Source organism: Mesoplodon densirostris, chromosome 1 (assembly GCF_025265405.1).
Source record: "Mesoplodon densirostris isolate mMesDen1 chromosome 1, mMesDen1 primary haplotype, whole genome shotgun sequence".
NCBI lineage: Eukaryota > Metazoa > Chordata > Mammalia > Artiodactyla > Ziphiidae > Mesoplodon > Mesoplodon densirostris.
In genome coordinates, this window is record NC_082661.1 from 47,089,956 (window position 1) to 47,160,967 (window position 71,012).

General features: G+C 49.1%; 1 protein-coding gene across 3 annotated transcripts; it reads right to left on the reverse strand.

Moving 5' to 3' along the window:
* Positions 1-9,277: 9,277 nt before the first annotated feature.
* Positions 9,278-37,594, reverse strand: CXCL12 (C-X-C motif chemokine ligand 12). 3 transcript variants are annotated; one of them, XM_060119310.1, is made up of 4 exons: positions 37,491-37,594; positions 33,369-33,486; positions 31,099-31,185; positions 9,278-9,392 (listed from the first exon to the last, which is right to left on the reverse strand). In XM_060119310.1, exons 1-4 carry the CDS (start codon positions 37,549-37,551, stop codon positions 9,308-9,310), a joined length of 351 nt encoding a protein of 116 aa, XP_059975293.1. In that variant the 5' UTR covers positions 37,552-37,594; the 3' UTR covers positions 9,278-9,307. The 3 variants fall into 3 exon arrangements, with proteins under 3 accessions (XP_059975293.1, XP_059975448.1, XP_059975365.1); XM_060119465.1 differs by lacking the exon at positions 9,278-9,392 and adding an exon at positions 25,759-25,790; XM_060119382.1 differs by lacking the exon at positions 9,278-9,392 and adding an exon at positions 28,340-28,433.
* Positions 37,595-71,012: the final 33,418 nt, after the last annotated feature.

A 71,012-nucleotide genomic window follows, 5' to 3' on the forward strand; every position in this document is an offset into this window, starting at 1 on the left:
ACCTTATACAGTAAGCACACTGAGAGGAGGCGTCTTGTGGTGCATGCACTCGGCCATCCCCTCAACCTGACCCACATTCAAATTTTAGGTTTTGCCTATATGCCCTCTTCCAAGTTGTCTACTCTGTCACACAGATTAGACCCATGGTACACAAGCCACAGGCTTCTCCCAAAGCTCAGAGCAAGGCAGCAGTTCTCTTGACGGTTGGTCCTACCCAAGACCTAGGACAAATGTGACCTTGACCATCCCCTCTTGTCTCCAGTAAGGAAATACATTCAGAGGCTGTGTGATGGTGCCGGGGCTCTTGGCACAGACAAGATCTTCAATCTGTACTTCATCTGGCTCCTTAGTCATTATCGGGAAAATTTACCCTGTCTCTGATCCTAGTTCTCAAAGGACCATTGTGGATTTTATAGTGGGCAGGCTGTAAGACATGGACCTACATTCCTTGACACGCTTCCTGTTGAGAAGTGGTCTACACCCCCTCCCCCTGAATCTGGGCTTAACCAACAGAGCATGGAGCAGTGACGCTCTGTGACTTCTGGGGCTCAGCCAGAAAAGGCCCAGATGCTTCAACCTTCCAATTAGGTCTCTCTGGATTGTCCCTCTTGAGCCCCTAGGTGTTAGGGTTCTCTAGAGAAACAGAACTAATAGAAACAACAAATAAACAGAACTAATAACATGTTTTAAGGAATTATCTCACCTGATTGTGGGCCTGGCAAATCCAAAATCGGCAGAGTAGGTGGATAGGCAGGCTGAAGACCCAGGGAAGAGTTGATGTTACAGTCTTGAGTTCCAGGGAAGTCTGGAGGCAGAATTCCCTCTTCTTTGGGAGAGGTTAGTCTTTTTCTCTTAAGGCCTTCACCTGATTGGATGAGGCCCACTCACATTATGGAGGATCATCTGCTTTATTCAAAGTCTACTGATTTAAATGTTAATCTCACCTAAAAAAAACCAAAACCACAACAAAACAAAATGAAACAAAATGCTTCACAGTGACATACAGACAGTGTTTAACCAAATATCTAGGCACTATGGCCGTGTCAGGTTGACACATAAAATTAACCATCACAGGCCCTTTCACTTGGAATCCAGTGGCCAAGAAAGGCTACATGGAAAGGCAAGGCCTTCGTGCTGTGGTTGGCAGTCACAGTGGAGCCTAACCTGCCGGCTGTCTAGCCCAGGTGCCAGACATTGAGAGAAGGCACCTCCAGCTGACTCCAGTTCAGCCCTCAGCTGTGAGCATCACTCCTGGCCATTCAGTTCTTTCCAGCTGAGGCCCCCAAGTGCATGGAGGGGAGACCAGTCACCCCCTTCTTCCCTGTTCAAACTCACGAGCCACAGACTCCATGAGCACAGTGAAGTGGTGGTGAAGTGTCTTTATGTCACTGTGTTTGGGATGGTTTGGTAGACAGTAATACATAACTGAGCTACTCACATCATTAGGAGAAATATTCCTACATAATCCTCAAATATTGCTGAGGGAGGATTTTGTTGGCATGGCTGAAAGCCTATAGCTCCCCAAACAGATACTAAGACTTCTCACCTCTTCCTGTCTCATCTTTCTTTGTTTTCCTTCCCCAGAAACATAGCCTTCTCTGAACCAGCTCAAGAAATCTCAGTTTTAAAGTATTAACTCCCGAGTTCCCCTCATTTCATCTTCTCGTGTTCCACTGAACCCTCAACAAAAGAAGTCTATAGGATGGATCAGTTTAAAGCTTTAAAAGGAGTCCAGTTATATATAGGCTCTGGAATTTATATTTGATAACTTACTTAGCTGAGGCTACATCGGGGGTTACTCTATTAATAAAAAGAAAAAAAAAACATCATAATTACTGGAGTTAGTGAGTGATTCTTTCCATGTACAGGGGCTCTCTTGTGAATTTCACAGTTTCCCTTGAGCTGGCTGCGAGCCACTTGTAATGAAGGACACTGGGAACATACACAAATAATAAAGTTGCTTTGGAGGGAAATGCATTTCTTTAGGAAGGGAAGAGAAAGGAACAGGCTATTTGTTTCCTGGACTCCACCGCCCAGCCCAGACCGGTGTAAAGAGCCATGCCCACTTTTGTTGAGGGGAGGGAACAAGGGGATGGAAAATCTGGCTCTCCACATCCCGCCTGCAGAAGGACTCTAGGCTCATCCTTTCTCTTTAAACTTTTCTGAGCAAGAATGTTTGCAACAATGTCATTAGAACCTTGGTGTATCTCTAAGATATGAAAATGAGATTGCAGTGGGCAACATAGGGCATCCCTTCCACATGGGGCGTAAATGAGTCACAAACCAGCTGAGAGAGACAAGGATGGCTGTCAAATGCATTAGATGAAGGGGAATCCTTGATTCCACCTTTTCCCCTGAGGGAGCGGGGAGTCTCAGAGTCCTGCTTTCTAGTCCAAACTCAGCTCTTGGTGCCATTTCTTAAAAGGCACCTAAAAAACTTGAACAGTACGGAAGAGATCCATGGCAATAGTGAAGGAATTAAAAGACACGTCCTAAAGGAAAGAAGGGGACAGAATGCAAGTTAGTCCTCAACAAGACCTGTCACCCAGGTCTCTCTCATCACCTGCAGACTAGGGGAAGAAGGGTTGAGGTGCCGAAAGGGCATTTGAGACGTTGGTCCACTATAGAAGTTCTGATCAAGACTTTGACCGCGTGTAGATGGGAGGAATTTCAACTGCCTTGGATGAAAGAACCAAGATCCAAAGTTAACTTACCAACCCAGAAATATGTACACAATTTCGCAAGCCCTACTGCAGAGAAAAAGACAGGTGAGAACTTGAAAGCCTTGGACATGCAGCAATCGTGCATCTTAGGGCTGCCTTGAAGGTTACTGAGATCTTGGGGCGTGTAGATCAGCTGCAGCCTTCCGAACGCACACACACTTCTCCTCTGCACTGCTCAGGGACCAGCCCTTTCACCCCACATTTTGGAGACTGTCGGTCTGAAAAGGCAGAGCCCCAGGGGCAGAGGACAGGGCAGCCGTGGGTGCATGGGCAGTTAAGAGTGCCTCCACAGGGTGCCAGCTACATGTGAACCTGGACGTGGCAGCTGCGCAGATCTAGCTTCCCAACCCGACCTGCCACATCTCATTTCTTTGTTAAACTAGCGTAGCTTCAGGGCATAACTTTTCTTGCGTTTAACTTTCTGTACTTTCTTCCAAAGTGGGGCTTGGAAGCATCAAACTAACATAGATTCCTCTGAATTTCCTGTACATTGTTAAGTTGTCCCTGGGGCTCTTTGGGGGAAGAATCCCATGACTTTTTTAGGGGGTGAGGGGACTCTGAAAGGTTAAAAAATTACATGTCCTATACTTTTAAAAATTAATCAATCTGTTCTTACAGTCAGATTCATACCAACCACTCATCCCGCCCCAAAAGTGGCTTCTTAATACAGGGTCACCTGGAACTTGACAGAACACAGGACGTGCTTTCGAATTTCAATAAACTGGGGAAACAGAGAACTTGGATTTCGGGGACTTTAAGAAATGACAGGAATCTGCCACAAGCTCTTAATTAGTGTACTGCATGTTGAAGCTCACGATTATACTTAATGACCTCGAGTAATGAATCCAAAGTTTAAAAACACCAAAATTACTTAACTGGCAATAAAGTCAGAGTGCATATTGGAAGAGCAATTATTTATTTCTGCTCTGGAATTCTTTTGAAAGGGTTTGGACATACTGACCTCCCTGGGTGCAAGCTGGTCAGATGGAGTTCCCTGGTGATGATGTCTCTTTAAGGAACATTCATCATGAGCTCTGAGGAATAGCTCCCCTTTTAGTCTGGTTGCTAGGAGAAGGCAGCAGGAACAGCTGGGAGGTCTCCTGCAGTTTGACCACTAGAGGGTGGATATTCCTTTCTGCCCCAAAGCCCGAGAGGGAGACACCGTGGTGCTGCCAGGACATAGTTCCCCAAGAGGCTACATCAGCACAAGAGGGTAGGTACTGGCTACACAGGAAAGTCACATGGAAGTGCCTCCAAAAGGAGATGTCATGTGTTATATGATCTTGGCCCTCCACAATGGGTGGGGTTTGAATATGTTGAGAAACAACTCTTTAGGCAGGGGAAAGAGCAAAGGTGAGCATGTGGGGAAGGAGCTCAGAGGAGCCAAACTGGAAGATCTCCAGGGGGCATCCTCCTGGAAAGGGGGCGGGGCGCAGACTGGGAAGGTCTGGAAGGTCAGAGGGAAGGACTTGCTATTATGTTCTCCAGCGTTGGGGGGCGCTGTTTAAGTGAGAACCCAAGAGAGCAATGTAGCGATCAGCTGTGGAGTCACCGCAGGCTCCCTGCTTCACCCTGGTGAGCTGTGCCACCTCTAAGCTCAGTTTTCCTCTTATTTATTTATTTATGTATTTATTTATTTTATTTTTTAATTGAAATATAGTTGACCTACAAGAATATGTTAGTTTCAGGTGTACTACATGATGATTTGACATTTGCATACATTATGAAATGATCACCAACATAAGGCTAGTTACCATCTATCCCCATACAAAGTTACAATATTATTAACCATATTTCTTATGCTGTGTATTACATCCCTGTGACTTATTTATTATATAACTGGATGTTTGTACCTCTTAATCCCCTCCACCTATTTTATCTGCTCCCCCATTCCCTTCCCCTCTGGTAAGCACCCATTTGTTCTCTGTATCTATGAGTCTGTTTTTGTTTTGATTTGTTTGTTTTGTTTTTTAGATTCCACATATAAGTGAAATCCCATGGTATTTGTCTTTCTCTGTCTGATTTATTTCACTTAGCATAATATCCTCTAGGTCCATCCATATTGCCATAAATGGCAATATTTTATTTCTATGGATGAATAATATTCCTAGGTGTATACACACACACACACACACACACACACACACATATATATATATATATATATACATATATATACACACCACATCTCCTCTATCCATTTGCCTATTGATGGACAATTAGGTTGCTTTCACATCTTGGCAATTGTAAAGCTACAGTGAACACTGGAGTTCATTTCTCTTTTCAGATTAGTGTTTTTGTTTGCTTTGGGTAAATACACAGAAGTGAAATTGTTGGATCATATGGCAGTTCTATTTTCAGGTTTTTGAGGAACCTCCATACTGTTTTCCATAGTGTCTGTACCAATTGACAATCCCACTAATATTGCATGAGGGTTTCAGTTTTCCTCTTGTACAGGGATGGGGGGAGAAATAGGGGTACCTGCATAACGTGGTGACTTTGATGAGCAAGTTAGCCCATGTATGTGCGATGCTTAGCACAGGGCCAGGCACACAGTGGGACATATGTGTACGTGTCAAATATTAAACCTTGGCTTGAGAAAGATTTAGCTCGCCAGATGCATTGGAATGGAGGAAAACTGAAGAGGGGGACAATGAAGATGCTACCGCATAGTACTGTTTGAAGAAGAAGACGAGTTGGGGAGGCAGAGAGGGGACAGGGAGGATGGCAGGGGTGGGGCTCACTGGGCTTCTCAAGGGAGTGATTTCCATTTAGGTGGATGGTGGTGTCTGTTATCAATTTATTCACTCAGTGAACAGCCATTGGTCACCTGCTTCATGCAAAGAACCTAGTAATGTGTGGGGGGGTGGAGGAATACTGCAGAAATACAAATGCTTTCCAAGCAATCCTTCTACTTCTCATTTTTGATGTATTCCTTCTATTTCTGTATATTACTTGATGCTCAGAGGCCAGATTTTAGTAAGTTTGAGGGGTCAATGGGGCCTCAGGCTGGAGGAGGTAATAGAAAATGTGAGACTGAATTTTGGAAGTGAAATGAGGACAGAGTGGAGATTTGGGAACGATTTACAGGGAACAATTGGGCTAGATTAGCTCTGTGTGGGAGATTGCGTAGGAAGCAGGGAGAAGAGGGCTGGAGAGACCCGGCAGGGATGGCGCTAAGCTGCCTTTTCTCTCTTCTCCACAAAGAGCACACACTCGAAAACAGAATTTCTGGCGAGACCCGTTTCTGGAAAGAGAGTGCTTTTGACTCGGGTGTTTGCAAGCAGGGGCTCCACAGAAGTTCTAACCTATGAAACTTCCTACGTTGATCCCTTCAAAGTACCTCTAGCTTTTCAACGTTCCATTTTGTTTAGTTGGTTTTACTTCAGAGAAATTACGTAATCACTCAGCTCTTCCTTTGCTTCTTCCTCGGTGTCTCACCCCCTCCTTCATTTTTCTCGTCTTATTTTCTTCCGCTTTTCACCCCTTTTCTCATGCGTCCCTAGTCCCTCCCTCCGTCCCCTCTCCTCTTCTCCCGTCCCTTCCCTCCCCCATGGAGACTGAGTCAGGAAGGAGGAAAGTGTCCACGCTTTCCAGTTTGTTTTCCTGCACTGGAGCTGTGGCTTCAAACCAACAGAGAAACTGTTTGGGAGAAAGAGACCTCGGAGGATTCCGCCCTTATCAAAGGCACATCAGCGTCCGGGCAGTGGACTTCCTGTTTACACAGCTCTCCCCCTCTGGGGAGGCTCAGCTGAGCCTGGCCAGCTGTGGCCTGGGCAAGCCGCCTAGCTCCAAAGCCCAGCATCCCACCGGTTGGTGCCGGGCTCAGGCTTGCTGGAAACCCACAGCATCCACACCTGTCCTCCGCCATCAGTGCTCCCCACACCTGAGCGTCCTAGGTTTCTGAATACCCACTTCTCCGGCATCCCCAGTCTCTCTCCATCAGGTGCACTGGGGACCTTCACTCTTCAGAAGCCAGGCTGGGACACTTCCTACCTCTATTTCCCTGTTGTGAACTGGTCCACAGGGGGCATGGCTGCCTGGGCTTCTCTGGGCTCTCTGGCCTGGAGCCAGGACCCCCGTGTCTTTAAATTGTAAGGCACTTGGGGAATCATCACCCATCCTCAGCTATTTATTAAACCCGTACTATGTTCTCTTCACTGTCCTAGGGGCCTGGTGACACAGGTGGAAATGAACAGGCTCTCTGCCCTTACACGCTTACGTTCACAGACAATGAGGGAGAAAATGTCAAATGATAAATGGGTTGAGGGCAGTTAGGGTGCAGGCAGGACTGAGGAGGAGAGGGGGTCTGCCTGAGGACCAGAAGAGGGCTCCCTGGAGGGACTTCTTTAAGTTGGGGGTGAAGAGGGGGCGGTGTGGGAAGATGTAGGGGACAGTGCTCCAGGCAAGGGAACCCTAAGTACAAACGTCTTGGTCCTGAGGAGGGAGCAAGTGGGGCTTGGTCAAGGGACAGAGAAATGGTGGGGAGATTGGATCTCAGGAAACAGGTGATGGGGTGCTTTTTGATGAGCACTGGAAGGTAACCAGAGGCAGAGCTTCCTGAGCCTGTGGGTGGACTCTAGAGAGATGCTTGAATTTTATTATAAAGGCACAGAAAAAAAGCATTGAAGAATTTTACTCAGGGAGAAGGGTATGAACAAATTTATATACTTAAAGATCAGTCTGGCAGCTGGAAGCTGTTGGATGCCCAGTAGAGGGTCTGGTGCCACAGAGAACCCCACTGGTGGACACGTGTCCTGCAGCTGGGCCTGGGGTTGCATAGTGGACACCAGGAGCTGAGCCCCGAGCCACGCAGACACTATACCCATGATCTCCGTGATCCTCCCACAGACCTGGGCCATAGATGTGCAGAGGGAGAGTGGCCAGGGAAGGACAGAAACAAGAGTGTGACACAGTCCATGGAGACCAGCTGTCCTTCGAGTGCCATCCTGAGAGGCTCCCGTGCAAGCCTTTGCTCCCAGCCCATAAGGGTGGGACAAGGAAGTGGCTTCGGTCTTTCAGGCCTGGAGACGTAGAGCTTCAAGGCAACCATTCCTACCTTCACCTCCGATGACCCCCTGATGGACAGGGTCAAACACATAGTGCTTTTTCCACTGAGGCCCTCTGACCATGGAGGAGTGGTTGGATGGACAGAGAGGACAGGGTGCCTTTATAGGGGAATTGTCCCGTGTCCTGTGGGAGCACTGAGCTTGAATCTCATTCAGGAAAAGACTGTTCCCGAACAGCAAACGTTTAAGATGGCAGCCCCAAAACCGCACTGAGCTGGACACAGAGCCCTCGCGTGACCGACAGCAAGATGTTTGTCCCAATTGACCACCAGGCTGGCGGCTGGAGTCCTGGGAAACTTACTGGAGGGAAGCTTTCTTCCTCAGACATCAGGTGGTAACACATCTGTGCGTGAAGTGACCTTTGAATGACTATAGATCCTCAGACTGCGGATCTTCTGCCAACTGTGGCAAAGCCCTTGAGAGGAGGGCTTGCCAGCCCAAGGCAGAGCAAATTGGGCCTCAGGTATTTAGGGACCCTCAGCTGAGGATGGACAGAATAGCGGCTGAAGACCTTGGAGCAGCCCAGGCCAGACTGGGACCAAAAATGCCTCTTGCCACACATGCCATGTGAAAAACTAGAAGTGTGTATATCATCGTCCATCTTACTGTACTCACGATTGCTCAAGGTATGGAATAGCATTTATAATAATTATATGAGGATTATCTCCGTGTTTTGAGGACTTCCTGGGTGCTCATTACGTTAAAGATTGAAAATATATTATCTCATTTAATTCTCTCCACAGCTAATATTCTGCCAATGACAAGGTTGGGGTTTAGAGAAGTTGGGTGACTTCTCTGAGGTCACACAGGCTGGAGCCCAGGTCTGCCTAAGTCCAAAGCCTGGCCTTGTAGCCTCTGAGCTTGATGTAGACCTTGAAATGAATGCGGAGTAAAGTTATAACCTTCTCACTCCAGAGGGTGAATTGAGTTGTTCTCAGCAAATCCTTTTGCATCATCATAATTCGCTGAGTTAAAATCTTCCCCTGGGTATTTTATGCACAGATGCAGGGACCTGGGTCTGTTCTATGTCCCCTTGGGGGTTGAAACCTAGGCCCAGAGTGGGCCAGGTCAGGGAGCAGCTCTCCGCCCCATGCAGCATACTGACTGCTGCCTTTCCTTGCTTCTTCTCTTTGCTGTTTACTTCTTCTACTGTAAAAGTAACATGGGCTTGTTATAAGAAATGCAAACATCATGGAAAAATATAATCTGAAAATGTGAAAGTGAATGTAGCAGTCAGGGTCCCCGCAGAGATGAGACGGCACACTCCAGTTAACGTCATTTCAGGAGAGTTTAATAAAGGAATTCCTTACAAAAGTGCAGGCAGCACACAGAGTCACCTCCCCTGGAGAGGGCGGAGGGGAGGGAGAAGTCGCCAGATACAAAGTCAGGGAGCAGGCCTGGACAGAGGGACAGAGTTCCACCTTCCATCAGCAGAAGCGGGCAGGGGCGGGGTGGGGGCGGGGGGAGGTGGGATGACTTGGCTCAAGGCTCCAGGGAATAAACATCCCGTCGTCCTCAGCTCCTGCTGGTGATGCCGGCAGTGGTGTTGGCCAGGTTGGTTCCCAGGGCAGAGGTCAGGCCCAAGAGTGTGGGACTGGGTCTGGAAGGTGACAGAAGATATTCCACACAGTGCCCCAGAATCCCATCCTATAAAGTAACCTCTATTGGCAGCTGTGTCTCTAAATACCATCTTAGCAACTGAGTCCTCGAGACACTCACTAAACCTGGACCGTTCCTCCCAACCAAAGCCCCCGCAGCCCACTGCCCTCAAGTTCTGCAGGGCACTGAGTGAGTAGCATGAGGTCTGCCATATACACTCAGAGAATCCCACTAATCAAACGAGAGGGAAAGAAATGAATGAAGAGGAAGAGGGAGCAGCAACACAGAGGCTGGGTCCACAGTGACGGGCTGAGAAGAGGAGGAGGAGGATGTCCATGGCTGAAGGCAGCAGATGGGCAGGACACCTGCCCCAACAAGGCTGCAGGGCTGGCCCTGCCTCTGCCTCCGGACACCCCTCCCACTTCCACGTGCCACTCTCTCCCCGCAAGCCTTGAAAGCTTCCTGTGCAACCCGGTGAGGTATAGGCAAAAGCAGGTATAATGAGGCATGGGGGCCCAGAGGCTGTGTGAAGCTATTAGAGAGTTTGATTTCGTTTTCAAACAATCCCTGGGGCTTTGTCTTTTCCCCAAGGCAAAGCATCCCAGGTCCAGAGCACAGGCTCGCTGTCAGCCTGTGGTCCTGGACCTGCAGGGCCACATCCCCTGGGACCCGTTAGAAATGCACCTGTTTAGGGGCTACCCAGGCCTGCTGAGTCAGAAGCTCTGAGGTGTTGCCAAGAAATGCGTCCTAAGAAGCCCTCTGATCACCTCTCAAACTTGAGCACCTCTGGTCTACAGCAGTGATTTCCCACCATGAGTTTCCCTAAGAGCAAATGAAAGTACTGCCACCTGGTTCCCAATCCCCAACTCTGATTTTGTTGGTCACAGTCTGGGAATTGTGGTCCTAACGTGCAGCTCGGGCTGAGCCCCTGGCCTGGGCCTTCCCCCAGGAGGACTCTGTTGCCTCTAGGCTTGCTCTTCCTATCTCTTTGCTTTCCTGTATTTCTTTTACTAAATCCTCTTCTTGGATTTGCCTTCTCTTTTTTTCATCTACTCACTGAAAACAAGTTAGGGTGATAATCGTCTTTCCAAACATGCGCTGCCAAAAAAAAGTGCCTAAACGAGATAGATCCTTGTGAGCAAATCCTCTGGGGGTTTTGCACAGTATGTTAAAAATAATATATTCGATTTTTCCTAATGCTTCAGCCTGTAGTCTTGGGGACTTACAGTGTTCCATATGAAACTTGCCAAATGATTTTTTTTAAATAAAACGAATATTGCAGTTTATGTTAATGTATTAACATACATTACAAATGTAACCACATGAAAGTTTTTAGAGAAATATTAACTTACCACATTATTCAAATTATGTCAGTTTGACCAATGTAAAACCCTCAGGGTATGTAAGCAACAGCAACAAAAAAGGTACTGCTTTGTAAATAGTTAACAGGAGACAGCTTTGCTGCCTTCCTTCTTGGGATAGTAGGTCAGTCAGGCTTTGGCTAAAGAGAAGGTAAACAAACTTGGACTTGGCTGTGTGACAGGAGAAAACTGCCAGAGAGACAAGACCGAAGAATGCCAGCTGCCCGCAGAGGCTGTCCTACCAGAGACAGCTGGGGTGAGGTGTGGAGGAGAGTGCCTGGTGGGGCTGGCAACCAGGGGGAGGACAGACCCAGACACAGACACGTGAACAAGGGAGTGAAGATGATGTGGAGATCTGTGCGTTGTGAGGGAAACAGGGTGGAGCAGAAATGGTTATCATGGAGGCATCTTGGTGGAGGGGAGGGTCCAGCTGAAGGATCAATAGAGCCATGGTGTGGAAGGTCTGGGAAGAGGCTTGGGCAAAAGAAAGATGCATTTGAGGACCCTGGAGAGATGGTGTGATTGAGGATGGGGAAGGGAAGTGGGGTTGCAGAGGGGAGCTGTGGGAATTTCTTGGAGGGTTTCAAATAAAGGATGTTAAGATCCACGCAGAGCATTTTTATTTAGTGCCTACAATGAATTCACACTTTCTTGAGCACACAGGGAACCCCAGAGCAAGGTGAGGCTGATCTTTCTTCTCCAGAATCTAACACGTTGCTACCTTTGAGGTACTTTTCATTCTTCTGTGAGGAAAGACACTGAATCCAAAATCCTAAAAGCCTCAAGACCATGTGAGGCTCTCCTCACATTGTTTAAAATTAATTGTTTAATATTATTTTGTAAATTATGTTTTCCTTCCATCCATTTCCATTTTTGCTTGGTTTTTCCCTCCAGGCTCTTCTGAAATCGCTGCATCTCTTTTCTCATCATGGATGACACCCACCAGCCACGTCCAGGGAATCAGGTAACCTCTTTTGTGTCTCCTTCTGGATGCTGGGAAGTGCAAAGGTCCAAAAACATGCCTTCCCTTGTCCTAAGCATCGGGGGCATACCCAAAGAGTCACAAATCAGGCTGAAGTTACTCCCAAAGGCTGGCAGCAGCTCCCTGACTCATTCAGTTTGGGTTTGGCTGGGTCCCTGAGATGGGATTTCTCATACGTGTCTTTCATTCCAGCCACAATTCCAAGCCCTAACCTGCCAAAGATGCCTTCTTCTGTCTTTTGTTTCACTTTGATAGTGAATTGTGTGAACATGTGAGTGAAAACAGTGGGAAAGTTGCATTTAGTTGCTGGAAACTTCACAAGGTTGTTCCACTTTGATCTGATTCCTGTAAAACAGCCCACGGTGTGTGTTGGGAGAAGAGATGCAAGTCATTTCCAAGCTGCCTTGGACATTCTGTACATGTTTCTAAGCAACTTCTGGGTGGAGACCAGTTTGAGCGGTAAGTGGCTTAGGTTGAGGGGATGAGGTGGAGGACTCTGTCTGCCTGTCTTATTTTACTTGGAAACCATTTTTAATTAAAAAAATTTTTTGCATAGGAGGCCATCTGGCTGCTCTGAGAAAGGATCTGTAACACTGGCATGAGGTGGTGCTGGGGTCCCCTGGCAGGACAGCTGGTGAAATGAAATTGCTGAAGCTGGAACAGTTGGGAGTGAAGGATGAAAGCTGGGGATTTGAACTCCCAAGAATACATATGTTCAGCACTCTGAAGATCTGTGGTTTGTGAACCCTCAGCAAAATTAAGCAATGGTAAAATCCAGATAAAAGTATTTCAGTTCACAGACAAAGGAGCAAAAATGATTTTCAAACCACATCCTCATTAGCAGACTTATAATCAGATGTGCCATGTGTGCTGAAATGTCACAGGGATGGGCAACTCTTTCTGGGTCCAGCCCAGAGCACAGTTGTCCCAACGCTTCCAGAGCTGCGGGTCAGGGAGCTGCAGCCAGTGACAATTACATAACCTCAGTTGTTTGTTTAAATATTTTCTTCAGCAAGTAATTAGAATTTCTTGCTATGAGTGAGTGGTAGACCCAAGATGGAGACTTAGGAGCTGGAAATTCCCATGAAATTAGGCAGAGCTGGTGACTCTTCATGATGGACACAGGGGAACAGGGCCCAAAGCCCTGGATGAGTGGGAAATCTTGGAGAAGGGCTGAGCTAGGAGCTGGGGTTCCTGAGGATGGGGTGAGACTACAGACAGAGAGCAGCATGGGGATGAGGAAGGGAAGGGAAGCAACAGGCTGAGCCCAGGGTGGGTGGACTGTGGGCCTGTGTACCCTAAGGCCAAGGACAGAGCCTAATCACCTGAATCTGAAAAAATTCCTGAAGCCTGGCTTCATGAGAACATCCTGCCCTGGGTACTTCATATATCCCAGGCCACCCCAGGAGGAGCTCACTGGGAGACAGCCCTAGGGAAAAAGCTGAAGGGGGGGGTGGGGTGGGCTTTAACCCTTTATCCTAGCCTGGTCTCCAGCAAAGGAACAACCTCAACACAGACAGCTGAGGGGATAAACGTCACCAAGAGCCCCTGGCACTTCATAAAGATATGGGTTTGATTACAAATGGAGGACATAGGAGGCAGCCCTGAAAAATGAAAGAGTCTCACGTTGGCAGCGTTGAGGGGCAAAGACAGGGAGGGGAACCCCAGCTCAGCACTGCACTCCCTGGAACCCAATATATCAAGCTGCAAAGCCCCCATTGCTAGCCTTCAAACCCACACCATGCAGAGATGGGATGGATCTGGTCCGCGTCTGCCACTGATCCTGCGTGGCCCTGAGCAAGTCACTCCCTTTCTCCCAGGTTGAATGAGGTCGCAGATCTAGAGCAGCCAGCCCTGTGTGGCGTGTAATCAGCACGTGGGGAACATTAGCGGGCATCATTTTTGTCCTTATTATTCCTGTTATTCTTTATCAACCTCTACCTTGGCTCCCTCCATGCCACCTGCTCAGGGCAAGGTCTAACTCCCCCCTTTTCCAACCCAAGAATGCATTTCTTTCACCCACACTCCTAAGCCCATGGCTGCGCATGGCTGCGGGTATGTCAGTCAATAGGGTCACGTCCAGGAGACACTTCTGCATACCTTGCATGTGCAGACCCCATGAGAGTCACAATCACGTCACCCCTCTATCCCAGGGCAGCCCCCAGCTAAGTGGATGGTGAAAGAGTGTCCACTGCTTTTTAGGCTCAAAGTGCCTCCCTCCTGTCATCATAACCCCTCCCCACCCCAGCACCTCCCTTTCATCCCTTCGTGACTGATGGTTACTTCTGAGACACACAGGAAGGAGGACTAACTGGTGATACAGATGGTGCAATAAAACATGTGGAGACTCAAGGTTCTGTTACTTTTACACACGTGGCTTGGGAAAGTGCTTAACTTGACTTTTCTGATATGCAAAATAGGAACACCATCTCCCTTGCAGTGAGCACCCATTAGTGTGTGTTGTGTGCCGGGCACAAGGATGATGCAATGAAGGCAACGTTAGTACCTTCCCTGCACTCAGGCGCCTGCCCTGCCCACCTCCAGGGCAATCCAGGGTTGTCCCTTTTCCCCTCTCTGTGAGCTCCAGATGAGGAACCACAGACAAGGAGACCAGGGCTCAGGGAGGTACAGAGGCTTCCCTGGGTCCCCAGTGTGGTCTGGGACAGGTGGGCATTGACTGTGGGTCGAGTGACTCTTCAAAAGCTCTGTGGATTGTGATGTCTCCTCTTCCTGGGCCAGCCGCCCTATCTTGTACCTGGCCTCTGGGGAGAATGAGGGGCCCAAGGCTGGGCCAGGGATTCAGATACCCCAGAAAGCAGCTCTGGTTTGGGCGAGCAGAGGAGATGAGGGCCAGGGAAGGAAGTGGGACAGGGACCTGAGGCTTGTTCAGGCTTTCCTGAAGGGAAGGGAGGAGAAAGAGGGGAAAGAGGGCCGGGAGAAGCAGGCATGAGCTTAGCAGAGTCCACAAACTCATTCATCCTTTGATAAGGCGGCCATATAATTTATCATTCAAACCAGGACATTCTGAGAGAGAAAGGGCACTATTAGTGATTTTGTTGGGCCAATAGGCAGACACCGGGACTGTTTGGGCACATTGGGGGCCAGGATCACTCCATTTTTAAAGACCCTGAAAGGGCATTTTAACAGCATCACCGATACTCTTTATTGCCCAGGGGACTACTCCCTCTGGCTTCGTTCTTTGGGAATCTTGAGGTTCAGGCCCTACCCTCTCTGGAACCCAGGCTCCAGGCTCTTGCTCCTTGGGCTTCCTGAGTACAGACTTGTACTCAAGTACAAGTCAAGTACAAGCTTGGGGAGGTCAGTTGGGGTCCCCTTTGGAACTGGACTCCCTGGAAAGGCATAATGATGGGGATCTGGCTCCTGCCCCCCTGCCACTTGAGTACATGGGCCAGAAAAGTACCCTGTGGGTTAGATCTGATTTTGCTATTCTAGAGAAGCCTACAGCTCTTTAGGAAAGAAAAAAAAAAAAAGTAAGTAGCCATTTGATGCATACTGTTATTATTACTGCATCCTCATTTTAGAAACATAAGAATCTTTTTAACTCATTAAATCAAGGAAATCTAGTGCTATCCTCTAACTTCTTTCCTTCTACTCAGGGAGGGTGAGACACATTCATCACTGGGTTGTATGTACACAAGATCAGTACACTTTTGACCACTGTCTACAATAAAAATTGCATTGGACGTTATGAAACATACACACACACATACCCACACAAGTGTGAATTATTCTTCCCTTTAGTAAGTGTGACATAGTCCCATATTTTCCAATTTATTCTCTTCTTTTCTATTCAGTGCTATTTCATTTTTAAAAATTGCTGCTTCTGACAGGCTATACTGACTTCACAGCCAGAGTTGGCCTAGCATTTCTTCTAAATGGATTCTCATTTGGCGTCTGGAAATACGCTTGGGCCATATAGGGCAGAAGGGATCTGAAACCCGGCAGCCCTTGCGCACCGCCTCTGCCTGGGGCCCTGCTTTGCAAACAGTAAGGACGGGTTGTCTGGCGCACTGGAGCCAAAATGCCCAGGATCAGATCTGCCCTCTCCACGTCCCAGCTCTGAGGCATGAAGGCTCCATGGCCGCCCCGGACCTTGGTGCCTGTGTCCATCACACGGGAGAGGGCTGGTCTCTCGTGGGATTGTTGGGAGGACAAGAAGACCATGCCTAGAAAGTACTGCTATGGGCCTGGCAGGTACAGGCTGCACCAGAAATGTCAGCAGGGTGGAAAGCACCTGACCAAAGTGTTTGTTTTCCCCCACTGGGAACTCTGTCCTGCCTGCATAAGGAAACGCGTGGTGAATGCATTAGCCTCTGGTTCCCCTTGGCCTCCTGAGCAGGGGGCAGGCCTTGGCTGGGCAGGTGATCTATCAGGGGAAGAACTGGAAAGAGCTGGTCCCTCACAGGACTCATTCCTAGGTGCCAAGGACTCGGCTTGGTGCTGGGGGTTCCCACAGTGGCCAGAAGGACAGTCCCCTCCCCCAAAGCTCAGGAATGCTCAGAATGGTTGTTTCCTCACGGCCTACAAGCCTGTGTGACCTGGGTTGATGTTCCCATGTTCAGGAAAATGCCTGGGAAGAGGCCAGGACAAGGTGAGAGCCTGTGGCTGCATCTGGGGCCTTCTAGGCTGACAGGTCACCCCTTCCCCTGAGCAACTTCTACAGCTGCAGTGCGGTGCTTGGTTGCTGCTCGGGAAAGCTGAGCACAATCCCTGCTGCCACCCACCTTCCTGAGCTCTCAGCCTCTGGCCTTACCTCCTCCTGGGCCTGGCTGCCAGCATCTGCCTTCAGGCCAAGCCAGCAGCATCCAGGTACCTGGAGCCCTCCACTTGGGAAGGGCAGTGGGAAAGACATGGGTACCCCTAGAAATGAGGCAGGGAATCCTGATGGTTATGGAGGTTGGAACCCCTCCAGTCTGTCACTTCCCACTCGTATCCATTTGTGGTCACACAGCCTCAGTTTCCTGTAGCTGATCCCTGTAGATTGTTCTTTTCTGCTCAGTATTTCTGGAATCATACTCCTCTAGGGCTCTTGCTGGGCCCTAAGGTCTGGCCAGCCACCCACTGCCTGTGATGAAGCGCCAGCAGCAGAGATCTCGTCCCTGGGGACCTGTACTGGCTGTGGCTGTCCTCCCCATGAGCCCCTGGCTGTAGAGCCAAGGCCAACTGGACCCCAGCCCAGCACTCACCGCCCCTGTGGTCTGCACAGGGAGTGTGTGCAGATCCCCACAGGGGGGAGGAACGCTCAGAAGGAGGGGCCTCTGGGGAAAGGGATGATTCTTTAATCTGGACTCACAGGAAATGAACCACTATAGTTCTTCATGTGATGGGGACTTCAAGGGGAAGGGTCAGGCACAGGGGATTCTAGAGAAGGGTCATGTGTGTGACCACTGACATACGGACAGTAGAGTAAGATGAACTGGATCCAAGTAATGACTTACCAGTGTGACCTTGGGTGCATGACTGAACGCACAGCCTTGCAAGCATTGCTATCTTTATTTTAGAGACGAGCAAAGAAAACATCCAATATGTTAGCACCCTGTTGATTTATCAGGCAGTCATTCAAAAAATATTTCTTTAGTACCTTCTATGTACCAGCCACAAAGAATAATTAGTGAGTGAAACAGACCAAGCCCCTCTCTTCCTGTGTGGTATTAAACCTCTCCTGTGGGGAAGCAGTCCGCAAGCAAGTAAACAGGGCAGGTGATGCTGTGCACAGGAAAAAGCAGGATAAGGTGCCAGGGCACATGCAGCTGAGGAGCTGTTGTACAGGATCGGGGGTCTGCAAAGGCTTTTCTGACAAGGTGAGGGCGATCAGAGACAGAAGGAAGGGAGGGGGTAAACCATGTGGTTTCTAGGCAGAGACCACCAAGTGCAAAGGTCCTCTGCCAGGCGGAGTCCTGGCGTGTTCAAGGGAGAGGAGGCCAGCGTGGCCAGAGTAGAGAGAGGTGACATCAGAGAGATGACAGGGGCCCACAGGTGTAAGCCTTTGTTGGCCACTGGAGGGTCTGAGTAGGGGTGACATCACCATGCCCGGCCACCCTTGCAACTGTTGCGAGGACCCTGCAGGACATGACGGAGGGCCAGTTTAGGGGCTAGTGTAAGGATTCCAAGAGGAGATGACTGTGGCTTGGATCAGGTGGTAGCATGGTGATTGGGTTCTGGATATATTTTGAAGGGAACTAATTGGGTTTGGTAATGGTTTAGCTGAGGGCTGTACGATAATACAATAAATCAAAGATAACTAAAAGGTTTTGGCCTGAGCAACTGGAAGAAATAGAGTTGTTATTTGCAGAAATCGGGATGAGCAGGTTGGGGGAAAACTGGGAATGAGCAGTTTCATTTTGCATATGGTAAATTTCAGAGGAGGAGCTGAGTTTACAAGGTGAGAGTCCAGGAGAGAGATCACTGGTTTCCTTAACCTTCACATGGAGTTCAAGGCCAAGAGAGTGAGTGAGTTCACCTGGTGCTTAAGAAGAGCATCTGAGGACTGAGTCCCGGGGTGTTCCTGTCTGGATGATGTCTGGAGGATGAGAAGGAAGCAGCAAAGAGACACGAGAAGGCATGAAGCCAAAGAAACAGTCAGGAGTGGTCTCCTGAGAGCCAACCAGAAAACGTGTTTCCAGGAGGGTGTTCCACGATGCCCAGTGATGCCAAGAGACTGAAGAAGCTGAGGACTGATAACCGACCATTCGATTTCCCAACAGGGCTCAATGACGCCCTAGCCAAAGAGCAGCTCTAGTGGAGTGAATGGTAGGGTGGGCTCAGGAAAGATAAAAGAGAGAGGGGGAGAGGAGGTGGACATAGGAAATACAGGCAACTCTTCTGAGGACTTTTGTGTGATAAGAGACAGAAATACTGTAGAAGTTGTAGGGGGACCTAGGGGTAGAAGATACAGTATAGAGGCTGTTTTTATTTTTGCTTTGTTTTGCTTTCCAAGGGAGCTATCATAGCATGTTGGCATGATGGAGACAGTGAAAGATTGATGGCGTAGGAGACGGGGGAAGTTAGGAGAAATGTTCTTTTGCAGGTGAGAAGCACTGGGCACCACTCCCAGGTGACAGCAGTGACAGTGGGCACAGGATGGACAGACAGTGGATGAGAGGGGAAGCTCAAGGAAATGCCCTTCTAACCTCTTCCTTTTATTCTGACATAGAAGCCAGACCATCAGCTGGGAGTGTGGAGGGAGAGGGGGATGAAGATTTAAAGAGAGAGGAAAGTGTGGAATCAGCACCAGGAGAAGTAGGAGAAATGGATCAGGGAAGTGTGGTAGCATCCGGGCAGCACTAAGGACCCACTTCTGGTGAGTGTCAGGAATTTAAAGAGACTGGATGGCGGGGATGTACTTTGTTCTCTGAGCTCCAGTCAGCTACAGAGGTGCAGGCAGGCGCCCTGTGGACTGAGTTAGATTGAACTGGGGATGGGTCATACAGCAATCGGCAGCTACTCGCTTTCACTACAAATCCAAGGCTCCTCCCACCCATAAGCACCCCTTGCCACTCTACTCTCCGCCCTCCATCTAGGGCTTCACTCTGTTTTGTTTCTGTCTGGTTTCATGGGCCAAGAGGTAGCTGCAATTCATTTGCTCTAAAATGAGTGTTAACTTCTGGAAACTTAGCAGAACAACCTCCTTGGAATTTGAGATGAGCTCCAGTCCCAGGTAGGAACAGCAGGGCTTGGTTGTGGCTTGCCCGGGAAGCTGCTGCTAGGGTCTGTTGATGCCTCATAACCCGAGGACATCAGCTCACATATCAAATGTTTGTTAAACATCCACTATGACAAGCACTCTTCACCGCAGAGCTCCCCCATCCCCAACAGGACATTACAGAGCCTGCGCCCAGCAGGGGATGCCCTGGGGATGGATGCACTTGAGAATCCATTGTCCCAGTTTGTTCTCATTGGACACCTAGGCTGTGGGTGGACTGCAGCCTCCCCTCCACACATCTGGGGTTGGGCTAGAGCTCTCCACAGGCTGATGGTTCAGCCATCTCACCACAATTTATACTGGGCAGGTTGGGTTGGTGCTCTTCAGGGAAGGAAGAGCATCTTGGTCCTAAACAGAATCTGTGTACTTTTTTATGGGGGAAGGGGCTTAGGGGATGCTTCTGGGTCATTTATCAGTCTTAACAAGGTAGCAAGCACAGGCCTGAGGGGTCTTTCCTTGGAGTTCAAGCTGAAGCCAGGGACAAACCCCAGAAAAGACCCCTGGGGAGGCTGGGGAGGAGGTAGGGAGGTCTCCAAAATGATTCCTTGTGCAAGTGCGAGCCCATGTCCAGAGCCTCATTGCTCCCCACCTGCCTTGCCCCCTATGCCTGTCTAACTGCCTCCAATGATGGTTATTTGGGTGTAATTAGCAGAAATCCTCATCCTAGCTCTTGAGAGGGATTTATCTGGAACACACAGAAGCCGAGGACAGGGAGTGTGGCTGGACCTCCCTGTCTGCTTCTCAACTGCATCTAGGGCCTCCTGCCCTCTCACCCCCCTTCTCTCTCTGAATCTGTTTCATCCAGTTGTAGCTCCCTCTACGTCTCTCTCTCTTCAGCTACCCACACTCGCGAGAACAAGGCTCTCAGTTGTAGGCACAGAGAAACCCAGAGAACCTGATGAAGTGTGAATCACAACTCTGCACTCCTGGGGCAGAAAACTGGACCGAGCAGCCAGGGTCAGATGTCTAAACCATGCAGTCAGCTGTACCGAGGGCACCCCTTTATCATGTTTCCCAGCTGTCAGGACCCCATCCGCATGGGGGGCCCAGCCCTTCTCAGCCGCCCTTGTGCAGTTTGTGCCTTATGCAATGGTGCAGCAGCGGAGTGAGGGGCTGAAATCCAGATCTCTCTGTCCTCATGCTGGGCTTCCCATGGGAGCTGCACCCCTGGCAGAATAAGCTCCCATTTCTAACTCACAGCAGGACACCACGTGGGCTCACAAGGGCAGTCCTCATGGGTCAGTAGATACTCCCTTCCCTGGAAATAATCTACTTCTCTCAGGTCTCAGCTTCAGCAGCACTTCTTTTTTTTTTTTTTTTTTTTGTGGTACGCGGGCCTCTCACTGTTGTGGCCTCCCCCGTTGCGGAGCACAGGCTCCGGACACGCAGGCTCAGCGGCCATGGCTCACGGGCCCAGCCGCTCCGCGGCATGTGGGATCCTCCCAGACCGGGGCACGAACCCGTGTCCCCTGCATCGGCAGGCGGACTCTCAACAACTGCGCCACCAGGGAAGCCCAGCACTTCTTTTAAGGAGCCCTCGATGGTGCTCTAAGCTTCCCTGACCCCTGGATGCACCCTGACCTACATTACCAAGCTTTACGAAAATGTTCACTTAATTGCAAGACAGTCCCCCAGACTACAGGCTCCCTGAAGTCAGGGGGCACGCCAGCTTGCTCACCACAGTATCCATACTACCCACCTAGTACCGGGCCTGGCGTGGCAGGTATTGTTGGCTGGCTAAATGAGGGCCATCAGCTGTGTAAAGCATGATGGGACATGGATTCAGTTATTTATTATTATTATTTTTTAATACAACATCATTCTGAAGAGTCAACATCATTCCGTGGAGTTAATCCAGAGGTTAGGTTGTGAGTTCCTGGTGCCAGGATAGTGGTGGGACATGCTGGGAGCAGCACTGCACAGGCACCGGGACACCTACAAGACCCAACCAACAGACTTTTCCCCATCTGTTGGCTAAGCGGGTGAAGCTCAACTTTTAAGATCACTTTGAGCTCCAGCTGGTATCAGAGCTTTGCTGAGGGTCTAAGCAGAGGCAGGCAGGATCTTATCCCAACACTGTAGACCCCGGGGAGCAGTGGGGTGAGAGAGAGGGAGCAAAATGGCTTCCACACACAGGATCCCAGTCTAATCCTCACAACTCTTGGTGATTCTAAGCTCAAGCGTTATATGGGGAGACTTGAGAGTCAGGCAAGGGTCTCAAGTCACACAGTGAGCAGAGAGAAGACCAGAATTCAAGCACTGGCCTGCTAATCCTCAATCCCACGCCTGTCCCAGGACGCCACGCTGCCTCTTGACATGGTCTCTCTAATCCTCCCTTCTTCTTCCAGTTCATCTGCAACTTGGTAACCACATTGCAGTCACCCTAGAAATACCCAGGATGCACTGAGCACAGGGGTGACGTGGTCACATCTGGGCATGTGAGCAAGAGTGTCTGGAGGATGGAACAATCTGGATTTAGGCATTTTGGGGCTTTTGTGCTGGCCTCTCCTTTCCAGCATGGTTGACTGGATCAGAGGGAATGTGGTGGAAAGTGTGCAAGGCTGACAGACCTCTGTGAGGACAGAACCCTGTCTGTTGGGCTCAGCCCCTGTTCCCAGTATTCAGGACACCGCTGGCTGAATCAGCATCTGGCTTCCAGCAGAGGCCCCGGTGCAGGACAGAAAATACAAAAGGTGCTGGGTGTTTGGCCATGCCTTCGGGGTCGTGGCCTCTGTTGCCTTCTACTAAGCCTGAGAAGTACAGAGTGGAAGTTTCCTTCCCCACGGCTGACAGGCAAACACCCAGGCCCTTGCACAAAACTATCCCTTCTGGAGTAGTGGGCTGGCTCGCTTTTAAGAAGGGATTCCAGCAAAACCAAGGACATTCAGAGAAAAGGGAGAGCCTTTCCCCCTGCTAAGGACACAGACTAGGAGACGCAAGTCTGTCCCCAGCATTCTTGCCTATGATGAGTATGATTACAATGGCCTGTTTTTCACTGACTATTGCAGCTAGAATTACATAACCCCTCCGTGTTGGGTCTGAGGAAGGAAAACCAAGTCTGGAGAGTTCCAAATGGTAACACTAATTTCAAACCGTTGGCTGCTACATTTGAGTACATGTCTTTATTAGGAAAATTATAAGTGCATATACATCTTTTCATTGATGTGACTTCAAAGTAGAAATTGTTGTTTCTCAAAAGGAGTTGTTACTCGTTAAAAAAAAAAAAAAAAGCACACTGCATATAGAAAGCTGCCTTCTCCTGGACCATTTTCACATTATGTGGGAGATGCAATTTAAACAATACAACATACAGTATTTATCGCATTTAACACTGAACCCATCACTGCTCAGAGACTGAGAGTCCAGCGAGGTTGCAGAGTAACAGCCTATGGGGTTTTTCAACTTGACAATGTCAGTGGTCTCCTTAGGGGACTTGAAGGTTTCCAGGGAACATTTCCCAGGGATGGGAAATTTCCCAGGGAATATGTGTAGAGAGATCAGGACCCCACAATCCTCATCCAGCTACAAAAGGATGCACCACCTGGGAAGGGTGATGAACTCCCAGTGAGAGATCCCATGGTGATAACACCAGGGGGCAGTCAGAAAAGGAAGGTCAAATCGGATCAAGTGAAAAGGCTTGGAAGTTCTCTGGACTTCACACAGTGGGGACTGCAACCTTTTGCTACTCAGGCCCTCTGCTCAAAGCTGCCCCTCCTTTCTCTGGAGGACAGGCAGATAAGCAGAGGGTTCTTCGTGTGTCTCGCTGGGGTCTCAGCACCTGGCCGGAGTGGGACAAAGAACAGTGCAAAACAACACAAGGCACAGATTCGGATTCCAACACACAGCACGTCTGTGAGTTCAGTACCCCCAAGTCTTCTCTGCCTGGGTCCTGATGCAAAGGCTGGCAGTGGAGGACGACTCTAGAGGTTACAGGAGCCCAAGGGAAGGTCAGGTAGAGGCAGCACTGGACCAGGAGGAACAGCTAGGTGACCCCTAATCAAAGTGATCCACGGAACTTGTATTTTGAAAGCGCAAGGGGATCAGGAGAGCCTTTTCCTTTGCAAATGGACTATTTAAATGCATATTTGCTTTAGCTGGGCAGTCTCCACTTAGGAGCAGATTGCAAGTAGAGGGATTGTCACACAAATCATTTTTCCTGCAGTTTCTCCTCTTATCTATTTTTCCCCCTATAGGGGAGAAACAAAAATTATTCTTAACTGTAGTCAAGATTTATTTAGGGCCATGTTAATTTTCTTGGAGAAAGAGATTTAATGGTTCTGGTTCATGGGTTCCAGGGGATGATCATTCCAAATTTTCCATGAGATTTTAAAATGACTTGAATTACTTGGAAAATGACTCTCCCACTGAAAATTAGATCATTTCATGTATAATTCAGAAGCCCTGTAGTGACAGGTTAACTTCAGAAGAGGGTTTTGAAACCAGCTCTGTATCCCTTATAACTAATAAAGGCCCCTCCATGCTCTATTGTTTTCAATATAACAAAGCTGGTTTGAGGATGTGAATTTTTGTTTGGTTGATGGATTTGCGTCTATTTGCATGAAGATCTAATTTAAAGGCATATTTATGGAAATGCCTAACACATGTTACTGGTAACCCAAAGATTTTTAAATCTGAGAACACCTATAATTCAAGATTATCTTACAAGAATACACTTTCTGCATGTTATTTACATCATCCTGTAAATTGATACATTTCCTTGTTTTGCCCTTCTTTTTTTCTACTTTCTTAATTAAAAAAAAACTTAACCAGAGGGGAAAAGTACTAGTGAGACCAAATGAAAAACAAAACAAGCCAAAACCCCTCAAGTGCCTACCTTTTCAGAAAGTGAGATTTTTGAACTGTTTAATGCAACTCTACAAACTGCTCTCAATAAAGGAAAACACCCTAAATGTCAGGATTTTTAAGCTACTTTCCCAACCAGCCCATTCTTTTCTAAGAGGAATGCCCTGCTGGACATCCTGTAAGCACAAGATGACAGCGGCAGCAGACAAGGTCCAGGGGCCACTGTGCAAAGTTAAGAGACGATGGGATCATCAAATGGTGAAAAAAATTAGGTTAGATTTTAATTGGGAAGGAATCTTCATGTCCAGGATTGAATATTTTATGGATTGGGCTTTCAAAATCAAAAAAAAAAGTTGAAAACTCTTTTCTTGTTATTCCCCAAACAGTGCTGACATCATGAAGACAAAACTCTCTGTAGTTCTGAGGTACCAACAATTATAGACGCCTTGAGATTCTGCATCCTCGAAGGTCCTACTGCTGCAAACCGAATTCCCTTGGGCTCTGTTGATCCAACATGGGTTTGTGATCATGGGGAAAACAAGGTTCCATCCAAAAGGATCACAGCCCTAATCAGAAACCTGGTCAAAGGCCCCAAGGGGTATCTCCTCACTCTCAGGCTTTGCATTTGAGGAACTGACAGTGCATGCACCGAGGACATTGGCTTTGAACAAAAACACAGGATTGGACAATGGACAATATTCGAAACAAGCCACAGACGTGCACAGTGCTTTCAGGACCGGGTAACACGAGACATTTTGATTTACTTCTTGGTGCCCAGTTTAAAGTAAAGCTTTGCTCTTGAGAGTCCTTTTCCTGGGTCATGGAGACAGTCTTGGATACACATGATGATGGATGAGAGAGAGAATGATGAGAAGGACGTGATGGGATGTAGAGGAGAGCTTGGGATGAGGGGTGAATCTCCCCCTACCCTGGCCTCACACTCCTGCCTGCCTCAGCTCAGGGAAGCCCTGCGGTACTCGCCAAAGAGGCAGAACCCTGCTCTCACCCTGAGGAAGGGTGAGGCTCCTGCCTGGCCCCCCAGAACCTCTCCCCCCACCCCCGCCCCACCCCTGCACAGGGCAGCCTTCACTAAGGTCTGTCCACGCTGACTGGTGCTGACACCTCCTGGTGGCTCTCCACCCTGGACATGGTGATGTGGGCAAGGCTCCCTCGGTCTGGGGTTCCAGCCTGCACAGCTCAGAAACCTCTGGCTAGATAAAGTGTTCCGGGAAGGATATTATAACAAAGCAGGTAAAAGAATGGCCTTAATCTAAGTTCCTATCTGTCGCCAGTGACACTGGATAATCAGACTAAATGAGAAATAAACGCCATATAGTTTGTTACATAATCAAATGGTGAAGTAAGGCAAACTGTGCAAGACAAGGCCCTTGGAAATGCATTCAGGCCTGCCTGGGTGCAGGGGAGTGGCTAGCTACAGACCCTTCCTAACACTGATTTCAGACCTGGGCTCCTACTGTAAGGTTTCCTCAGGCGTCTGACCCAACCTGCGCCTCTCACATCTTGAACCTCCTGTTAACAAGAACAGAGGGAGACACCATTAAGGCGGGTTCCTGCAGTGGCCGGGAAGCACACCTGAGACGCTGAGCCCCGCTCCAGCCGGGGCCACACCCCTGATTTCCAAATCTCTGCGGTGCTTCTGCCTTCCGAGACCCTGAGCAGGGGGACTGAAGTGAGAGAGACAGCATGGCAGAAGCGAAGGATGGACGGAAGGCGGGAAGCAGAGAGGGCAGGTGGGCACAGCAAGCACAGGGCGGATGGACGAACAAGGGCACGGAGATGGCATGGCACAGTGGTCACAAGGCAGGACGAAGTGCGATGCCTTAGCTCAGCATAGACATTAAGCCCCAGGACCTCTGGGCTGGCACGGCGGAGGGGCCCCGGAGCTAGGCGCCCAGGCAGCCGGCACTGGGACCGCACATGCGCACCTGGTGGCAGACGCGCGAGCGCTGCCTAGTCAGTTTCAACCCACAACGGAGTGGAGGTCCAGCTCTTCGGCTCTTCCACGGCGACCCTGCCTTCAGCGGGGCTAAGGCCCGCTGGTCAGATACAGTGAGGCCCCAGGGCCAATGGAGTCATGTAAGGACAGACAGGGGCTTGCCTGTGTTTTCTAATGTGGGTCCAACCCTCTGAGTCCCCGCAGCCCCGGCTCTCCCCGGAGAGGTGGCAGATGCTGTCTCCCTGGGTACTGCAGAAAGCAGTTTGTAAGCTATTGCTTACCTCAGGGAAGCAATAGCTTGACCCACAGTTGCTACAGGGCAAACAGCTCTCCTAGAACAGACCTGTCACCCTCTCTGGCACAGAAATGTACTGCTCCTGCGGTGTGAAAAAGGGAGCATGGAGTCACAGGTCTGACCCTCTGCAGGTGCTTTTGTAAGAGTAGCGCTACCCTGGCCAAGGTCCTGCAGACCAGAACTGCTGCTGGCTTCCACGGAAAGGACTGCAGCCCTGGGTAGCCCAGCAGCCATCCAGAGGCCTTCGGAGGCACCACAGGCAGGATGAGGTAAGTGGGCAACCCACACGCCCGGGAGCAGGCCTGCCATCCCTGTTGCTGGCAAGAGGGCCACAGGCTGGGGGAGTTAGCCAGGTACAAGGAATGGCCGTGGGAAGTAAAAGTCTTTGGCTACAGTGCCCTAGGGGGACACTTCTCCACTGAGGAAAAGTGATGGCTGTAATTCCTTATGCTGTAATTCAAAGAAGCACACTAAAGCGTGAGGGGGACACAGCGCTCTGTGACCCAGGTGACAGGCAAGGACCTTGGGTTTCTTCTCCTGAAATCCATGTGCTCCATCCTTCAACCATGTCGTCTTTCTGGATCCATGTACTGAAATTATGACCAGGGGTCTGGGGTACAGGGTGAGTGTGTGTCCATGTGTGACAGGGGGATGGGGAGAAGAGTAGATATTCAAGGTTTCCCTTTTCAAAGCACTACTGAAATCAGGGCCTTGCTCTCCCCTGTGATCCCCCTGCTTCCAGTCCAAATTAGAGAGACTTGGCAAGAAAGCTCAGCCATGAATCTGCGGGTGTATGTGTGTTGAGGGCGGGGTGGTGAGTGAGGATTGAGGGCAGCTGCATCCCAGAACCTAATCACTTGGGGTCACGCAGAAGGGGGAAGGGGATAGGCTAGGAGTCCCCAGAGCTACAGGCCCTTCACACAACTCCTCTGCATCAGGGACCCGTTTAAAGAATCTACAAAGTGAATTGCCCTGCAAAGAGGCTCCCTGAGAAGCATTTCCACAACTGCTCTCTGGAAATGCAGAGCTGTCAGCCATTCTCCCCACACGGTCTGAAGAAACCCACCCAAGCTTGGAGATAAAGCCGCTCATACAGCCCCAGGCCCAGGGAGGGAGAGGCCAGAAAAGTCCTACCCCAGGTGGCAGAGTGGTGGAGAGCCAGGCAACAGGCATTTGGGGAAAGGAGTCAGTTATCGCCTGCAAATGGCATGGCCACAGCCAGCTCTGCCCCGCAAAGGCAGTGATGCCACCGGCAGTGGCAGGTGAGAGGCTATCAGGCACATGGCCCTTGCTGGGTGAGGTGCCAGCTGCTGGGCCAGCAGGCCGCTCTGTGCACAGGCCAGGTGGCCACACGCTGGCCTCAGACGGGAACGCAGATTGTAAGAGTGTGGAGCTGTGTAAGCTCTGAGCGCTCATGATCATGGGCCTTGCGAGAGAGGGAGCGGAGGGCAGGGTGGAGGCTGATCAGCCCAGGGTGATGCTGGAGAGAGACCCTGGGCCATTCTAGATGGAGCGCGGGCCATTCCGGAGTCCCAGGCTGTTCTAGATAGAGTCCTGAGCACACAGGCTCTGTGTCATAGACCCAACCCCGGTCTTTGTACAACTACTTTCTTCTTAACTTAGCAGACCAGGAAAGGCCCTAAAAAGCACATAAATACAGGACCCGGGGTGGCCACAGTGGCGGCAAAGTGCTGCTCCCCCATGGAAGTCTGAGCACCCGCCCGGGAAGCAGGGGCTCTGCCCTGGAGGAGGGTTAGGGCAGATGTGCAAAGCGCCGGGAGACACAAGAGCAGAGCGCACTGTGGTCCTTCTCGAGGTGGCAGATAACTAGTTTTTCCTTTTCTGAGCAGCCTTTCTCTTCTTCTGTCGCTTCTTTTTTCCTATCTTTTCTTTTTTCCCCACTTTTTCTTCTCTGCGCCCCCTTAGATAAAATTAGTAGAACCATTAATAACGTTGAAATAAACAGGAGTCTTTCTCAGTCTGCACAATATTTAAAAGTGGCCCGTGTATTTGTTTAACCCTGTCTTTAGTCTCAGGCCTGGAGGCCCCTGGGCAAAGCACTGTCTGTCAGTACTTCATTAAAATAAATTAGACATTTTCCCCGATTCAAAAAAATATTAGACGGGCTTCCAGAACACAGATACCCGTGAACTGGTTATAGCCGTTGGCCATTTGCCAACTTGACCCTGGTTCCCGCTATTGCCTGAGGCTTCTAACAGGGATGAGGACTTGATATCTGAAAGGGTGGGAAGGCACGCCCAGGGCCAGGCTGGACTGGTCTTCGGTCTCACCCCAACCTGCTCTCCTAGGGCTTCTTTACATCTCAATGCAGAGCTGAACTCTCTGCTTTATCTTTAAAATCTCTGCATTTCAAATCGAATAAGCTTTGGAGGTTGGAGGCCCAAGGTTCAGATGGCCGTCCAGGAGAAGAGAAAGAAGGCAGCCTGGTCCCACCTTCTCCTTTCTGGATGCCTGTGCGCACCCCCTGGGAATGACTGGGATTGTTCTGGAGAGCAAGGGAGAGAGCTGGTTAGCAGAATTTTATTAGAGCAACTTTATTAGAGCAATTGGCTCTAATAAATTGGCTCTGTCACATTAAAATGATTCAAGCTGAATGGTATTTAATGGTTTATGGAGTAAGGCCACCTGTTCCTGAGAAAGCTTGATATTAGCCATGGGCTGGAATTATGGGATTTTTACATGGGAAAATGTGAAAGCTGGATATTATGAGGATTGAGTCTCTGGAGATTACATGGGGATGTTAGGAGAACCAAGGAACAGTAAGAAGGGGAAGAGGAATTAGTGAGTCAAATATTATTCTTCAGAAAACTAGCCCCACTGCTTCTACTGGGTTAAAAAAAAAAAAAAGACATAAAAACTTGAGCTGCAGATCTAATCTGCTCCTGAGCAAGGCCCATGTGCTGTCACTTGCATGTGAACTCTGGCAGGAGGGATGCAAGGCACCTGACCAGCAGGCCAGCTTCTCTGAATAAATTCCAGAAATGTGTGTGAGCCCCATGTCTGACAACTAATGGACTTCACCTCAGGTAAATAAATTCCCACATACAGTAGGAGGTTTATACCATGAAACAATGAGCATTTTATTGCTAGTGCATATAATGTCACATTTGATACAATTTTAGTACAAGTGAAAAAATACACTGTGGGTAACATTAAAAAGCTGCAGTCACACTTATATGTCATATATATTTCTTTACAAATCGCCAGTAGTTTATGGTAATAGAGAAATGTAACCTACTGACATTCATATGGCTCCACTTCAAATATAAGAATTGTTCGACTATAAATATATTCTGAAATACATTTGTTTACTAAAGTAACGTTTAAAAAATTGTGCACGAAAATATATATAAAAAAATGCCTTGCAAAAAGTTACAAATACCACCAGGCCCATCTGTGGATCACATTTATGCAGGGGATTTCATCTTGCCAACATTTCTGATTGGAACCTGAAACCATCTTGTGGCTTCAGGAAGAGGGGTTAGTGGCAAGAGGCTCGCTGATTCATCTATTTTTTCACTTCTGATTTCAGAAACCTCAGAGTTTGTAGAGCCTCCATGGCATACATAGGTTTCAGAGGCAATCACAGAAACCAAATTCCTCAAAGCAAGCTCTCAGACTGAAAACTGCATTTGATTCTGGAAAGACTGTCTTTCGTGGGAAGGAGGAGACATGATCTCATACCCCCAGCAGAGGGCCAGCCCCGTTCTGGAGGAGGCCAGAGAAGGATCTCACAGAGGGCCTGCAGAGGAGGGGCGGGCAAAGGGAGGAGGGGGCCACAGGGTGGGAGCCCCTGCGGTCACCCTCCTCCAGCTGGGTGCGTAGAGAAATGAGAAGCAGAAGCGAGATGAAAGCATATTCTGGGAGGCAGGGAGAGGCCGGGAGTGACCCGGAGAGGGTCTCTGAGCACAGTCCCCAGTGATGGCGGTTCTACGTGGAGCCCACCCATCCAATCACTGAGCTTGAAAGAGGAGGTGAAGGTAGTGGCCACTGCCTAGCACTGGTCAGCACGTGGGTTGTCATTTCAGGAGAGGCACCCCCTGCAGGCATCGCCCACAGCCTTCCTCCGAGCCTCAGGGTCTAGAGGAAGGATGCTTATCTGAGCTCCCTGCTTGGCCATCACCTGACTGTGCTCAGACCCCCCGGGGGAGAAAAGGAGAATCTCCAAAACAAACCAAATACAAAGCTTGAAGTAATCATTGATTTAAAAAAGGGTAATGAGAATGATGATGATTGTGATGATTATGAGGGAACCGACTGGTGGGAAATGCTATTGGGATGATACAATTTCTTAGAAAAACCCCAGTTATAAAACAGCCAATGTGAAAGGTACGGGGCACAGATGAACACATGCTGCGATATTGTACCGTAGGCTATAAATGCAGTTGTCTACATGCTGGACAAACTTCTCGCCCGTGCCCAGGTCAATGCGCTGCCCCCCAGGCACACCTGGTCCTCACCATTCAGGCCTTCCTCCCCTACACACCTTTGCCCTTTCATCTCACATGGGTTTAGCTTTCCTCAAGTGGATCTAGTGGAAAGTCCTTTTTGGTTGTTGTGCTTACTTGTTTAAAGCTTTCTCCAGGTATTCCTGAATCCACTTCAATTTCGGGTCGATGCACACTTGTCTATTGTTGTTCTTCAGCCTTGCCCTGCCAAAACAGAAGAGGCAACAGTGTGCAGCTGATCGGAAGGGAACATGGCTGTGACCTGGACATCTGCTCATCCGACACCCAGGTTAGGACCCAACTGGAACGGGGTGCCCCGCTCGGCAGGCTCAGGCTCGGGAGGAACCCCAGATGTGCTGCGGAGACAGTGCTAGCTGTGCTGCAAGTTTTACCCCAGAGACACTAGGGAGTGAAGAAAAGTCTTTAAGGAGTCCAGGGAGAATTCACACAGGGAACATCTGAGTTGGCTTTTGAAGGATAAGTAGGAGCTGGGCAAGGGAAGTAAAGTGGGAAGGAAAAGCAAGAGCAAATAGCCTAAAGGGGTAATAGTGCAGAGAGGATGTGAGGAATTTGGGAGACAGGACACTCAAGAAGCCCGCGGCCAGATGTAAGGGGCAAAGCAGTGGGGCTTCATCTGCAATTTTGTTTATGACGGGAACTTGCGGGGTGGCAGAAGCAGATTTTTCTTTTGATGGACCATCTTGATAGTACATGAAAGACAGACTTGAGGGTAAGCCTAGAGGCAGGAGACCTACAAAGAGGTACTGCATAGTCTGGGGGATGGGGAGAGGTGAGAGTACAGTGGGAGGAGGGGCAGTGTGGGGGAGGGGGAGGGGAGAGGTAGTGTAGGTAGTTTTCCAGAAAATGGTTTCCAGAGAGATTTTACAAGTTCACTGAATGTTCATGGTCTCATCTGTTCTTTGAAAGTTCCTACTGCACCTTCCTCCCAATTCTCACCTTTACTCAGAGCCTCCGTCCCTGAAGACTCCTGGAAGAGGACCTGGACTTGTCTCTGGATCCCTCTCCATAAAGCCCCTGGGTACCAGGTAATCTCAAGCAGCCCGAGGACACCACCACCCAGCCGCTCGGGGTCTAGAAGGACCCGTGCGGCCAGCACAGAGGCTCGTGGACACCAGGAGTCTTCACACAGCCTGCCTGTTGAGTCAACGAGCTGTGCAGAGGGCCTGGCTCAGAGCAAGGCGGATCCAGGTCCAATTCTGGGGATTGCTGTTTATTAAAGTGTTTGCCCGGAAAGACATGAGGATTCTATCTGGCTTCTTCAACCTCGAGGCAAGGGAACCCACAGAGTCTGCACTGCAAAGTGGGCCCATCCTTGCTGAATTCATTATCTGATTAAATACTTCTCAAAAGAGAGTATTTTATTACAAGCAAAGAAAATGAAAAAAAAAAATTCGTCTTCTAGTGCCCTAAAGCATATTGTAAATGACAAACACATTCAAGGCAGCAAAGGCTAGAGAAAAAGAAAAGTCAAACCTAAAACCACTTGGTGTTGGGTGGAGAGTCATCAGGTGGGTGTAACTTTTGCTCCAACTGCTGTGTCCCCATCCTGCTTTTAGTGCTGGGACTTTTCAGGAGGTGAGCTCTGCCCAGGAGACCCCAAGCCTCAACTCCCCTACATCTAGACACATGGCCACGCTCGTTGTGAGCGAGCACGGGGACACATGGGCACTGGAGGGCCGAGCAATGGACGGCCACGTGTGGCTTTCTTTCTCGACTTGGTTCAGCCTCCTGCTCTCCAGGAGATCTTAGTGTCTCATGTATGTGTGATTTTAGTATGTCTCGTTTCCCACAGGAATAAAATCAAATGTTAGCAGCTGCCATCAACACCAGCAAAACTAAAACCTTGTGTGTTGGCTTTCAGAAAATGCAGTTAAGTGAGCTGGTAATTTTGAGTTTCACCAAACAGTTTAACGATGACTTCAACTGAATTTGAGTCTTGTGAGTTTGTGCTACGTGATAAAGGATTAAATTAGGGCACCAAAGCCCTGAAATTGGCAGAACTATTACTAGCAAGAGGCTGGCTAATTTACTGTACTTCAGCAGAAAGAAACTTTGGTGAATCCCATGTTTCTCCAGTCTAAGGGTGCATCTGAATGTGCTCCCATCTCTTGCACTAAAGGGAGGAAGCTTGGAGAGAAGAGGCAAGGACCCTCTGTGAGTGAGCATGGCACCAAGGGTTAGGGCACCAAGGGTAAGAGCAGCTTTTGAAACCCCTGCCTGGTGGTACTATCAGCTGCCTCTAATTATGCCAGGTTCGAGCCTGGACACTTGGCATGTGTCGTTTCTCTAGTTTTAACAAGTCTGTGAATTAGGTGTTACTATGCCCAACAAATGTAACATCCCTGGAGGATGATGTTCAGACTTACACGATCTGAAGGGCACAATTCGGAGTGTTGAGGATTTTGAGATGCTTGACATTGGCTCTGGCGACGTGGCTCTCAAAGAATCGGCAAGGGCATCTGTAGCTCAGGCTAACCGGTTTCCCTAGAGAGGTAATGAGAACAAAGCAGCTTGTTATTATCCTGCCAGGCCTTGGGGATACAAGTGTGTCTGAGTCTGCAGCCGACTGATCGGATGGTGGAATGAGGGTAGGATGGGGAACGATGCGAGGAGTCATGGGTGCACCCTGGCAGAGACCTTTTCCTTGGGCAGCACAGGGAGCTCTGAGTGGGCTGAGGCTCAGCTTCTACAGGGCAAGAGGCCAGAAGGACCTGAGGAGAGCTGGACCCTAGGAGGGTAGGGAAGCTAAAATCCGAAGGCCCCTGCTTGGGTGTCTCAAGATAAAGGACATTCATCACAGGAGAGAACTGTTTCAGTCCAAGGTACTGAGGTTCCTAGTTATTCTTTGCAGAATAAACTCCTCCAGGGCCAACTGAGAAAGACTTCCCGATTCAGGGAACAGGGAGGGGGAAGGAGGAGGTTCCAGGCTCGCTCTCTCCCAGGAACCACTGCAGCTCCCCTGGGAATGCTCCCCTCCCCCACCTGCAGTCTTCTCTGTCCTCACATTTACCTTAAGCCCAGGCAACCACAAAAGAATCCCACTGGCTTCCTACCTGGGCGTCCCCACAGGGCAGGCAAGGGCCCATCTTTTCCCCTGCACTTCCAGGGCTGGAGGCAAACGTGGCTTTCATTGCCTGTGCAGGGATGCTCCAGCCTCCTGGATTGTATTACATCTTTGTTTGCCAGTTCACCAATTTGCAAAATGCCATAATTGACACTCATTAGTGTAAATTAGCAAAGGGCTCCTGCAGAACCCGCAGCTCACCCTGGAAGTCTAGAATTGCAAGCCCCGGGGGGTGGTGGGGTGGGTACTGACATTTGTGTGTATGTGCGTGCGCGTATGTGTGCACGTTTTCTGCAGATTTTATCCAAGCCCTACTTAATACCCCAAATTATTTGAATTTGTGGATTCTTTCATCAGGGATTAAATGTAGGTCTGAGAATATTTATTCCAGAGATTAAAAAAAAAAAAAAGTTTGCCTGTTTACAGAGTTCCCAGAGGTCTCCTGGTGGTTCTGAAGTTCCATATTTGGGGCGAGAGAGCTGGGGAGGCTTGTGAGTGAGGGACTTAATTTTTTTTCTCAAGGCTGAATTCCATCAAGAGATGGCATGGCCAACAAGTCAGGGGGAAAGCAGACCACCTGGCCCCCCAAGACCAAACTCGACTCCCTGAAAACCAGGAAGAAGAAAGCCTGGCTTCAAGGCTCTCAGGGACTCATGGCACTGGAGAGCCTGGAGCAGGCTTCAGGTTTACACCTGGGCTAAGTCCAGAAAGTCGCTGCTGGGACCTGGCTTTTAGCAAGTGCACCGGGTCCCTGCAGAAGTCTGTATGGCCCTGTAACCAGATCACCTGGGAAAGTGGCCTGCAGCTGGGGGCTGGGTGGCCAGGGTAAAGGAAGAGCCAAAGTCTCCCCTCCGAGTGTCCTGCCTCCAGGTTCCCCTGAAATTCTCAGGGGTCCTTCAGAGCTGAGCAGAACCGCCATGTGGGGCCCACTGGTGAGGCAGGACTGGTCCCAACCCCAGAGCAGCAAACTGGAAGGTGCACAGTATGACAGCTGCTGGGGGCAGCGCTGTGCAATATGGGGGCTGCTCCTCCCCCGTGTCCCTGAGATGCTGTTCTGAGTCCATTAGCCAAGCAGTGGTGATCAGGCCAGAAATCAGAGCCCATTCTGAGCTCAGAACACAAGCTTTCTCTTTTTCTCCTCTCCCCTCTCCACCTCCTGGGATTATCCATTTCCTTCAAAGGCAATTTTTATTCCTGCTCCCAGGACCCAGTTGCCTGCCTGTCAAGTGGAGAATTTCAACAGGTTTTTTAAAGTGACAGAGCCCCAAGTGTTCTTACCAAGAGAGCTAGGTGCTGTGTCCACCTGGTGACCTTCCTGCCCGCTTTTTTCAATATTACTAACTTTTCCAACTGCTTTGCATATGGTCTGTGTACAGGCAAGAGGCCTGACTGGTCCAGATGTTACCCAGGGCTTGGGGGAACTTGGCTTCTGGTGAACTTGGCTCCGCTCTGGAGCAGTCCTTCCACTCTAACGCAGAGACAAGAGCCCCCAAGCCAGCCCCTCCAGCCAGGCCTGGGAATGGGGCCCACCCTGGCTTTAACCCCTAGAAGCCCAGGGCATCCGGGGACCCAGCTGCTTGGCTGAGGTTAGCCAATGGAGGGAGGGTAGGAGCCCGAGTCAGAGCCTGAACAAGGGGACCCAGCATGGGTACACAGGCTCCAGGTGGTCAAAAAGTGCATTCTGGCCTATGCGTGCAAGGAGAGCCTGACCAAGTGGGAGCCCAGGACCCTGACTTGGCCACTTGGCTGCCAAGAGGGCAACTCAGATGGGCAAGCAACCAACCCTTCCCAGAGTCAGGAGGAGTCTGTGGATGAGGCCCCCACTCCTTCTGTGCTCCCCCCAGGTCAGCTGTGCCCAGAACTCAAGGACCTGAGTCCTTGCATTCTAGTCACTTCTGCAGTTCCCCAGGGGAGGGGGCAGCTAGAAGAAGCACCATTTCCTCCCACAGCTGGATGATGACACCTCTACTCTCACCAAACCACTCAATTGTTAATACCCAAACCAGAGTGTGCCCCATGACCTGGGTTGGGGGTGTCAGTGTCAGTGTAAAGACACAGGCTAGGTTACTTTTTCAGCTTACAGAAAAATTCTGAATTCCCTTTGGTGCCAGTCTCTCTGCAGCTCTGACCAGCAACTTGCTACACTTTTAAAGAACACTTCCCAGGTGCTCAGCCACCAGCCAGCGAGAATGCAACAGTGGTCTTCAGCTGGCACCTGGCAGACCGCTCCAGGGCCTGGGGCCCTGCACAGACCTCAGCTGCACCAAGCACAGTGTCCTTCAACCCTTTGCAGGATTTGTTGGAAACTTCGCAGCCAAGAAAGCTCAGCATGGCCTGACCATGCTGACATGGTTTTGTTTTGTGTGTTCAGAGGCAACAGTTTATTTTGGTTTGCAGCAGTGGTGTCCTGTAACAGGACAGTGAGATTTCGCTTAAGCCTCAAAAGTAAAAAAGCTCTCTCCCTCTCACAGTGAAACGGTACACCACCTTTCCCCATGGCCTAAAGCCTTGGCGACTGAACTTTGCTGCAGCGCTCACTCCGAGATAGAGTAGTGCTCGCCTGTCTGGCGACAAAGGCGCCAGCCTGCAGGTGTGTTTTGGGGGCTGGGCAGGCGCATGCATGACCCGGATCGCCCCTGGGCCTCTCCTGGGTGACCCCAGAAAGAGGCAGGGAAGGCACTGTCCGGATACGCTTCCAGCTTCGCCGCGTCGCTGCGGACCGCGTTGCGGTACAGAAGCGCAGCCAGGCGTTCGCCGCAAACCCGACAGCTGCTCGGAACGATATGACTGCCAGGGACGCCTCGCAGCTGCACCCGATCGCATTGCCACCACAAGCAAGTCGCGATGCCAGACAGGCTTTGCAAAGCGCTCTCTCCACAGGAACCGCAGATCGCGTCTCCAGCGCGGTGCTCAACGGGGCCTTGGCGCGGGCCGGGGCAGAGGAGCCGTAGCCCCGCACGGAGCCAGGAGCCCATTCTACTCTGGAAACCGAGCTGGGCCGCGGGAAGGCACTAGCTGGGAGGTGGATGGTCAAGGGCCAGGGACCCGCGGCTCCCGACTCGGCTCCACACCTCCGCGCCCTCCCGCGCCGGCTCCGAAAGCACCCTGGGCGCGCTCGCACCCAGTTATCCTGCCCGACCTCGCTCTGCAGCCCGCCAGAGGTCTGGCGGCCGCTCGCGCGTCCCGGAACCCGAGCTCGGCAGCGGAGTGCGAGCCTCAGCGCGGGGGGCGCTACGCTGGGGACCTCAAACGCCGCACGCCGAGGGAGCGCGCCCCGCGAGGTGGGCTGCCTCGACCTCCCGGGTGCAAAGCGGCGCGGATTAGGTTCGCTCGGGACGGCGCGGGCCGGGGCAGAGGAGTCGTGGCTCCGCAAGGAGTCAGGAGCCTGGCGCCTGCCCACGCCTCCGTCGCCGGGCGCACTCACCGTCGCTGAGGCACAGCGCAGCCAGCACGAGGGCCAGCACAGCGACGATCTTGGCATCCATGGCAAAAGCGGGCGGCGGGTGGACAGAGGCAGGACGCGGAGGGGATGCGACTGCGGAGAGTGAAAGTGCGGCAGCAGGAGGCGCGCGCCCAGCACTTTAGAGGCGAAAGCGGGGCGGGGTGGGGCGGGGCGGGCGCGCGGCAAGGGGCGGGCCTGGAGCCGAATTCTGCCTGCGGCCCGGGGCTCTGACCAGAGTCCCCTCCCACGCGGCCGCGCCCCCTGTCCCCTCCTTCCCACCTCTGCTCCGCGCCCGGGATGCTCCTGGGACTGCGGTGCGCCCCAGCCTTTGACCTCTCGGTTACGCTGGGCCCTGCTTTGTAGGCCTAACCTGCACCGAGGAAGCCAGCCGCTCAGTGAGGGTCGGGGATAGGACTGGTTACTGTTCCCATTATGCAGATGGAAAGATTGAGTCCCAGAGGCGGGAACAGAATGAGAACCAAGGAAAAACAAACAGGTCGGTCCTAGAGGTGAGGGCCAGCTAGGCCAGCGGCGTCCCGGGTAGCTAAGAGGGTCCTTTTGGGGGAGTGTAGGACCTGGAGGTGACCACCGGCTTCAGCTCGCTGCTCCGCAGCCGGGAAAGCTGGGACTAAGGGAAACAGACTAGTCTTTGCAGTCAGAGCGACTCCGATTCGATTCCAAGCCAAAGCTATAACTTATCAGCCGAGCCTCAGTTTCCTCAACTGTGAAGCTCTAAAATAGAGTGCGCTGCCACCAAAAGGAAATACTGGCAGTTCGCCCCGGAGGCTCTTAGGAAACGTGAATTTACTCAGCCCTTTGCACCTCTCCTCTTTCCACTGTGAAATGGAATAAACCCAGTTCCCACCCCGCGGAGGGGAACTGTGGGATTTGACTTGAGACTCCCCTCCCGACCACCACGAAGTGCTCAGCACTGCGTCTGACACATAGTCTGTACTCAAGAAATGGAAGCTAGAAATAATTGTTTACACTTCAGTTATTTTCTCCGTCTCCCCAAAGGATGCCCTGCGCCACCCGAAGTGATGAAAGAACTCCCCTCTCCGCCCCCCACATCCAGGAGGGTGCTCCTCGTCTTTCTGGTGCAGAGAATTACACCCACGGGCTCGTCTCTTGGCGGTGTCCAGCCCTCCTGGCAGGTTGTTGCACCCTAACCTGGACACCCGAGATGGCCCCGGCAGAGCACAGGGTTGCAAGCAGGCGGTCTGGGAGGCGCAGGAATGAGAAGAGTGCCCTTCTGAGCCTCGCTAGTGGTCACAAGCCTCTCCGGCCACCTCCCTCTGCTCTTTCCCTCATAATGTGACAATGGAGTGGATTCTGTCCCCGCGTCCATTCAAGGGGTGTTCGGTGGGTACAAGTCTCTGGAGTCCTGGATCTCTGGCCTTGGGGGAGTGGGCGGGGCCCGCCCGGCCTGGGCTCAGCTGCTCCAACTGGGGGCCAAGGGAAGGGGCAATCAGCAGGAGGCTGCGAGAGCCCTGGGATTCCGGCCGTGGGGATGGGTGTCTTTTGCAGTTTTCGTTTTGTTTGTTTTTTCCCAAACTACTTTTGCGCCCAGTTAGGTGCTCTGTGAACATGTATTCATTCATTCATTCATTCATTCATTCACTCCGGGCCGAGCCCCCTTCTGGGTGCTGGGTGTAGAGCCGGGAATCCCACTGACTTGGTCCCTGCACTTAAAGAACTAACAATCCAATGGATAAGACGGTCCTCCGGCATTCCCCGGTCTCCACCTCCTCTCGGGAGACCTGGGGCGGGTAATCTCCCAGTTGGAGCCCTAGCCCGCTGCTGACAAGCTGGCGCGCGGCGGCTGAGCTCGGGCGCCCTCTGGTGGCGAAGTCTCTCATTTCCCCCATTCCCCCCGTCCCCCGCGCCCCTGCGGTCCGAGTGGACAAAGACTCAGGTCCGCCCCAGATCACTGCACAGACGGGTGAAGCTGCAAGGTTCAGTCATATATCGGGTGGCCGGGACTTAGGGGCACACCACAGAGGCCAGAGCCCGGCGACAGCCGCGCTTGTGGAGCCTTACCTGCAAGTCCGGCCAAAGCCAATGTCAAAGCCTCTCGCTTGTTTGCTTTTGGTCACAAATCGGTTGTTGCTCCCACAGCCTGAGGGAGCCACTGGGAGGGACCCGCGTGGGCTGAAGGGAAACCAGGGCCTTCTGTCTGGCCGCGCCCCGCAACCCCAGGACAGACATTAGTGTGGGACCCATCAGTGCCATCACTTCCTCCATTCATTCATTAAAATTCTTATTGAGCACCTGTTATGTTCCAGACATGGGATAAGTGTTTGAAATACTTCAGTAAAGGAAGCACAAACAAACAGACGAAACAGCCCAAACCCCCTTCCTCCTGGAGTGTACATTCTGGGGGATGGGGGAAAAGAAAATGGCACTATACATAAGTAATTAAGCACATAAGCTATGGAAGGTCATTAAGTGCTTAGAGAAAATGGACCAGAAGGAAGGGGAGTGAGTTAGGATTTTAAATAGGGAAGCCAAGGATCTGTAAACTGTCCACAGTTTATAAGTTGGCAAGCTACTTAAATTTAAAACTCTGCACAAGTCAACACTCTGGGGACCAGACTGTGCCTTTTTAACCTGGGCTCTGTGCTCTGTCACAGTGGTGCTTCCCACATTCAGGGTAGCAGGGCCCACTACCCTTTCTCCTCTGTCCTTTGCTTATGGCACTGTCTCTGCTTAAAAGGTTCCACCTTTCTTTCTCTGCCAGGAAACTCAGTTCCCTGTCAAGGCCCAAAGCAATGCCACCTTCCCTGTGAGATCTTGCAGATTTCTCCCACACTCAGCACGCAGAGCTGCAGCTCCTCAGGGACACCTCAGTCATGAGGAGTTCAAGGTGAGAGGGAGGCAGGGGTCTGGCTGTTGGGTTAACAGACAGGTGCATCTCCAAGGCTCGATTTTGTGCTATGGTCTCTAGACCCCTAGTGACAGTCCAGGTGCCTGCCCACAGCCCTCTGCTCAGCATAGGCTGTTCATACCTTCAGAGTTCAGTGACTGGGCTTTTGGAGAAGGACCTTAGTACAGGGTTGAAAGTTTGCACCCAATCATTGTTTCCCAGTGTAAAACCAACAAGATGACTTCAGGTGGTACTCTGAAAACATTATTTTAAACAACATAGATTTATAAACTTATTTTTTTAAAGTAATAAAAAATAACTAGCACATTAAAGCAGACATCTCAGATATTGCTCAAGACTGATTTCATGATTTAAGTTTTAAAAAATAAGTAGATTTAAACTAACAAAGCATGCAATAGTATAGGTGGTTGGGGAGATAGCAAAAAATCAGACAGGGGTACAAAAAGATCTGAAGTTTGAAAATAAATAAAGAACATTTTTAAATTGCTTGACACTCCCCCTTTTATAAACAAACCATTTGTTCTCAAAGTGGTAAAACAAAATAATACAAGGGAGATATGGCACCTTCACTCTTGTCATCCAGATAAAGCCAGAGAATGCTCACCCAGGAGCACTCAGGTCCTAGGAAGGGTGTGGGGATACATGAGATCCTAACCCCCAGCCCTGAATACCCATAACCCTCCCACCCCAATCATGAGTCTTCTTTCATACAGGCTTGAGTGTGGGCCTGGAGGGGCTACACCCCACCCACCCGTGCTCTCCCACCTTTGACATCTCGCATCGGGGTTCACTGGTATACGTCCTACCCTGGGAACCAGGAGGCCCCTGAGAAAGACAAAACCTCAGAGCCTCGATGCTATCATCTGTGGAATGGATATATTATCTCCCCGGGTTGGCCTTCGGATTTACTAAGTGTGAAAGCACTTGGCACAGAGAAGGCCCTCAGGAAGATATTTACACAGGACTTCAGTTTGCTTCCTCTGAATCCGTCACATTTGGTTCTTACAAAGATGACACCAGCAGAATAAGCCCTAATATCTCAGCTTTGAAGACAGGAGCCTGAAGTTCAGAGCAGTTCAAGGCCTTGGCCAACATGGCAGAGCTGACCAAGGACAAAGGCACAACTCTCTGGACCAGCGTCTCTGGATTCTGGAACATCAGTGTGTGGGGGGATGGAGGTCACATCCGTGGCAGGTGTCTAGGGAACCTCTTGGAGTCCTGTTCCCAGGGCCCGGGCTTAGCACCTGTCAGGCTGACTATGTTTTCATTGACTGGATCCCAAATTGGCCTCAGGAGCCAGTTCCAAGAGCCCCAGTTCATCCTGGAGGGAAGGACCCAGGGAAGCTGAGGCAGGGCTCCTGCATGGGGCTCGCTCTGTGCTGGGTCCTGGCTGGCTTTGGGATACACATGCAGGCAGGGTTCACCCTAGGTGAAGGTGCACGTCCAACAAGCCAGATCTTCTGTGTAAGGTGGCTGTACCCAAAGACGCTCCCTTGATGGACACTTCTAAAGCAGGGGTGGTATTTTCTGGGACATCCTCGTGCCCTCAGCCTGCACACCAGCTTCCACACACCAACGCTACTCTGCCTGCACCCCATCACCAAAATCAGTGGAGACAGGTCCAAATTTGCTCTGTCAATCCTAACCCTACCCCTCTCTCTTAGTACCCTTGCCTCTGGGCAGACTGGCCTCAGCATCTAGAGCTTCATCAAAGTTTCTGGAGCTGGAGTATACACCAGCCCCCACCATAAACCCCTGGGTGATAGGGAGTGTGTGCCCTGGGGGATAAATAACATTTACACAGGAGTTACTCTGTGTTGTATACCTTTTGCCTCCTTTATCCCCACATCTACCTGCGAGGCGGGTTCAGTGTTAACCCCATTGCCCACATTTGGGAACTAAGGTCACACGGCTACTCTTTGGCAGAGCGGGGATGTAAACCAGCTCGGCCTGCCTCTGCAGTAGAGCTGTTCCTGGTGAAGGATAGAAGAGTAGATTTGCCACGTAAACTAGAGGACACCCAGTTAAATTTGAATTTCAGATAAATGTGTCTTTTTTTTTAACATAAATATGTTCCAAATATTGCATGGGACATAGTTACACTAGAAGGAATTATTCGTTGTTCATCTGAAATTCAAGTTTCACTAGGTGTGCAGGATTTTTATTTGTTGATTCTGGTAACCCGACCCCAGGGTCTTACACTCTTCGTGACACAATGGAGCCCCTCTCTGTGAGCTCCCTGCCTGCAACTTCAGGACCTGTAGGCAGAGGGTGGGAAGGGCATTGGGAAGGAAAGTTCTGAAATCACCCACTTTCTCAGTGAGAGAATTTCTTGAATTTGACTGCAACAGTCTTATGATGCTGGCAAGTGGTGCATTAAAGCAGTATGGGAGTGATCTTTTTTATTCTCCTTTTTGCTATGAACAGATTAATGACACACTAGCCCCAATCCTGACCTTCCAGAAATAGTCCTGGTCATGCCTGAGGCAAGGAGATCCAGGCTTATTCTCTCCAGCATCACCAGCCCTCCTCTTCCTCTGGTCTGGGCAGATGAATGTGAAGTCCAGCTACTGACACCCTTTCTGTCTGTTTAGGAGGCCTGGGCTGTGTACGGGGGAGGAGGAGAAGCCGTCATGCCAGGAATGAGCATCACATGAGCTGTATCCTATCTGGAGGGATCCTCAGATGTAGAAAGAGGTCAAGCACTGCTGTGGGTCATGGAGGAGGGGCTGGGCCCACTGCCTGCACAGCTGGGCCCCTAGTCAGAGAAGTCAGGATCCCAGCCCCACTGGCCCTCCCTGTTCAGAGGAGGGACTTGTACGTCTTCCTCCACCTTACATCCCTGTGGCCGGAGTCTGAAGTCTTTCTTCACAGATGTGCTGGACAAGACCGCACACGGAGGCTGCCCAGAGAGGCTTTCAAAGCCAAGTGCAAAGGCGGGTCCCCCTGGCAGCCTGGCCCAGGGGATATAAGTGGGAGGTGGACTCGGGTGGTGAGGATTGCCAGCACCTTTAAGGTACGCATCCTCCCACCCACTGCTCAGAAGCAGACTGAGGAGGTTAAACAAGTTGATCATTAAGAGATATTTTTGTTTGGGAATAAGTTATCGATAAAACTTTGTAAGTGAGCGGTGTTGTTGTTTTTCTTAAGCAATGCAAATCCAGGATGCTGACTGGGAGTTTGAGTCTCACCCATGAATTCTCACTGGCTTCCAGCTTCCAGCAACCTTTCTCTTCTCAGGTTCCCAGAATGAAGTTTTTACGTTTGTAATCAGACTGATGGATCACTGATGCTCCCTTTGTCTCTGTAAAGTACCCAAGTTTTGCCTCACAGCCCTAGGCTTGCCACCAAGAGGTGCTATACTTCTTTCATAAGTCTGCAATCCAACTTTCCATCCACCCATCCATCCATCCATTCACCCTTTTACCACCCATCCACACATCTATCCATTCCTCTATACACCCACTCATCCATTCATCCAACCATCCCCCCATCTGTTCATTACCCACCCAACAATACATCCATCCATTTGTCCACTTATCCATCCATCCATCCACCCCTCCATCTGTTTACTCACCCACCCATACATCCATCCATCCAACCACCCATCTACCTGGCTCTCCCTTTCAACCACTCCACACTAATTCTCTCCAGGTACTGCTCTAGCCCTGAGATGCCTTTTCCACCAGGAACAGAAAGATGTACCTCCTGATTTCTGGGCCACAGGGGAAGAAGAATCAAGCATAAAGGGCCCCAAACCCAGAGATCACCCAGCAAGCCCTTGAAACAGATCAAAACCTTCTCTCTCTCCTTGCTGAAGGAATGGGCTCCCTGAAAGGCAGGGAGGGTTTCCTGGCTTCCCACCCAGGCAAGGCGCTAAGGAGGGACAACATCTGAGTACTCTTTACCTCTTATTGCCCATGCCATGATTTTCTTCCATAAATAACAAAAAAAAAAAAAAAAAGGAAAGAAAGAAAAAGAAAAAAATAGCAAAGAAACAAACCTTTATTTCACTGTTTACTCCTTTGCATTTAATGAGCAGTTGTTAACATGACTAAAGCCATCTGATGATTTTTGCCAAATGGAAAAATCTCCCTACAGGGGCAATAAAACAAATATTCAGGATAGAGAGAGGCAGTCATAAAAGGCATTACCCGGTTGTAAACAGAGACGGGTGGTGTTGATGTATTACCCCTGCCTTGGCAGCTTTCAACAAAGTTCTGAGATTCCAGGAGGGGCTCTGACCCGAGGCAATATTTACTTCTGCGGCTTCTTCCGCAGGTCAGCGTGGGTATAATTCTGTCTACCAGTTGACTGGAGCTGAGGTTTTGAGCAGGAAGCTCCAACCCTGAGCAGTCATAACTCAGGAGGGGTCAGGAACCCCTGCCCAAAGCGGGCCAAGAAAAGCACATTGTCCTGTCCTGGCTGGGCGGGGTGAGAGTCGCTGCACACCAGGCCATTATCAACAGAGACGGTTGACTTCAGTTTGTACCTGGTCCAACAGCACCACTGGTTTGTGAAGTTGTAGGCTGTATTTTGTCCCAGTGCCCTCAGGAGGCCCATGCTTTTCTGATATTCCACCTCGCAGAGGTAGCAGTCTTAGCTGTATAAGAATCTCATGCCTCAGTAGAAAGAGCCCATTAGACCTCACACAGATCTTGAAGTCTGAAGGAAAAGCAAAGCTTAAACTTATGAGGACAGGCATCCTTCCCTAGGGACCAAGCACGAAGCTGCCTTTTTTTTTTTTTTTTTTTTTTTTTGGCGGAACGCGGGCCTCTCACTGTTGTGGCCTCTCCCGTTGCGGAGCACAGGCTCCGGACGCGCAGGCTCAGTGGCCATGGCTCACGGGCCCAGCCACTCCGCGGCATGTGGGATCTTCCCGGACCGGGGCACGAACCCGTGTCCCCTGCATCGGCAGGCAGACTCTCAACCACTGTGCCACCAGGGAAGCCCCGAAGCTGCCTTTTGAGGCTGCATTTAGCCTGAGGTCCTGTGTGTGATGATAACCCCAGTCTGGCCAAATGTCAGACCCTGACGATTCCAGAGATGGGTCACGCTGCCAGCTCAGCTGAGCTTCCCAGCAGCACTATAGGGTGAGCATCCTTGACCCACTCGCCTTCAGATGCTGACACTCAGCTCACCTGCTGAGCTGGCAGTGCAGACCAGACTCTGCCCAGAACTCATGCTATGGCCCATGTGTTCCCGGCTCGCTCCAGTCTGGGTGTGGAGGTGCCTGTCTTTTGGTTGCTTTGGACGAGGATGGGCAGACTCCCCCCTGACCCGAGGCCCACTTTGCGGAGCACTGGCTGGTGTGTAGTAGGGATCTGAAACTTCACAGTTAGGTTCTACCCTAGAGCTGAGAGGAGACAGTTTAATAACCCTACAGATAGCTGACCGCAAAGACCAGAATGAGGCCCCCAGTCCTTCGGTCTGTGTCTGAGGCCTGCTGTGGGGTCTGCAGAGCCTCGGAGGCCCAGGCCGGCTGGGAGCCCCAGCGTGGGCCATGGGCCTCCTGTCTCATACCCATTGGCGCCTTCCTGGAGGATTCCAGGCATGGCTCTCTGGGCTCCTGACGAAGGATCCCCTCATCCCTGCCCTAGCAGATCTGGAATCCTCACAGCTAAGGTCATGCCCAGGCACCAGCTTCTTAGAATGGAACATTGTTTACAGGAGCTAGAAGAGGTGGTGGGATCTATTCTTCCCTTTTGGTGGAGCCAGAAGCTTGGAGGACGGCATGCTTCCATTCTGTGTAAGTGCAGGGAATGCCAGCATGTATTATTATTATTATTTACGTCTTCCCAATTTACAACTCTTCTTGGTTTATGAAGCAGTTCTTGCATGCATTTCTCTCCCCCACTGAACCAGGGGTTCTCATCCCCATTTTGCTGACAAGGAATGAATCCAGGACTCAAAGACTTGAGGGAGGTTGCTCAGGTGGCAGGTGGAGAGGCAGGGTCCTGGGGGTTTTCATGCCTTCAGCTGCAGGACCTCTAAAGGCTGGTGTACACATTGAGAGGGTTGGGAGTGCCGTCAGGAAGAAGCAGCTCATGCAGGGGTGAAGGTGCAGCTGCTTCAGCAGATTTGACCTTAGCAAGACGTCAGGAAAACAATTCATTGCCTGTAGTCACTGCCGGCCACCTCAGTCTTAACACAGAGGCTTCTCAGGCAGGTGTCTGCATGCAACTGGTCCTTGCGTCAGACCTGACAGCAAGAAAAACAGGTTTTGAGCACCCACTGCTCACCCCACCCCCTTGCTGCTTTCAGCCTGGCACCTTAACAGGCTCTTAAATAGGAGCTTATTTTCTGTAAGCACCAGCCCCTGGAATTTGGGCAATCATGGTTTCAGTGAGAACCAGCCTGTCTGCAGGCCTAGGAACTGATAGGAGATGGGAGTGAAGATAAATTGATCTCTTTAGCAGGGCAGCTCCCCATCAGCACTGGGGAAGGGGAAGGGGGAGGCGGAAGGAGACAGAAGGAGGGCAGGACAGGAGAGCTGTACGGAGGTCCGGGGAGGGAGGGCATTTCCCAGGAGCTGCATCTTGGTAGGAGGAGGAGGGTGCTTGTCTGTAAATGTCAGTCACCCTCCCTGGAGCAAGCCTCCAGTTCCAGGACCCCAGGGAGAGCAGTGAGGGCAGGGTCAGGCTGGGGTGGGCTGCCACCTGTCTACCCTCCACCCCAAACAAGAGCAGGCCTCTCCTGCCCGGGCCATAGAAGAGAGACCCGCCTTTTCCCTCCTCTCACTTAGCCAGCCCAGGGGTGTCCTTACCCCAGAGTACTTCTGGGGCCAGGAGGTGGTCCAGGCTGTGAACAGCTGGATCGATTCTGAGAATGACCAGGAACCAAGACGGGGGAGAAGAAAAAAAAAAAAAAACCAACAAACAAAAAACGTGTTTATTCAAGCAGAAATTCTTCATGTGTGCAAAATTTGACCTCCATCTCCCCAGGTTGCCAGATGGTAGATGTGTTTAGTTTGCAGATAAGGTAAAGGAAGAAACTGGACTCGATGGAGAGCTACCTGTCAGACCTCACAATGACCCGCTGCCCACTTCAGGCTCCCCTTAGGGTCTGTGCCCAGTGAGGAGGGGCACCAGTAGGTGGTAGCACCCAGCGTGCCCCTAAAAAGAGCCTTAAGCCTCCTAGCCTGGCCCCCTCCACTTTCCCAGCCCCGCCTGCATTGTCCGCGCTAGGACCCTGGGCACTGCTCAGCCAGTGCTGAGTTCAGCTCAGATCACAGCCGTGGAGGGAAGAGGGGCATTCAGCACTGCAGCCAGCGTGAGTCTCCACCCAGCAGCCAGGCACCTTGGACAGAACCCATTTGGCTTACATAGCTGCAGATTTGGGATGCTTTGGAGCCCAGCATGAGTGTGAGCCCCACACTTTCTGCCTCTGGCAGGTCAGCTCAGGGAGGGTGAGTTAATGGTGAGAAAGGCCAGCCAGCAGCCACAAAGGCTCTGTGTTCCTGCCCAGTAAGCCCCCCGCCTCCTGGGATCTATTTGGGGCAAGAATCTGGAAAGGCACCTCTACTCCTGTCCTTGGGCACTCAACGGCCTCCCTGGCCCCTCTCCCCACACCCTGTGTACTTGCTTTCCCCGAAGGACCAACAGCCAGAGTCATCTCAGCAATGCCACATCTCCAACCCCAGCAGTCACACCTGAGCACCAGGACTGGCCCTCCTGGGCACCCAGCGCCGCCCTCGGGTGCTCCTTGCTTCCAGTCTGCACTGCAGTGGCAAGGGCACACTCCTCCCCTGTGGTTCCCTGGGCTCTTCCTCCCTCCCTTTCAGGGGGTAACTGGAGATCCTGGCAGAGGCTGACCCCCAAGAGTATGGCTTTCAGGCAGAAGCCAGAGTGGACAACCCAAACTCCCCAGAAGCTCTTCTGGTCCCTGGATGAAGAGTCCTCGGAGCTCATCTGGTGCCTACACGTTGTTACCCATCCCTCTGTCGCAGATGAAGAAACTGAAGCTCGGGGAGTTTGTCACCAATAAATGGAAAAGATGGGATCTGAACTCACACGCAACCACAAATCCCAGCTTCTCCCCTCCTTTATGTGGCACACACCCTCTCAGGGCAGGAGGAAGGGGGTGTCTCATCAGGATGGGCCTGAGGTCTTGAGCCACAAACAGGAGGGGTGGAGGGCAGAGGAGAGGCACATAGTGGGGGAGATTTGAAAGGTTGGATGAAGGAGGGGGTTTCCTAAATGCTTAAGACTGAAAAGATCTAAAAAGTAAAGATGAGGCAGGTTGAGGGAGAGGGTTAGGGGAGCAAAAGAGGGGACGAGGACGTTGTCCTTGGGGCATGTTGGGGGCACCTAGGAGCATGACTTGGTGGAGTATCAGATGCTAAACAGTGAGGGCAGGCTGTGACCAGGTCACAGAGACCTCGAGTGTCTGACCAAGGAGTAGGGTAGTATTACTCACTGTCCCCACCTTTCCCAGCCCATGGGCACAAATGGGCTTCATCTGCAGGAAACGGTCACCCTGCCCCCTTTCACGGGAGCCCACCCTTCACAAAGACCCTGCTCCAAGAGCATCTGGCTGCAGCCGGCTATTTCATGTCTGGCCCGCACAGCTATTTGAGGACACGCTGACACCAGCCCTCCTACTGGGACTCACCCTAAAGCCACGGTGCGTGCCATGGGCTGAGTGGGACCACGCTTCTCCAGCTGCCAAGGCAGAGGCCGTGCTCCTCTCGGTGCTGGCCAGAGCAGCCCCTGTTTGTTCCCTGCACCATGCTCCAGGCCTCAGAGCTTCCATCATGGCAGCTGTCCACCTCTGGCCGTCTCAGACCCACTCAGGGGGCTTGGCCAGGAGCCAGAATGCCCCCCACAGCCCTTCTGTCCCGCCACCTACAGCTTCATGTCTCTGCTTTTCTCTCTAGACACTCTCTTGGCCATCTGAGTCCAGCCAGTCCATCCCTGGCAGGACATGCCCAGGATTACCTGTACCCCCATGGTTGGCCTCATTGGACCATGGTGGGGAGTGCTGCAGAGTTCTGGGGGATAAAGGGGGCCCCTGAAAATGTTTGAGCCCAGGACTACTGGGATTGCAGATGATGTCTTTATTTACCTGTGTACTTTGTTAGTATGCAGCAAATTTATTCTGGAGTACTCCCGAGGCTGATACCTGTGGAAGGGGAGAGAAGGAAGCAGGACTGAGCAGAGGGGGATGTCAAGCTATGAGGCAGCCTTAAAAAGGTGCCAGTTAGGGCTTCCCTGGTGGCTCAGTGGTTGAGAGTCTGCCTGCCGATGCAGGGAACATGGGTTCGTGCCCCGGTCCGGGAAGATCCCACATGCTCACGGGCTGGGCCCGTGAGCCATGGCCGCTGAGCCTGCGCGTCCGGAGCCTGTGCTCTGCAACGGGAGAGGCCACAACAGTGAGAGGCCCACGTACCACCAAAAAAAAAGGTGCCAGTTAAGAGCCCAGACTCTGAGGGAAAGGTGCCCTCATGCTCCCACCCTGCTGGGTTGCTGGTGAGGCCACCCTGGGAAGAGTACGACCGTGGGTGAGGCTGCTCTCTCCAGCACAAGGCAGCTTCTGATGGGGCAGCTGCAGGGTGGCCTTCAGCTGGTGACACTCCCAGCACTTGGAAAAAACAAGTCCTTTGGGCTGGAAAGGGGACCTGGTCACCCATCACAGCGTCTACTACAGTCCACCCCTTGCCTGGCCAAGCCCTGTCTCTCAGGAAGTGTTTTCTGTTAGCAGGGGACGTGTCCTGTTAAGGCTCTGGCCTTAAACTGTGATAAGGACCCACGCACACGCACGCAGGAGGCTCCTGGGTGTGGGTGGTCTGTTTGGACAAGCCGGCTGGACGAGGCCTCTGAAATCTCAGGGTGCCCAGTGGAGTTTCATGGGACACCTTTCAGCGTAGCGGTTTGGCTTGGTTTAAGATGAAATGTAATTTGAAGAAGCTTTTATAATGGAAACAGCAGGGATATAAAAATTCCACCAGCTTGTTAGAATAAAACATCTACAAACCTTTTGCAAGGGATTTTTATAGTCACAGGTGACTAAAACCCAACAGAACAAACTCAGGCCAAGATTAGGGGTGCACGGCATTGGGACTGACTGTTTCTCGTAAATAGACGGAGGAAGGGAAGGGCTGGCGGACTTGCCTCAGGGAAGATTAGATCTCTGGTTCTCTCCCCCTTTGCATATTTAAAGTATAGAAGGAGCGGGTGCTCCAGAGAAGAGGATGTGGATCCCCTCCTATATTTCACGCCTGGGCTTGGTCCTAAGGCAGGTGGGAGGGGGGCCTCAGTGGGGCCCCTGACCAGGGAGAGGGGAGGGGCAGAGCGAAGGATTCCTGGGAGCGCTCGCTGGAGCGTGGGGCAGCCCGGCCCCAGCGGTTCAGCCAGGGGTGCAATAGATCTGGGTCTTGTGGCTGCTGTCCCGATCCTGGTGGAGGGTCCTTGCATTCTAATGCCCTTCCACTCCCTTTCTTCCCCAGCTGCTGGGATATAGATGAGGCCAGGCCCAGAGTGGGGAGCTAGCAAGAGCAGAAGCAGGGGGCTGGCAGGGTTCAGAATCCAATGTAGGCTCTCACAGCTGGCTTTTTTCTGCCTTATTTCTTAGCGCTGGATTTTTTTCAGAACGTAGTAGGATACTCGGGATGTCTGGTCAGAGACAATAATACACTTCCTCTGGGTCATATGGCCTGGCGAGGCCCCTTGAGGGTGAAGAGTGGCATTGCGGGGGGCTCACATGGATGCTTTGAGGAATTTGGTCCTCATGGGCCCCTTAATCCTGAGCTCACAGTAGACAGTGCCAGACAAGGAGGGCGTGGAGGATACCAGCTGCCAGGTGACCCGAGAGCCAGGTCTGGGCATCACCAACCTTCAAACAGATGTGCCAGCAAGTGCACAAATTGAACATTCTCTTCTGGTTACTACTGTCTGTTAATATCTGTGCAATACCTACAGTGCAGGAAACACAGTGAAAGAAGTGAGGAGGTGAACTTAGCTCTACTGAGCATATACTGTGTGTTGACATGCTCCTGGGAAATAGACATACGTTAGATTTTTAGTTGACACAGGAACTCTACAAAGCAGGCAATCTTTTTTTTTTTTTTTTTTTTTTTTTTGCGGTACGTGGGCCTCTCACTGTTGTGGCCTCTCCCATTGCGGAGCACAGGCGGACGCACAGGCTCAGCGGCCATGGCTCACGGGCCCAGCTGCTCCACGGCATGTGGGATCTTCCCGGACTGGGGCACGAACCCGCGTCCCCTGTGTCGGCAGGCGCACTCTCAACCACTGCGCCACCAGGGAAGCCCCAAAGCAGGCAATCTTATTGCCATTTGTTAACTTAAGAAAGAAACACGCCTAGGAGACATAAATAACTTGCCCAACGGTAGAGCTGTTGAGTGGCCAGGACTAAAATCTGGGCTTTCTAATTGAATCCTGGGAGGACCACACTGCCTGTCTCTATCAGGCAGCACTCCTGCTGTGTTCCAGGGAAAGTCATTTAACAGTGCTGAGCCTCCATACTATCACCCTTGCTCGCAAACAAGGCTGACCAAAGCCTTTGGTTACAAAAAATAAGTATGTGAAAGTGCTTTGGAAACTGTGAAGTGCACATTGCACCTCAAGGTGCCACAATTCTTACCGTCTCAGCTGGTCACAACACGGCTCCATCAAGGTTACAAGGGCACCTCTGTTTGCTTGCTTTCTGTTGATTTACAAAAGCCTCAGAGGGGAATGGGAACACTGACGTCTCATTCCATTAATGCAGCACCTGGCCTGTTGTCATCTGCTGGCAGGTGGTTTTGCAGAGGAGGCTCTGAAGGTGAAGCTCAGAAGGTGCACTAGACTCTATCACTGGAATGATCAGTCTCTGCTTTCCTGACCTTGGTACCCTGATGCCCAGTGGATGCAAAGCACAGAGGACCCCTCCTTCCTGGAGGCCACTCCAGGAAGTGCTCTGAGGGATGGATGTGGAGAGAGGTTAGGTGACCTGTCCGAAGTCTGTAAGCCTGGGGATCTGACCCCAAGCCTCCTGATGTCCAGTGTGGGCAGATTTGACCAGGAGAGCTGTTAAACTAGAGGGAGCTGCACCCCAAACCACGTGTCTCTTTTTTTTTTTTTTTTTTTTTTGCGGTACGTGGGCCTCTCACTGTTGTGGCCTCTCCCGTTGAGGAGCACAGGCTCTGGACGCTCAGGCTCAGCGGCCATGGCTCACGGGCCCAGCCGCTCCACGGCATGTGGGATCTTCCCGGACCAGGGCACGAACCCGTGTCCCCTGCATTGGCAGGCGGACTCTCAACCACTGCGCCACCAGGGAAGCCCCTTACGTGTCTTTTTTTTTTTATTAACCCTGGTGGGCCCAGCGGTGGAAGGACCTGAGTTCCTTGTTACAAAGACCTCAGGAAGCCCACTTCTCCCCACTGATCTGCAGACACCAAGAGCTCAGAGACCGTACAGGTGCCAGACTCTTCTCCACCCCAACTGGGCCTGGGAAGCACAAATTGATTTACTTCTCTTTCAAGGAAGGCAGAGCGCAGACGCACTTCAAGGTAGAGATTTCTGTTTGTTTCTTCCCCCAAGAAAAGCACAACTAGAGGCGCCAACACATTCCACACTCTCTTTTCAAGGCCTATTAATAAGGAGCCTGGGGCCAAATCATAAACGTGGCAAACTCCGTAACCACCGAGGCCAGCAGAGCGAGGGCTGCATTAAGGGGGAATTTCAGCAAAATGCCTCACGGTTCCTAAATTCATACCAGATGAGCTCCAGAAGATTAAAGTTATTACAATAAAGCCCCAGGGAATCAATCATGCTCTGCCATATAACCTTCTCGCTTTACCTCATCATTTACACAAATCACTTTCTCCAGGGCCTTGAGGAAGATGTGGACTCAACGGAGTTAAATGTGGCAAAGGGCAGAGGGATAGCTTCATGGGTTCAGAAGACTCTGGGGCGTTCCCAGCTGGGCTGGACTTCAAGCTGGAAAGCCCCAACCGTGGGGAGAATGTGGCCTGGATGGGTGTCTGGGCCTGGCATGTGACTTCTTTTGTGACTCATCAGAGTTGGAGGGGGAGCACAGGAGGGGAGGTGTGTGCTCCCTAACTTCCCAGCCTCCCTGGGCATGGTCATTGTCCAAACCTTGACAAGAAACAGGCTAAAAGCTGTAAAAAAGCTTGGTCAGTTGTAAAGCATGGCACATTTCTCTTTGTCTTTTGTTGCTACTTTGATGTTTTCACTCTACACTTGTAGTTTTCTCAAAGTTCCTCCCCCACATCTAAGATAAATCTCCTCTGTGCTCAAGAACTATGAAGCCCCTGGGTCTGGGCTCCAGGCTCCTGTCTTGCAGACGACTCTGTTCCTGCTTAGAGGAGAGTTCTCTCTCCCAGAGGCCACTGTGGTCACCCCCACGCTCCTGCACCTCTGTCCTGGAGGGGGAGCCCAGCCCTCATTGCCCACCGCACCTCTGAGGCCAGGCGTCAATGCTCACTGCTACTTTCCAGCAGAGTCCCAGAACAATTCACAGAGGCGTTTCAACCTCTCAGACTCAGACCCGCCTAGAGTCTTTGCCTGGTACCTGCATTTTGCTCAAGACCCTTCCTCTACAAACACCCCTAGCTCAGCCACACTTGGTCAAGCCCCGGAGGCCCTTGGTCCAAGCATTCAATCGCATTCCATTTCCTCCAGCCAGGACCCTGCTTTCAGTCTCAGAAACGTAGTTGGACCCAATGACCAAGAAAGATACTCACAAATTGGCTGCCATTGGCACATTGCCCCATTTCTCATTTATGCATCCTTACTTAAGCTAATATTTAATTCAGGATTTATGCATCAATATCTGTGAGAGTTTTCTATACTTTTTCTGTGCTATCTCTTTTAGTTTCATGTCAGAGATGTACTACTAGCTTTCCAAAAAATAATTGAGAGGCTTTTCTTCCCCCCTAACTTTACAATCTGGATCAGTTTAAATTCAGTGTTTGCAAAAAGCTCAGCTAGAAAAAAGTTTGGATCAGGTGTTTTACAGGGCGTAGTTCTTTGACAACTGTTTGGATTTGCTCTTTAGGCTTTCCTACCTCTTCTGGAGTCCATTTTGATAATTTGTATTTTCCTAGAAAAGAGGGCATCTTATTCAGGTTTTCAGAGTCATTAACATGAATGTATAATTCTGTTTCTTCTTTTTTAATACCTACGTTTGTATATTTGTGCTTTCTCTTATCTATTTTTTCCCATCTTCCTTTCTTCCTTTCTTTTTCTTTTATTAGTTTATTTTTGTTTTTCTTGACTAGGCAAATAAATATTCTATTCTATTCTATTCTATTCTCCTTCCTCCCCCAAAGAAATACCTTTTGTATCATGATGAATTGTATGCTGCTTTTCTGTGTTAACTTCTTAATTTGTTCATATTCTGTTTAATGTCCTTTTTAGCAAATTTAATTTTTTAAATGTATTGAATGGAATTCACTTGTTTTTGTTTTTTCATATTTATTACTAAAAATATTAATGGCTGTACATTTTCCCATGATTACAGTTATAAACAGAATCCCACATTTTTTTTTTTTTTTTTTTTTTTTTTTTTTTTTTTTTTTGCAGTACGCGGGCCTCTCACCATTGTGGTCTCTCCTGTTGCGGAGCACAGGCTCCGGACGCGCAGGCTCAGCGGCCATGGCTCACGGGCCCAGCCGCTCCGCGGCATGTGGGATCCTCCCGGACCGGGGCACAAACCCAAGTCCCCTGCATCAGCAGGCAGACTCTCAACAACTGTGCCACCAGGGAAGCCCGAATCCCACATTTTTTGGTAAGGAGTTTTAAGAAAGTTCCATGAGCTATCTTCAGGTTTCCTTGACCAAAGTATTGTTTGGGGAAGAGTTTTTAAAATTCCAAAATTGTTCCTTGTTATTATTGGCAGTGACTAACCTTTGTTATGTATTTCTAGTTTGACTCTATTGATTTTATAGAAAGTAGTTTCTGCTATTTTTCATCTTATTTCCTTTTTTAATTTGAGATCTTCTTCATGAAATAATATAAGAAAATGGACAGTAGAAAAGAATGTAAACTTTCTGTTTGCAATGCATGGAGACCTATTCATATAAATAAACATGTGTTTATATAAATATATGTATGTGTTATATATATGATCAATCTAATTAATTATATTATTTAAATTCTCTGCATTTTAATCATCCTTAATTTTTTGACTTATTGGTTTGAATGAAAGAGCTGCATTAAAATCTTCTAATGATTTTGAGATTTGCCAACTTTATACTTTTACTTACTCTGGCTATTGCTTTGTTTATTAGTGCTATGCTATTTAATAAATAAAAATGACTCTAAATCATTGAACAAAAAATCATACAGTATTTTATATTTTTATATTGAATATTTATGTTGAGTACAATATTTTTATATTGAATACAGTTCAATATTATTATGACACAATCCTCTTTTTTGGCCCTGAATGTAACTGTGTATGATATTAACACCCAGATTTCTATTTAGGTACAATGAACTGGGATATTTTTGCTATTCTCTTTACTTTCAACCTTCCTAATTCCTTTATTTTAATTGCATATTTTTGTAGAATGCCTGAGATTTGTTTTGTTTTGGTCCTGACTGAGATAAGCCTTTCTTCTGTGAGTTGGGTTTATACATTTATATTTACTGCATAAAATAGATGCTGTAAGACATAGCTTTTGTGTTCTATTTTAATGCTTCTTTGGTGTTTTAAATTTTTTTCTATCTTTTGAACTATGGTCTGTTTTCTTCCATCTCAAAAACCATCTTCAGGAATTTGGAAGGGATATAGTTGATTTTTAGTTTTATTGTATAACTTAAAATTTAAAATAAATAGATATACTACCATGTTATAAGACTTGATATGTTAGTACAAAGTCAGATTAGAAAAATGCCTTGTGGCTCAAGAACTTTTCATGATTCGACTTCAGTGTATTTTTTCCTCTATCGAGTCACTTGTGATCTATTGTTATACAGTCAGATGTCTCCTCACCTCACCTCTCCTGTCTGTGAAACCTCGTCACAGAAAATAGAAACCTTATTTGGTAACATGTTTCTTTAGTCCTTCTGCCCATATGGACCAGCACTGGGTGGGAGAAGCGAATTGGGGTTTACTCTCGAGTCTCAGGGGAGTGCCAGCCGCTGGCCCTCACCCTCCTTGCTGGAGGGCAGTGGGGACACGCCCTCAGTCAGACAGCTTTGTCCTGGGGTGGTTAGTTTTGTGATGTGACGATCTCTGTCCCTGAGCTCATTCCCAACTGTGGTGTGTCTGAGGCTAGTCTACAGAGATTCTGGAATGAGGCTGGACTTCCCTGGTTTTGTGTAGAAGAATATTTTTCATTTTTCCTAGATTAAGTTATTTTGATTCATTTGAGAAATTACTGAGCAGGAGGCTTGACTACATTTACTTGAAATGTCATTTTTAATTAATTCTAAGTCTGTCTGTCTTCTCCAGGATGTGACTCTTTGAGGAAGAGGAGTGTCCTTTTCATGTTCGGGGCACAGGAGTGTCCTCTAGTGCCCTGTCTAGATGCCAGCAGGCAAGCAGGGCTCAGGGTATGTTTGTGGAGCCCGTACCTTGATGGTGTGCAGGCTGGAAGCCTCTAGTCTCCAGCACAGACAGCTGATGGTCAGGTTCGGATTCCTGTCACAGTTGCTACCAGCTAAGCCATATGCCCTTTCTGTGTTATAAGTACTCAATTTCGACAATATGACCCTTTGTCTTCCATCTTTATTGTAGCTAATAGTACTGTTTTGAGATAAGAACCTGGAGCACATTATGTTAAGTGAAATTAGTCAGACACAGAAAGACAAATACTGCATGATCTCACTTATATGTGGAATCTTTTTAAAAAGTCGAATTCATAGAAGTAGAGGGCAGAATGGTGGTTGCCAGGGGATGCGGAGGTGGGGGGAATGGGGAGATGTTAGTCAAAGAGTACAAAGTACAAAGTTCATCTCTAGATGAATAAATTCTAGAGATGTAATGCACACCATGGTGACTATAGTTAATAATATGGTAATGGATACTTGAAGTTTGCTAAGACCATAGATCTCAGATATTCTTACCACATACAAAAAATGGTAACTGTATGAGGAAGTTGGATATGTTAATTAGCTTGACTATATCATTTCACTATGTATAGGTATATCAAAATATCATGTTGTAAACATTAAATGTATACAATTTTTATTTTATAATAACTAAAAACTTACAAATACCTCACCAGAAAAAAGAAAGCTTTATTTTCAAAAAGGAAAAATTTACTCTTTAAAACAAGCATTAAAAAAAATTTGGAGCACATTTTCTCATGATCTTGATTTTTATTATGAAAAAATCCAGAAATTCCTTGGGAAAAATTATTAATGGCCAAAGTTCTGAATGGAAAGTTTAACTTTCATTGAAGAAGAACCATTTTCAAGTTTATATAGGCAGTAAATTAGCCTCTGGAGCAATGATGCTGTCCTCAAGAGCCTCAACCATCTGGAGAAGTGGTTTCCATGTGAAAATTTACAGTTGCTTGGTTGTATTTTAGTGCTTTTAGTTTGGTTTCTCATGAGAAATTTCCTTTTGGTGAAGTTATTTAAATTTCGATATGGCTTGTGTGGTGACCATAGTTCCAAATTCTCATTATAAGAGAGTCAGTGCCTCGGGTATATGTAGATGGTCCCTCTTTTTGATAGAATTTAATCTGAAAATGGATGTCTATTTTTTCTAAAATGCTGTTCTAAATTTGAAAGACTACTTCTAGATTCTATGTCAATAACCCTGACAAATGCTGGTATAGAAATCACTTTTTTTTTTCTTTTTTCTCCTCTCCTCTCCTCTCTTCTCCTCGCCTCTCATCTTCTCTTCTCTCTTTTTGTAGTCATGAATGATCAATGGATTGGTAAATTTAAAGGATTTAATGTTGCATCAGTAAGAAGATAGTTGTGTACATGCCTATTTCCCAATTTGGTAATTTTTCATTGTTTAGAAGCAAAAGATGGATAAAAAGATAAAAGTCAACAGGCTAATATACAATATTAAGAACAGTGTAGCTTGTTTTGATAAATACGCCACATTATGTAGGCTTTGTTTTGGTCAACAAAGTTTTTCAAGTATGTCTGGTATTTTTGTTGTAATCCCTTGGCCACTTTTGACTTGAAGGACTAGATACAGAACTGAAAGATAAAGGAAATTATTCAGTAAAGTCATTTTATGAGTGGACAAGTTGTTTAGTAACAAAAGGAAGTACTGATTTTTGCATAAGCTAAGGAAAAAAAGGCAGTTGTGGACACTGGTCCCAAGCAGTACTCTTGATTTTAACCAAGTGATCATAACCCCCACCTCACCCACCCACCCCCAACCTTGCCTCCTTCCAGCTCTGATTCCCTCCACACCTGTTTAGACTCTGTTGAAAGAAATCCTTACCTAGTCTATTTCTATTTTATGTTTTCAATTTAAGTATGTCTATATCTATACACTTAAAAAAATCTTTTAGTCCTTGTGTTAGGATTTACAATATACATTTTAAAATAATCTGAGTTCACCTTCAAATAATATTATACCACCTCACATGTTGTATAAGGATCTTTATTCCCAATTTTCCTCCCATTTTTAGTGCTATAGCTGTCATATATTTTACTTACATAAGCTATAAATATACTATACATTTTTACTAGTATTGCTTTAAAGATATTCCATTATCTTTTAGAGCAATTAAAAATAATGAATGTTATCTAGCCTTCATTTATTCTATTTCCAGTGTTCTTCATTTCTTTGTGTAGATTCTGTTTTCTAACCTGTGTCATATTCCTTCTTCCTGAAGAAATTCCTTTAACATTTCTTGTGGAGGAGGTCTGCTGGAGTGAATTATCTCAGTTTTTGTTTGTCTGAGAAAGTCCTTATTTTTCCTTCATTTTTGAAAGATATTTTTACTGGCTATGGAATTCTGTGCTAACAGTTTTTTTTTTCCTTAAGCATTTTTAAAAATCACTTCATTGTAATAATTTCTAATGAGAAGTCTATTGTAATTTTGTGTTGCTTTGATATTTATCCTGTTCAGTGTTCTTTGAGCTTCTTGGATCTGTGGTTTGGTGTCTGTCATTAATTTGGGAAAATTCTTGTTCTTGTTGCTATTTCCTCAAATATTTCTTCTACTCCATTGTCTTTCTCTTCTTCTGGCATCACAACTATGTGTGTCTTAAAATACTTGATATTGTCCCATAGCTTTCTAATGTACTTTTTCTTTACTCTTTTTTTCTCTTTGTATTTAAGTTTAGCTGACTCCTATCAACTTATTTTCAAATTCATTGATTAATTCCTCAGCTATGTCATACCCATTATTGTCATACCCATGTTGAAGGTGTTTTTCATCTATGTTACTATGTTTTTCATTTCTAGCATTTCTACTGAATTCTTTCTTAGAATTTCTATCTCCCTTCTGAAATTACCTTCCTGTTTTTTCATGCTGTACTTTTTCCATTAGAACCTTTAACATATTAGTCACAGTTATTTTAAATTCCTTGTCTGACAGTTCCAACTTCTGATTCTGGTTCTGATGCTTGCTTTGTCTCATGCAGTATATTATTTTGCCTTTTCATATGCCTCCTATTTTTGTTGTTGTTGTTGAAAGTTGGACATCTTATGTAGGATGGTAGATATTGAGGTAGGGATATAATTTTATGCTTGGATATGAGCATGCCTTTACTTCTGCTAGGCTTTTTGTTTGGGGGTTTATGTTAACATAGTTAGGAGTTGGGTTATGTTTGAAGTTTGTTGTTGCTCTGGTTACCCTCAGCACACCAGAGACCAGAGATCTCAGATTTCTCTGGTAATACCTTGTGTTTAGTGTGTAGCCTTATTTTCCAAAGGGTTTTTCCTACTGTCTGCACCCTGCTTGGCTTGAGGTCTAACTGGTTCATGTTCAGTCCTCACTTTGTATTGCTCCCTAGAGAGAGTCTGTTTGTTGTCACTCTCCCAGCTCTGTCCACTGTTATGTTTACTTGATGTTTGTTATCATGGTGTTGGGGAAAGAGGAAAAAAGCAATCTCTGCTGTTCTGGTTAAGCCTCAGTCTCAGGCAGGCACGGTGAAGCTGGGTGTCAGGGGGCATGACTTTCATGAGTCCTCCTTTACCTCCTTCAGCTATAATTCTGGGCCTAACACATTCTTCTGGGCTTCTCGAGGCATAGAGATTTACTTTAGCTGTTCTCCCAGATGCACTGTGTTTCTACCAGTGCCCTAAGGTGGCAATATTTGTTGCTCTTATTCTGAAGATTAAGTCTGTTTTTGCCTTTCCCCATCCATCACAGTGAGTTAGACTATTTCAGAATTTTCCAAATCTTCCCTGTAAGTGCCTGGTGGTGGCTTCATGGAGGAAAAGCCTGCCAGAGGCTGCTAATGTCCCTATACCTCCATTCACCAAGTTTCATTTGCTCATGCTAGCCCACAGGTGGCATTTATCAACTTATCAAAATGTTTTAGTTGAATCTCTTTACCAGTTTATATGACATCCAGTGGTGTCTGCCCCAGGTAAGCAAACACTCAAATCCTGTTTCTCCCTGGATGCGTCTCTCTCTCCCCAGATTTTGGGTTGGTTGGTTGACCCGTGACCTCAGTTCTCTGATGGGTTCAAGAAATATCATTGATTTGCAATTTGTTTAGTGTCTTTCTTGTCATAAGGATGATGCTTTTCTCAGCTCTCTGCATCTCTTGAGCTGAACCTGGAAGCCCCTTCCTCAGATCTAAGCCCACATAGAGCAACGCTTTCTCAGATATGCGAGCCAGAACTACTGCTTGCCTCTTTTTCTTGGAGAGCGGGCCCATGTGAACTGGCTGGTGAGGCACTGCTCTTGATTTGAAAAACACATCTGCGCATGTTTGTATTTGCCAGAAACCTCAAGTCGTTCAGCCAGTCTCCAGAGCACTATAGTTTTCCCATTTTGGAAGAAGCTTTGGAAAATGGGAATGAAGATTAAGTTGTGCTTTAACCAGGGTTTATGTATTCTGACATGAGGGGTGCCGGCTAGAAGAATTGTTATGGATGGAATGGGACCAAGGCAGAAACCAAGCTGGGCCATTAGGATTGTCAAGGTAAGTCTTGGAGGGCCTTCTCAGTGCCCTGGCGCTGGATGGGCTCCCAGTTCCCTGGAGAAGTTTTTGTAATAGTGGTTTGAGAGAGGAAGTAAAAGCTTCCTCTTATAAGCCATGTCATAAACTCCCTCCACCAAGTTGTTTGTTGGAAATGGTAGAACAAATATTATTTAAGGAACAGTGTGGAGAGATTAGGATCCTGTCCAACCAAGGAATTTAATCTCACGTGAGGGGAAAGTGAATATGTCCAGTTGCTAAAGAATGTTAAGTAAGCAAACTCAGCCTGAACTTTTGGCCACAAATTCTCCCCAAGGGAATGATGGAAAGTGCCCTTCCTGTAGGACCAGGGGAGAGAAGAAACTGGGGAGTCATAGGAGAGGAATAAGGAAATCATCTTATGCAGCCTTTGTATTAGTTTGGTAAAGCTGCTGTAACAAAGTGCCACAGACTGGGTGGTTAAAACAACAGAAATTGATTGTCTCACAGTTCTGGAGGCTAGAAGTGTGAAATTGAGGTGTTGGCAGGGTTTGTTCCTTCTGAGGGCTGTGAAGGAAGGATCTATTCCAAGGCTCTCTTTTTGGCTTGAAGATGGCCATCTTCTCCCTATGTTTTCCCACTGTATTCCCTCTATGCCTGTCTCTGTGTCCAAATTTCCCCCTTTTTTTAAGGACAACAGTCATATTGGATTAGGGCCTATCCTACTCCAGTATGACCTCATGTTGACTTAACAATTTCCATCTGCAAAGACCCAATTTCCAAATAAGGCAACATACTGAAGTACTGGGGATTAGAACTTCAATGTGTGAATTTTCAGAACGCATAATTCAATCCATAACACTCTTCATTTTAGAGATGGGCTATCGAGACTCAGAAGAGAGATGAAGTGGGAGCGAGGCATTCAACAACAGGCATTTACTAAGGGCCAGCTGTATGGCACTGTCTGGGGCTAGCACTATGATTAAATCTAACTCGATTCCTTTTCTGTGAACTTCACATTCTAGTGAGAAGATTGTGGAGACAATCACACATACACACACACACACACACACACACAAAGGCAATTCCAGGGAAGGATAAGTATTTTGAAAAATATTAAATAGGGTGCTGCCCTATATCTAGAGATTACCTTGGTGGGTATGTTTTGGGGAAGAGCCCCTTCATCTAGGAGTGGCCATGGAAACCTTGGTGAGAAATGAGGTTTAAGCTGAGATCTGAATCATGATGTGGAGACAGTCACAAAATGGTGTGGCAGAAAATTGTTGCAGAGAGTGGGAACATCTCTTGCAAAGGCCCTATGGTGGGAACATGATTGTTTTGTCTGAGAAAAGGAAAGAAAGGCAGCCTTGCTGCAGTGGGTGAGAGGAGATGAATTGAGACGAGGTTGGAGAGGTAGCCAGAATCCAGATCATGCAGAGCCACAGGGGCCAAGGGCAGGAACATGGGTGTTACGCTAAGTGCATGGGGAACCAGTGGAGGGATTTGAACTTGGTGGTTACTTGGCATTATTTACTTTTAAAGAAGATCATTCTGATGGTTGGGAGCATGCACAGACAAAGTGGTCCATAAATTCCCTTCTAGCCCTCAAATCCCACGTTTCATCATATCTGCACTTCTAGGGCAAGGTAATGGTCATTTAGCTTCTTCTGCTTCCACATCTCTCAAAATATTACCCATCCTTTAGGTATCCTTTAGTCTCAGCCTCAATGGCACTTTTATTGTTGGGTCAACTCTGGTTTCCCAGCTGGAGGTTGGGTCCTTTCTCCATGAATCCCTGAGGACTTGGTAGGTTCCCCTCTCCTGGCACCTTTACATCCTGCCATGTGGTGGAGTTATGTGCATAGCTCATCTTCCCTAGAGGGAGACATCTTCAGGGCTGGGCTCTGCAGTGCACAGGACCATGCTCGGATTTGTTCACATAGTAAGTTCTGGATCAGTGTTTGAGGAGCAGAGGAAAGAAGAAAGGGGGGAAGAAGGAAATAAAATAAGGAGGAATGAAGGAAAAAGCACTGCTAGTTAAATACTGTGGTCATATTACAGGGTTAAGTTGGCTCAGTGAGCATCTATGAAGGGTGTGGGTTGGTGGGGGTGTGTGGAGGATGGTGTCTTCCCTGCCTAGACAGCACACCTACACTTTCAGAAGAAAGAGCTGGAAGGGTGGTGGTGACGATCATATTCCATCTCACAATATTATATAAAATAGCTATCACAGGGGAATTTAATGAAAATTGCATTCATTGCTGTGTTCCACGAACTCTCCCTGTATCTGGATAGTGGGTCCAGGACACACAATACTTCACTTCAGTGTGATCAGTTCCCATTGTCCTTTGTTCGCCGAAAATTTTCTGGAAACCCATTTTCTCCAGAAGATCCTCTCAGACTTATTAACTCAATTATTCTCTGTCAACCTGTGTACCATGAGGCACTTTGAACAACAACAACAACAAAAATACATATAACCACCATTTAACGAGAGCTGCCATAGGGTGGATACTGTGCTAAGGGGCTTACGTGCATCATCTGAATTCTCAGGTAACCTTGAGTATAAGCACTATTATTATCCCCATTTTATAGATGAATAAATTGAAGCTCAGAGATGCTAAGCAAGTTGCCTGAAATCACACAGCTACTGAGTAAATGGAAGAACCAGGGCTTGCACCCATGCCTGACCTGCTCTGACACCCACCTAGAAAAACCATGGCTCTCTAGCTCGGCACTGCTCAGGGCTGCTGACCAGGCTTGTGGGAGCACACACTAACTAACACCCTGCCAGCTCAGCTTTAAAGGAAGAAATTATTGATCATGGACTCCAAGGGAGGCACTTGAGAGTGCAAAGCGCTACCATATTACAAAACCAGATGGCAGTAGTGCCCGGCCTTCTGCGGAGCTGGGAAGAAGAGATTCTGTCAGGGATCTAATTACCTAAGTGCACAATTAAGTGTTCAATCTGTGCCTCTATACACAGTGGGGACACAAGTTGGGAGGCCACAGGAGTCTTTGAAGCTCCGTGTTTTTGGTGTCGCATTTCTCTTTCTACCATTCTGGTCCTGGGTACTCTACAGCTACACAAATCTGCCTGCCACTTACTTTCATTTACAAAAACATTAGCACCTTCTTAGAATCATATAGCAGGTCACCTTGCCACCTACCAGGATCCAATCCTCTCTGCAGGTTTACTGCATTTAAGTTACTAGTTGGAAAACACTAAGCAAACCATGATTGTTGTTTTTATATATAAAAGTGAATTTGAGCCCATAATTGTGTAGTCAGAAAATTGGAAGCTATGTGGGGAGCTCAAGGCCACTGTCAGAGTTCGATTTCCTTGGCTGTCTTAGCCAGTGTTGGACTGTTGAGGTTTTTTTGCTCAGCCAATGAGATTGCCATTAGCTCCAGTGTCAGGAAGAGTGGGGGCCATCAAGGAACTGAAAAGGACATCTCCATCCCTGTCCTGCCACATGGTAACAATGCCCACCCTTAGAGCACCTCTTTCAGGAGACACAGGTGTGTTTTGTGAGCATCAGTGATCAGTCATCCCAAAGTGGGAGGCCTGTGAACTCCACATTAACTCTCCATGAATTAATTTATCTGATTGGTTGCCCTAGTAGGACCACTGTTGTCTATAGTAAAGCTACCTTTCAAGAAATTATTATTATGCTTTATGTATATACATCTTGTCTATGTTGTTAGATTTGGTTTGATAGGAAAGGTAAAGAAAAATAGATGTGTGATTATTGACAAGAAGCTGTCCATTGATTCTGGAAAGAAGTAGGGGACAGTCTTTGGGACAGCTGATCATGAAGGATAGTCAGGAAAAGGAAGACTTCTGCCTTGGCCAATCTGGAGTTAGTTAGAAAAAAGTGTCAGGCATTTTTGGACTTGATGGGTAGGACCTAAGTCTGAGCTGTCAGTGCCCCACCAGCCACTTCCCAACACACAGGCCAGCCCGGGGTGTCCAGACTGTCCTCAGAGCCCACGGTTTAGTACACTTTTCCAGAGCAGAGCCTGATTGTCTCTGTCTCTCTGGACAAAGCAATCTCTGTGCTTCAGGCCTGGCTTCCTCTCTTTGCATTTCCTTTGTTTGTCTGAGTCTCTTCCTGAACATTCTCCCTGGGGCTAAAGTACATAGGTTTTCCCCCTGAAAATATGTCGTCCCATAATTGCCCATCTTTGACAGTAATCTTGACAGCTCCCTGGAATATTCTCTTTGAGAGTTGCCATCTAGGTCGAGGCACTCAGGTTTAAATGGGCCCTTCCCCTCCAGGCACGAATCAGCCAAGCCCAGATCCCTTAATCCTATTTGTTGAGAATTCCCTGCATGGAGTAGCAGAAATTCGTGCCTGTCCTTCTCCCACTGTCCATCTTCTAGCTCTTTTGAGAATGATTTTGCCCCCTGCCATTGCTCCTTGCTGGGACACATGACAAATACATGCAGAAAGAGATTTTTACAGTTGAGAAACAATGATTGGTTGCTCCTCTGGCTTGTGAGAAGTAAATGTCACTTAGCTTTCAGAGTCTAGCCTTTTTGGGCCTTCCTGCCCTCTCTGATTCTGAAAAGACTGTGTGTGTGTGTGTGTGTGTGTGTGTGTGTGTGTGTGTGTGTTGAGGGGAGAGCTCATAGAGGTGGGAGACTTTGGGCTCAGGCCAATGCTTCAGTCAAGTCCATCTGCCTCGTTCACACCACAGCAAATCCCATCTGTGTGTCTCCAAACAGTCACTGAAATTTCACATTCTCCAGTTAAGCCATTCTTGTTTGTATTTTAAAATCTAAGTCATTATCAAGTTTAAATAAATGGGCACTTTTTCTTCCTAGTGAACAATCCTCCAACCAGTCTGGTATTCTCAATACCCCTGAGCGGCAGTTAGAGCTAATACAGAATAGTGTATTTTAGCAGCAACACGCTCTGAGGGAGGGGACGAGGAGAGGCCCTGCTCAGACACGGCCAGTTTGTAAATGAAATCCAACGGCACACTCCTGCTTACTGTGGCATTTCCCCCACTGGATTTCTTGATGCTTTCTGTGGGAGACGCCAGCCTGTTTTCACATTTGAGGCTTTTTTTTTTTTTTTTTCTGTTTCATAGTACTTTTTTTTTTTTTACAACTTTACTGGAGTATAATTGCTTCACAATGGTGTGTTTGTTTCTGCTTCATAACAAAGTGAATCAGTTATACATATACATATGTTCCCATATCTCTTCCCTCTTGCATCTCCCTCCCTCCCACCCTCCCTATCCCACCCCTCTAGGTGGTCACAAAGCACCAAGCTGATCACCCTGTGCTATGCGGCTGCTTCCCACTAGCTATCTACCTTATGTTTGGTAGTGTATATATGTCCAGGCCACTCTCTCGCTTTGTCACAGCTTACCCTTCCCCCTCCCCATATCCTCAAGTCCATTCTCTAGTAGGTCTGTGTCTTTATTCCTGTTTTACCCCTAGGTTCCTCATGACATTTTTTTTTCTTAAATTCCATATATACGTGTTAGCATACGGTATTTGTCTTTCTCTTTCTGACTTACTTCACTCTGTATGACAGACTCTAGGTCTATCCACCTCATTACAAATAGCTCAGTTTCGTTTCTTTTTATGGCTGAGTAATATTCCATTGTATATATGTGCCACATCTTCTTTAGCCATTCATCCGATGATGGACACTAAGGTTGTTTCCATCTCTGGGCTATTGTAAATAGAGCTGCAATGAACATTTATTAAATACATTAAGGACAGAGCTTACACCGGGGCCTGGAAGTCTTTGTTTTCTTTTTACTTGGAGGTTAACAACCAGACTTTGGAGATGGAGCAGGGGTGCTCAGAATAGCACATGTTACCTAAGACAAAGCCCACAGTCTCTTTCCCTCTGAGCTGCTGGGGCCCGCCCTCCAGCCACTGCTCCTTTCTCATTCACTCATTCATCCATGCATTCATTCCACAAGCACAGCTCAGGGCTTACTGACTGGACTAGGCATACATAAATTAATAGGAGTTGATATCTGCCCATAAGGCGCTCCCAGTGGAATGGGAGTAGACAGACAACCACAACATACTAAAAAGTGTAAGATAAAGGTGCTAAGGACCCAACCAAGGGGAAGCTCGTGGCTCAGGGTGCACAGGGAGCGGGCCAGGGAACTTGTAGGGAAGCTTCCAGAGGGTGAGATGTCTAGCTTTGCCTAACAAAGAGAGTGGAGGAAGGGCATTGTGAGCTGAGGGGCAGCTTGAACATGAGAAAGGATCACAGCCTGGTGCTTCCACGGGGTGGTGGGAGATGGAGGCCTTGCCCCTTGCTTGGTGAGAGACCACGAGGGAGGCCGTCCCTCACGACTTCTCTGCAGGTTTTGCAGTGGGTTGAGCGGCCTGCCCCTGCCCCACGCAACTCCCACCCACACCTCCCTGCCGCTGGAAGTCCATCTGCAGGGGTAAGGGTGGTCTGCAGCCCCAGCCCCCCGACAGCCTCTCCTTCACCCCAGCTGCCTTAACTCTATAGGACACCTTCTTGCTTCCCTGCACTTTGTTCCCCACTTCCTGGCTCCTGGATTTTCATCTCATTCTTACATTTCTGCCTCTTGACCATGAGCTGGAGTGGGAGGTGGGCCTCCCCAAATCTCTGAAAGTCCTACTCGACCCTCTGGCCCTGGACAAGCCCTGCTGTCCCCTGCACATGCCCCATAATGACCAGGACACAGCTGACCCCCAACACGAATATTGCAGATAGGAGCAAGGGGAAGAATCTTTGCTTTGGGAATTCATTTAATCCTCAAAGTTCCCTTCTCTTGAACGCCATCGAAGGCATGATTAAATGAAGTGCAGCTTCTACAGGGCTAATCAAGAGGTCTGTACGCTGATTGTGCCTCCCAGACAGTTTTCTTTTCATATTTTGACAGGAGAGACCCTGAAGACATCTGACCCTAATGTTTACCCGGGACCCATTATCTCGGCCTCTCTGCTTATTAAGAAAACAGGGCTGGGCGTCGACTCTGCACGGCCCCCGGGTGTCCACATCTGAACAGAATCTCCATCAAGCTTTGGGCTGATGGATTGGCCAGGGAGGAATTCCTCAGCACGCCTACTCCTGCCTTGGTGGCCCACGGCTGCACCCCTCCATTGGGGTCAATTTAAAAAAATGATTATTACTTTGGCCAAAAGCCCAGCGCCAAATGTGGCTTTTGTCCAACAACAGCCCACAGGCCAAAGTCTGTTATTTCTTCTTCACCCCAGATGCTGTAACTTGATAAAAGGACATTGTGAACCCACCAGAACCTGATTTCAGATCTGAGCTCTCCTTTTACAGGGCTGCAAGTGACACCCGAGAGAAGATGCAGGAGCTCCCCCATGGCTTATGTGGCTCCCGGGATGGTGTCCAAAGGGTGGCCTCCATGGGCACACTGGGTTTCCCAGGGAAGTGATAACAGGGACAACTCTGCCTGGTAAGGCCTCAGCGAGGTCACCATGAGCCCCTTACAGGGACTGCGGTGGGCAGGGGAAGAGGGTGGCTCTGTGACCATGGGCTCCAGGGGGTGAGCTGAGGCTCAGCTTCTCATAAGATGTGTGCTCTTGGGAGAGGCATTCCAGCTCTCCGGGGACAGCGTGGGGCGATGCCCACCCTGCAGCTGACACGGGGCTAATGGGAGGACCCCTGTGGAGGGCCCAGCACAGTGTCGGACACACAAGAAATGGAGGCCAAAGCAGCTCTCCTCTGGCATTCGTTTCTCTCCGGCCCCTTGTTTGTCATGTCAACCATGCTTTTCGGTGTCTGACTTGTGTGTCTTACTAGCCCACGTCGACCTCCTCTGAGAGCCTGTGCCCCCAGGCTGGCCTTGCCTGCTGTCACAGAGAGACACTGGGGCTTCCCAGAGCAGTCAGAGCGACCCTGAAAGGGCGCCCCGACATCAGGGTTGTCCCATGGATATGAATGGTCTGCTCAAGAGAGTGGTGAGTCAGAGAGTTGGGGCCATGCCTGGAGCCCAGAGGGGGAGCTATCCTGCCCTGGCCTTGGGTGGGCAAAGCTGAATCGGGGTGCTTGCTACCCAGGATCAGGCTCTGAACCTCATTTTGTTTCCATCTCTCTTGAATAAAGACAAGAGAATCCCAAGGAAGGCTCACGGCTGTCATGTTTCTGCTTATGCAGATTTCTATATGCCTGCCTTTCTCTATATGCCTGAGCATCTCCAGGACGCTCAGAGAAGGGCAGGATTAGCTCCATCACGCTACCTGATTTAGGGTCTTAGGTGGGGCTGTGGAACAAACTGGTGACTCTCTTTCCACTCTCGGAGAGTGGATAGCAGTGCGGTGTAAAGTGGCCACTTGGTTAGGTTGGAGACCCTCGCTGCATCTCATAGGACTCCTGGTGAGGCCAGCATCACTCCCAGAGGCTGACTTTCCCACAGCAAAAGGTGAAATTGTACGGTCTGGTCTCCTTTTTTAAAGCTTCCAGGACTTGAGCAGGGCATTGGATTTACCAAAGTGATTAAGGCAGTGGGCGTGCCCCCTGAGGCTTGTGGCAGCCTTGTGTCCAGGATGCTCAGGGGAGCTGATGCCAGGAGTCTGCTGGTTAGAAGTCTGCCCGGATGCCTGGGGTGCTACTCCTCATATCTTACCTGCCCTGCGCGTCCCCACACCCCATCTGTGCACACCTGTTCCTTTCCAGTCCCAAGTGGAGAGCCATGTGTCTAGGCATGCATGGACAGTAGACACCTCTGGGGACCGTCTACCCAGGTGTCTGAACTGGCCAGCGCTGCTAGTGGCCATTAGGGTGCAAATATATAGTCATAAACATTAATAGAGAGAGGCTAGTGCCGAGTACGGACACGACAGAGGATCAAACAGTGATGTGGAGGCAAGAACTGGGGAGAAGGCTGCAGACTCCCACACAGCGCCCCCGACTGCCACACACGTCCCCACACTGATGGTGGGCAGGGGCACAGGTAGAGCATTGGGGCTTGTGAGCAGCTGGCAGTGACCAGCCTGCCTGGTATCTGTGACTGGCCTTTGGTCTTGTCTGTGGATTATTGAACCCACTCCCCCATACACACACACACACACACACACACACACACAGCATCAGAGAGCAGAGAGGTGCAGACTACCTGATGTCTCTCAGGCAACACTGGAAAAAAACCCTGGGCTGGTGGTCCATGATGCCAGGTGCAGCCCTTGGAAGGACCTTTCATACAGGGCTTGGATTCTTGCCTCATGGGTGGTCTCGTAAAATGTCCCCTGGCTGCTGTTTGTGCCAGTTGCACGCCCTTCTATCTGATGTTTCTGGCAGAGGAATTCTTGAGGCCTCTGGACATAATTAGCCCTCAGAATGGGAACCATCAGGCCTGAATATGGCCCATTACTTGGATTCATTCACTGGTCCCTGAGCTTGTTGCTGAGGCCTTAGGACCATTGTCAGGTGGCATGGATGCAAGAAGCCTGGAAAGCTCCAGGTCCAGCAATAAGCTGCAGCTGGAGCTCTCTGCTCATCCTCTGAAAGGAAGGGCTATGGCGATTGTTTCAGGCTTGTTGCATGAGGGGAGCCATGGGAACAGATTCTGGAGGTAGGCAGGCTGGGTTCAGGTTTCAACCAAAAGTTTGTGACCTTG

Coding starts and splice junctions, on each gene's coding strand:
- CXCL12 (XM_060119382.1), bottom strand. CDS start 37,551: ATGGATGCCAAGATCGTCGCTGTGCTGGCCCTCGTGCTGGCTGCGCTG. Junction 33,487..37,490: donor TGCGCTGTGCCTCAGCGACG/GTGAGTGCGCCC, acceptor TTACCTCTCTAG/GGAAACCGGTTAGCCTGAGC. Junction 31,186..33,368: donor AATTGTGCCCTTCAGATCGT/GTAAGTCTGAAC, acceptor CTGTTTTGGCAG/GGCAAGGCTGAAGAACAACA.